At 42.6% G+C, this 72089-nt stretch overlaps 1 protein-coding gene across 1 annotated transcript; it reads left to right on the top strand.

The window, feature by feature from the left end:
- The first annotated feature begins 34157 nt into the window (after window positions 1-34157).
- On the top strand, window positions 34158-71141 carry LOC141112537 (oxidative stress-induced growth inhibitor 1-like). The gene is made up of 6 exons (XM_073605454.1): window positions 34158-34306; window positions 48630-48725; window positions 56484-56620; window positions 61277-61468; window positions 63436-63527; window positions 69119-71141. The coding sequence occupies exons 2-6, from the start codon at window positions 48662-48664 to the stop codon at window positions 70104-70106; spliced, it is 1473 nt and encodes a 490-aa protein (XP_073461555.1). The 5' UTR covers window positions 34158-34306; window positions 48630-48661; the 3' UTR covers window positions 70107-71141.
- The last annotated feature ends 948 nt before the right edge of the window (window positions 71142-72089 follow it).

Genomic DNA, 72089 nt, shown 5'->3' with positions numbered 1-72089 from the left:
ACTTATGTAGGAGGATTTGTTTAATCTCTGAGGCCAGTCACTTCACTGGGTATATGTAAGGGTTTACAACCTATTTTAGGGAAAAATAGGCTGTTTGGACTAATCTAGCAGCACAGAGGGGTCTGTGGGTGAGGGGGATCAGGTAAAACTGCTTGGCAATAACCGAGCATCTAACTTTAGCAGTGCGGGCACAGGACTTTATCATTTCCATTCAGATTTGAGATGAAAAAAAAAACAGGCATGCAAAAAGATTGTTATTTCGATGAAAAAAAAATACAAAACCTACTTCCAGCTCTACAGATTAATTTTTCTCCCAGTGTTGATGAAAGAATTGTATTTTTTCAGAAATCAATTATGCTGAATAATCATCATGATCATTAAATATGTTTTATTAAAATGGGAATGATTGGTCCTGATGGAAAATTCAATGAAATTAGACCAAATCAATTTTTGTCTGCGAGTTGTCTAATTCTTTGAGTTGCTGTGGGTTTTGTTTTTTGAATTAGTAAACAACGACAACAGTCGATTGTAGCTTGCCCTAACGAATGCTTAATGTTATATCAACCAATCAGATTCCGGATGAGTTTTCTAGCGCATGTAACGATATGAAAGCTAACACATGATTGGTTGGGCAACCATACTATTTCCCAAATTTTTAATAAGTAAGCCCCCCACACACCTTGGAGAGTGTTGATAGTTAAAGTAGAACTATGGGCAAAACTTTTTTTTCATTTTGGATATAGTAAGGGAGGGTCATAATCCCTGTCCCATAGCCAAAACAGGAAGCGAGAAGGAAATCCTTACAAATTAAGGTAATCCCTTGGGGACCCCAGGTCACCAGAAATAATGTCCCCATTGGAAGATTTCCTCTCTATTACTTTTCTAAGGACAATCCAAAATTTTAGATTTTCTTTTACTTTCAATGATGATGGTAAACAGGACAAATAGATAGGGTACAAACAGCAATAAATACATACAGGTGTTGTAATCCATCTCTATTCTATCCAACACTAAAAAAAAGTTATGCCTTTAGTTGTACATTCAGATCAGTAGTACAAAAATAAAAGCCTATGGGAGGCAATTCTGAACCTAGAATTGAGATCCTATAAAGTTGAGATGTTGATTTACTAAAACTGGTGCACACAGAATCTGGTGCAGCTTGCATAGTAACCAATCAGTTTCCAGGTTTCATGGTCAAATTGTAATTAACTACTTAAGGACTGGAAGGATTTGCCCCCTTAATGACCAGGCCATTTTTTGCGATACAGCACTGCGTCGCTTTAACTGACAATTGCGCGGTCATGCGACATTGCACCCAAACAAAATTGATGTCCTTTTTTTCCCCACAAATAGAGCTTTCTTTTGGTGGTATTTGATCACCTCTGTGTTTTTTATTTTTTGCGCTATAAACAAAAAAAGAGCGACAATTTTGAAAAAAAAAGCAATATTTTTTTACTTTTTGCTATAATAAATATCCTCAAAAAATATAGAAAAACAAATTTCTTCCTCAGTTTAGGCCGATATATATTCTTCTACATATTTTTGGTAAAAAAAAATCACAATAAGCGTATATTGATTGGTTTGCGCAAAAGTTATAGCGTCTACAAAATAGGGAATAGATTTATGGCATTTTTATTTATTTTTTATTTTTTACTAGTAATGGCGGCGATCAGCGATTTTTATCGGGACTGTGACATTGCGGCGGACAGATTGGACCCTTTTGACACAGTTTTGGGACCATTGACATTTATACAGCTATCAGTGCTATAAAAATGCATTGATTACTGTGTAAATGTCACTGGTAGGGAAGAGGTTAATACTAGGCGGTGATCAAGGGGTTAAATGTGTTCCCTGCTAGCTGATTCAAACTGTGTGGGGATGTGATTTACTAGAGGAGGAGCAAAATCGCTGCTCCTACTTAGTAGGAGCAGACGATCTGTCTCTCCTCTCCTGACAGTATGGGGATGTGTGTGTTTACACACACACATCCCTGTTCTCACTCTTGTGCCCGCGATCACGCATGGTCAATGGACATCGCGGCTGCAGGCCGCGCCCGCTATGGCTCTTAAAGAGGCCAAGTGACCATGACAGCCATTCGCAGGAACGTGCCAACCTGCCACAGTATGATGACGTCGGCTGGTCGGCAAGTGGTTAAACAAGCTGTATTTGGAAGCCGATTGGTTAACATGTACAGCTGCATATTGACCGTTGGACAGCTAGACATTGGTCGGGATCTGGAGAGCCTGTAAGTGATCTTCTACGGTATCGGGGACTCCGAACCCTCACCTCCTAACAGTTCTGCAACAAAATTTTAAAAAGACAAAAGTGACTGGTGCCCAATATCTTTTCTTAGTACCCCCATTTTAGCCATGAACTTAGCCCTGGGGTGAAATGCTAGCCTGCCCCTGCCTCTGGAGGTGCTAACCTGCCTTTCAAGTGTCAGAGGGGTGCTGCACCACTTTAAATCAACATCACCAAAATTAATTCAAAAATATGTCCAAAAATTCAAAAACATACAGAGCTAAGCAGCGATCTCACTTTTCATACACTACTCTGGATCACAGATGGATAATGTATGCAGAATAGAGAGAATGCAGTATGATTAATGGAGTCAGGGGTGTGTGAGACTTAATACTGCCTTGGTTCATTTAATCCATTTAAAATGGCCATGTAGTATTGCGGTATAATCTGAGTTTACAATCAAGCAGTGATGAGGAGATATATCTGGTCGTGTCACAGATCACTACATACTATAATTATCATTTTAAAAAATATTGTAAATAATATTGCGCCAACTAAATAATTATCATTTTGCTGTGTCACGATGATGCAGTAAACTGTCAGTAAACTGTTTTTGTCTATGGTGGATTATGGTAGCTGCAATCAGGCTGGGTTTAGTTATGGCTTTCACAAGAATAAATGTTTGCTGAGAGGGTAGTGTACTGGATTCTAGTTTCATACAGTTGTTGTTCCTACAATGTCAAGGCTATGTTTTGTATATTAATAGGTAGTAATACAAGTCATTGTTGGCCCATGGCCTGACTACTGACCGAAGTTTATAAAAACTTTATTCCAGCACTAGGGGTTACAATACTAATACAAAACTTGAGCCAAGACTCCTCAACGTTTTCATAAAGCTTCTTTAACATAGGTGGCAGGCTCTGAAAAGTGCTTCATGGTAGAACCAGTTTACAGATGGACAGAAAGTGATACTACCACCTCCTGAACATCTGTTTTTCAATCCCAGTGAGGAATTTACAATGAAATACTGCGCCAGAACTGTCAAAGCTATGTTTGGCACACAGTTGCATCATGGTCCCATTGATTTTAATAAGAGCGTTTGACAGCCAAGGTTGACATGTTGAGTTAAAATTAACACACTACACCACAAAGTGATGCAAACGCACTAGTCTGAACTGCCTCATTTGGCTACCAACATTACCGTTGAACAGAAATCAATTGTTTGACTTCTGTCAAGAAGAAAGAGCCTGAAATCACACAAAAATGGGGAAATATGTCATTAGATAAATGGAGGTACGCACAATTACAGCATTTTACACAATCACTGCCACAACCGCTACGGCAAAAAGGACACATGAGGACAATAGAGAATTTTTTTTGCACTCCCCTTAGTTTAAATCAAGGTATATCCAAAATTTATAGGATACTAATTAAAGAAACAGAACCAGAATTCCCTCCATATTTGGGGAAATGGGAAGAGGAGATAGGCCCGCTCAGAGACGAGGAACATAGAAGGAAAATCCTGAGAATGGCGTGCTATTCCTCAGGAGATACAAAGACAGTTGAAATGTGTTATAAACTCCTGGCAAGATGGTATGTGACCCTCCAGAGGGCACACAGGATCGGGGCAGAGGGACCCCCAACTTGTTGGAGGGGATGCGATGCCCCGGGTACCTTTGCGCACCTTTGGTTGGAATGCACAAAGATCCAACCCTATTGGGAGGGAATCTTGGCAGCAACCTACCAAATCACAGGAGAACAGATTCAGAAGAACCATTGGAATTGTCTATTTCATGATACAAGGAAAACGGCCCCTCAATATAAGAATACCTTAGTTTCATTTCTTTTAAATGCGGCCAAAAGCATAATCCCGGGTCTCTGGAGGTCCCAGGAAGTTCAGAGTATGAAGGACTGGGTTGCAAGCTTTGAAACGATAAGAATTATAGAAGAAACTATCCACATAGAAGAAGACTCATTGGAGAGATTCCAGACTATATGGGGGGAATGGCGGGAGTTCAGGGAGTCGGGAACCTGGAGGAATTGACAAAGGTGTAGGGAATTGAGGAGGGAAGGAGAGAGGGGGGTATGGGATGGGTTCTTTTTTTTCTCAGTGAGAGGGTTTCTGGGGGTAGGGGGAATAAGGGGTGTGGCATTTTAAAATGAATTTAGGATTAATCTTTCTTCTTTCTCTTTCTCTTCTTGTTTGGTCTTTGCTGTAGTCTAAAGAGGGTCTTCTGGTCTATTCTCTAAAAGCACTTAACAGTGATTATTCCTTTAGGGTGAAATCCAGTTTCAGGGTAACGAGGAATGGGGTATCCTCTCTATGAGGGTATGGACCCCCTTCATTACTGTATACAGTAGATCTTAAGCGCACCTGCAATCTACTAAGAGTTATAAGCTGACTTTGAATTTGTATTTGTATGAGGTAGAGACTTTATATTTAACTGTATTTTGAGATTGAGACGCCTTATGATAATGCCACATTTGGAATAATAAACGAGTACTGGAGCTATCTCATGGAGACACAGTTGATACAAACTATATCGCCAGTAGAGCTCTCTACTTGGAAGAACATACAGTATATTGTAGGTGTAATATCATGTTCGGATAGCTATCTAGTATATATTTTATACTGTATACGTTCTTTATAAACATTTTTGTAAACTCTTTTGTGAAAACTTGAATAAAAACATTGAAACAGAAAATATATTTAGGATTATACACACAAGCCAGTGTGTGGGTCATGGGGTGGGCTTATCCTGCCTCTCTTCTTGTGTACATGCTGATCAATGCCTGGGCCCAGGCTGGAAACACGGTCATGTAGACATCAACATTATGGTGGTACCCCAGCTTAGAGATGAGCCGTGTGCAGTATTATAACATACAGAGTTTCTCTGTGAGCATTGCGTCCCATGTCAGGAGGGTCACTGCTGAGCACATGCCCTCTCCATCAGCCCAGCATACCTCTGTCACTTCACTCCCAGTAAGAGAGTGGGGTCCCACTGTGCACCTAGTGTGGACCTCATGTGTGCAATTCATTAACTCCTTCAGCTCTTCCATACCATGCAGCCAGGTACATGAGGTCTCCAAAAGGGCGGGTTTAGTCCCAGATACCTTTGGGGGAACTGACCGCTAGGGAGGGAACCACATTACTGACCCCCTCGCTACCAGAGGACCACACCTCCCAACTTTTGGAGATAAGAATAAAGAACACCTATTAGCAAAAAGTATGTAGGCATAGGGCACACACCCTGTCATGCCCCCTTGAAGGAGAATTATTTAAAAAAAAAAATGATTAGTTAAACCCACAAGTGCTTTTTTATTTTAACCACTACTATTTCATTATACTGCCTTTTGAAATTTACAAATGCAGCAATTTATAAATTGGATGAAAGATAAAAAGTTCATTTCATATACAACTATATAGATCAGACCAAAATGAGAGACAAATGAGGAGGAAAGAGGGACAGAGGAACTTTGTTCCAAATCAGGGACAGTCCCTCGAAATCAGGGACAGTTGGGAGCTATGCCAGAGGGCCTGTCACCTGCATGAGGTACAATGATTTATGACCAGCTGCTGTACACTCCCACCAGTTCTTGGTTACCCTGTGGGAACTACTCTCTTCCCCTGACTCCTCTGCCGAGTTAACCCTTCGTAGTGGCTTTTTTCCTGTACCCCCATGTGTACCCCCATTCTAAAATATTTTATCTACCTTCATGCACCTCTTTAGAGTAACTTCAGACCAGGCATGAAACAGTTAACAGTTTTACTGAAGATTCAGCAACACAGTTCAATAGCACACTGTACATGAAAGAGTCCAGCCCTAACTAACTAATGCAGCAAAGTCCAGCAAAATTTCAGTAATAGTAGGTTCCTAGTCCAGGGAGAATTCCAGCAGGCTGACCCTGGAGAAAGCAACGTGCTCTAGCAGGTCTACATGCTATAGCAGTTCTCCTCTGAAATCCTATATGGAAGAGAGAGAGGTTGCCCTGAGACCTCCCCTGGTATTTATGTGGCATACAGTAAGCAAGGGGCAGGACTCAGAAAGCCCAGGAAAGATGTGAGACACAGTTAACCCCTTCCCATCCTGGGCAGCCTGAACTAACTACATAGCTGCACAGTGCAATTAATACAACAGCAGAAATAGATTAAATCCTTTTTCACATTGGAGCGACTTGTCGTGCGCTTTGACAGGTCAAATCGCATGACAGGTCGCACCCTATTTTCGGCAATGGCACTGTTCAAATCGGTGCTACGCCGACTTTCGGTGCCGCAACGATTTGAAAAAGTAGTCCCTGCACTATATTTGGAAATTTCAGGTGCAACTTGCATAGACATCTATGCATGAAGCCACACAGATATCTTCAAGGTCGCACCTGAAGTTGCACTGACATTCAATGTAAACGAGGGCTTAATGATACCCCACATACACCTACTTACAAGTGGCCTGAACAGAGATTGAGGCCTTGTGCAGCTGGGAGCCAGAGAGTGAGAGGGAGAACAGACCAGGTGCAGAGAGACTGGGGATTGAGTCACTGCAGGATATAGTCTTTTGCTGCACAGGAGCTGGAGCATTGTAGTCTGGTGAATTGAGTACTGGAGTTGCACTTGGTCAACTCAGAGGCTAACCTGCACAGCTGGACTTTCGCAGCAGTATCACTGGATTAGTGAGAGGGCCATGTGGCCATATCCTGTTTCAGAGACTAAGCTTCTAGGGATTACACACTTAACCAACAGTTTATACCACTGCATGCAGATTTCCCCTGGGACTATATTAATGTGGATTGTAGCCAAGACAGGCCCCAACATTAGCCGGCTAAAGATCTGGGGCATAGGACCATCTCTTCAAATAAGCCAGTCTACAAGGACTCCAGTCATTACCTGTAGAAGTAGGGCCACTGCAGTAGTAGGTCTGGGTTATAGTCTAGTTACCCGTAGAGTGCACTCTAGTACTGGTAGCAGGAAAATTATGCCAAGACTGATTACCATTACTGTTGTTGTGGTTAGTGCCTTTGCTTAACACTGATTTGCAGTTTACCAGATATAGAGCCATCTAACTGTTGTGATCATTACTTTAAGCTACGATAAGGTAACCTTTCTGTCTGGAGAGTTGTATTAGATGTACATTTGATCTGTGTCTATATATGCTCATATTGCCACTTCCTTCAATGCAGTACAATATAATGTGCTCCTAAGCAAACTGGTGGTTATCTTTAGATATTGAGTTATAACTGTGTGTCAAGTACATATCCTTATGCTCTCTGTGGTACAGCAGCTGCTGTCTACTTAACCTGGTGTGTCAGATTTGCTAGAGTCATTCATAGAGCTGAGGCAAAGAACAGAGGACCCAAAACTACCAAACAGCTCCTTCGGAGGTAGCATCACACACACACAAACAAGGTGAATAGTGGAATCCTCCCCATTGGGGCATTGTATGCAGGACTCCCCACTGTCAAAATACACTGATTAGCAGATGCAGCTTGCTGATCAAGAGAATCTAACAATCGACTCTTGTTGGACAGGCATGGACAGACATGGATCAAAATTTGGCTGGTCCCTGCTGAACTTGCCAAATTTTGATCCATCAATGGCCTGCTTTGGACACACATCATGGGATGAGGATGCTTCCATTGGTGCAGTGGGGCAGCAGAAGGCAACACTTCTAGAGCTGGGGTCAGAATTAGGACCACCTGGCAGCAGTCACTATCACTGCTACTACTGTTACACCTAGATGTACATATTATATTGATGCTTTATATCATGAACTGGAATGGAGAGTAGCACTGATTCCTAAGAGCATAATGGCGGACAGTCACATGGCTAGTTATGAAAGAACAGTGAAACATTCTGTATAGATCATTCTATATGGTAGCACAGTGTGAGCACCTCTGCCTGGCAGCACTAGAGTCATCAGTTTGAATCCCAATCAGGATGCTACCTATCTAGTGTTTGCATATCCTCCCTGAGCCTGCATGGGTTTCCTCCTACACTTCAAAGACATTCTAGTAGGATATTTGGCTCCTGTCCAAACTGGCCCTAGTATGTATGAATGAGGATGTGAGTTAGGGACCTTATATTGTAAGCTTCTTGAGCAGTGGTGGATGGTGGTTTTTGTCTTGGGGGGCGGCAAACAACCCCCCTCCCCCCCGAGTGGCCAGTGGCACCTCCCCCCGCTCGCTGTCTGCCGGTCGGTCTGGCACTTACCCCATCTAGGTGGCGGGCAGCGGCTCCTGTGTCCTCTCCTCCATCACAGCGGCTTCCGCTGTGCAGCTCCTCCCCTCCACTTAGGCATGTAGTTGGCGCTATATAAGTACCTCAAATAATATAGATTTGCCCTTAATAGGTATAGTGATGGTCACAAAGAAGATTTATGGGCAGTGGCAGCCCGTCCATTAGGGGCACCCGGGCGCCGCCCCCTCTCTCCAGGCTACCCTCTATATGCAATAGATAGATTCATGCACATGAATTACGGCGGCCGGGTTTTTTTTTTTTTTAAGCACCTGATTAGAGCCAAAGGCTCTAATAGGCTTCAAAATAGGGTGGGCTCGGGTTGCAGAGAATGAATATTCTCTGTTGAATCACTGATCCTCAATCCGGCCAATCAGAAGCGGGTGTGAGACCCGTTTTCTGATTGGCCGAAAGGACAGGCGATACTATTGGACGCCTAGGAGGAGGGAGGAGGATCATGCTAGGACACGCTGTGGCCACCCGTAGGACATGCTACATCTGTCCATAGGACACGCTGTCTGCCTGCCCGTCCGCTACCTAGATGGGGTGAGTGTTGAGCTTACCCCGTCCATCCGTCTGCGGGGGGAGTCATGGATGCCGCTGACCCACTGGGAGGGTGGTTGTTTGCCGCATGCCCCCCCCCCAAAAAAAAAAACACCAGCCGCCACTGTTTATGGGGCTCCTTGACTATTCAGTCAAACCTGACTGATATAAAGATGTTTGCCTTCTACTTTGAAAATCCAGGTTGTACAGTGAACATTAGAAACAAATAACCAACTCTAAGTGTATTTAAAAAAATAAATAAATTGCATTGCCCTGAGTGAATGTGTATGTACCTTGTTCTGTGCGAATGAGAAAAAAAACACATGTAGTTAGGCTACATCCTGTGCTGGTTGAATGTTTTTCTTTGATTTAAAATGGAAAAATTCTGCATTTGGCCACTAGATGGTGCTAAGTATCATTGAATGAATGAAGTTTCAATGACATTGAGACATTTCAAAAAAGGTAGAAAAAAGTAAAAAAGTCCTCTGTGCTTTAAAAGCAAAAGGCACTGACAGCCAGAATGCTGACCACAGCTGACTCTTCCTTCTTGGTAAAACATAGCGGAAGTGTGAAATAGCTCTTACAGCTTCACAGGCAGAGTTTTGTACATTTAAGGACTGGAAAGCTGTAATTTATTACATGTTTGTTTTTGGGTTTACATACACTTGTGTTACAGGTCTGTCTGCCAGTTTCTGAGAACTAGCCTACATTTAGATACGTTCAAAGCAGAGAGTACAACTAAGCGGTTATCTCAAGGAAAGATGATAAAACTGAACACAACCTCAATGTTATCAAATATTATTATAATAAACATTTACACCCCTTGTGATCAATGTTATGTTATAAAATTCTTACACATACCGAATGTTATTGATTCACTGATTGCAGCAATATAAACCAGCAATAAAAGTATGACATTATATCAATGGGGCACATTGTATCATATCTTATCATATAGTGTTCTTTTTTTAGGATTCTTTCCTTGTTTTCACCTGGTGATCTGGCCAGTAACACCCCCCCCTGTATTAGAGCGCCCCCACTCTGGACGAATGAGCAACGGAGACACCTTTGGACAGTAAGTAGCATTATTAATCCTGGGTGGAGGGGGTGTTAGATGTACTAGCAGATTTAACTGCTTGCCGACCAGCTGCCGTCATCAATGGAGACCCTAGGGGGGGGGCCAGAGGGGGCCCTGACCCCCCCAACATTATGCTGTGCATCACCATGTGCCCCCCAAAAAAAAAAAAATTTTTTTTTTTTTTTTTTTTTTACAAAAAATCAATGTCTAAGAGGGAGAGAGTCCCCAGTCAGCTCCTGCGGGTGATTCCTCCCCCCTCCCCTGCTCGCTGACACTGCATAATGCGAGCGTTCACACAACCACGGCCGCCTGATCTGCTCCTTCACCTGCATCCTCATTGGCAGGGAGAAGAGCGAGTTGCAGGAAGGACTCCACCAGGACTTTCAGTTACTGAAAAAACAGACTGATTTCTCCCATCCTTAGGACAGGAGAACCAGCCTGTAAATTCCAAGAGATGCCAGACCAGCGCTGTCAATAGCAGGGGCAGGACAGCAAGAGGAGGCTGGGAAACCCCACAGTGGCAGAACACCAGGGCCCGGTGGCAAAACAATCTTTGCAACCCTGATAGTTCTCCCACTGCTTTGGACCCTTATATTTTCTTGATATGCTGGTGACATATATCTCTTGTTTTCTGCCACCCTGGGGGACCCCAATACAGTATGAAGGGAGCTCACTGCAGAACATGTGAAAGGGCCCATTGTGGGGTCGTAGTAAAGGGCCCCAGGATATATATATATATATATATATATATATATATATATGCATTTTATAGTTGCCCCCCTACTTTTCTCCCTGTCCCCCCATGTGCCCCCCCTAAATTTGAAAGCTGGAGACGCCACTGGCCGTCATTATACTGCGGAAGGTCGGCATGATCCCGCGAGCCATCGAAGATATACATCGGCTCCTTTAAGCGTGATAGCAGGCGCTTTACTCGGGGGGTGCCGATGCTCGCGATGACCGCCGGCCACGAGCGATCGCGGGCACGAGAGCCAGAACAGGGACGTGTGTGTGTAAACACACAATTCCCTGTTCTGCTCTGTAAGGAGAGACAGCTCGTGAGTTCCTAACTAGTAACCACGATCCGTCATTTCCTCTAGGTCAGTCCCCTCCCCCTACAGTTAGAAACACACACAGAGAACACAGTTAACCCCTTGCTCGCCCCTTAGTGTTAACCCCTTCCCTGCCAGTGACATTTTTACAGTAATCAATGCGTTTTTATAGCACTGATCGCTGTATTAATGCCAATGGTCCCACAAATGTGTCAAAAGTGTCCGATGTGTCCGCTATAATGTCGCAGTTCCGATAAAAATCGCAGATCGCCGCCATTACTATTTTGTAGATGCTATAACTTTTGAGCAAACCAATCAATATGCGCTTATTGCGATTTTTTTTTACCAAAAATATGTAGACCAATACATATCGGCGTAAACTGAGAAAAAAAATGGGGATATTTATTATAGCAAAAAGTACAAAATTTTGTGTTTTTTTCTTTTTTTCTTTTTTTGTTTATAGCACAAAAAATAAAAAACACAGAGGTGATCAAATACCACCAAAAGAAAGCTCTATTTGTGGGGAAAAAAGGGATATCAATTTTGTTCACGTAAAACATCGCACAACCACGCAAATGTCAGTTAAAGCGACGCAGTGCCGAATCGCAAAAAATGGCCTGGTCATTCAGCAGCCAAATCTTCCGGGGCTGAAGTGGTTAAATACACTAACAAACTGGAGCCAAACTCCAGCAAACACTTTATAAGCAGTTACAGCAACAGTATATTTCCTTTTGATAATAAGGGTTTAACATAAATAATGTAAAACGTAAAATGTAAAATGTAATCATTATAAGTACCCTTGTCAGTGGTAAATATTTTGCTTCAACCCTCTGTTGAAAAAAGTCTGTTAAAGTGATTGTAAGGCTTAGTTTTTTATTTAAAAAAACAAAAAACAAACATATCATATACTTACCTCCACTGTGCAGTTCGTTTTGCACAGAGTGGCCCTGATCCTCCTCTTCTGGGGTCCCCCAGTGGCGCTGGTAGCTCCTCCCCTCATCGTATAACCCCCTAGGAGAAGCCGAATGTAGGACTCGACCCCGCGTCATTGGATTTGATTGACAGCAGTGGGAGCCAATGGCTGTGCTGCTATCAATCTATCCAATCAAGAGCCGAGAACCCCGGGGCAGAGGGGAAGAGCACGTCTCCGGCGTGGGAATACAGGACCAGCCGGGCCAGTCAGTGACAGAAATTTTTTCACCTTAATGCATAGGATGCATTAGGGTGAAAAAAAACCACGAGGGTTTACAACCCCTTTAAGTCTGTTGAAAAACAACTGACTTAATGTGTGGATCGCCAGATGAAAATAGAAGAAAGAAAGCCTATAAAAGAAAACGAATGCAACTACCACGTCTAAGAAATTGTTAACTGCAATATAATAAGTGTTTGCATTTGGATTTAATACCGCTTTAGGGGGGTTTACTTTCGTGTACAGGACTTCTTCACATTCAGAGCTGTGATGATTGTGACATTTTAGAACAGCACCCAGGACTGAAGTGGTTAAAGCTGCTCCCTGTGCCTTAGGAGGGATTACTGGAAGGGCTACACATGCAGAAAATTCTCTCTTCGCATCCACTTAGTGTAAGGGTTATAATTAGGATAAGTGTTAGGGTCAGTGGTGCCTGGTGCTCAATGTTTTGGGTGGGGGGGGGGCGCCAAACAAACCTGTCCCCCTCACTCGTACATAACGCCGCCAGCAACCCCCCCCCTGAAAGGCTGTCCTCGGTACTCACACTGCTCCAGCTCATCCTCCCATCTGCTGCTGCAATCTCCTCCTCTGTGGCCAATACACGCTCCTGGCCCAGGCTTCTGCTATGTGCTCTGCTAGGAGGACAGGGCGGGCTCTATGGAGCCGGGAAGGCGGCGGTCAGTGCTGAGGGGGGTCATTGCTTCTCCTCATGGTCGAACCGGAAGCAGGTTCTAAGACTCCCGACCAATTGAGTCCCAGGACCCACTTCCTGATTGGCCGGGAGGAGAAACAGGAAGACATTAGCAAATATTAATTTGTTATTGTCACACAACTGGGTGGGCTGAGGGCGCAGTGCATTGCGCCCTGCAGCCCCCCCCCCCACCCCCCCCCCCCAACCACACCACCCTTTTTTAAAGCCAATTAGAGCCTCAGACTCTAATCATGTGTTTCAAGAAAGAAAAAAATTGAAATACATGCATCCGGCGCCCGGCATTTAGATTAGGGGCCGGGCGCATGGATTAGGGGGGCGGCCCCTAATGGAGCGGCCACCACTGGTTAGGGTTACAAGGAAGGGTGATGTTGGGGGTTATAAGGAGGGTTAGTGTTACAAGGAGAGATAGTGTAGAGCTTAAAGGGTTGGTATTGGGGATACAGGGAGGATTAGTGTCAGGGTTAAAAGGAGGATTTGCATTAGGGTTACAGAAAGTGTTAAGGTTACAAGGAGGATTACAGTGACAGTTACAGTGAGCGTTGGTGCTAGGGTTACAAGAAGGATTAGTGTTATGCCGAATTTCCGACAACAAGGTCCTATCACACATTTTCCATCGGAGAATCCGACCGTGTGTACGGGGCATTAGAATAACAGGGAGGATTAGTGTTAGAATAACAGGGAGGATTAGTGTTAGAATAACAGGGAGGATTAGTGTTAGGGTTACAGGGGGATTAGTGTTAGGGTTACAGAAAGGATTAGTGTTAGAATAACAGGGAGGACTAGTGTTAGGGTTACAGGGAGGATTAGTGTTAGGTTTACAGGGAGGATTAGTGTTAGAATAACAGGGAGGATTAGTGTTAGAATAACAGGGTGAATTAGTATTAGGGTTACAGGGAGGATTAGTGTTAGAATAACAGGGAGGATTAGTATTAGGGTTACAGGGAGGATTAGTGTTAGGGTTACAGGGGGGTTGGTGTTAGGGTTACAGGAAGGATTAGTTTTAGAATAACAGGGAGGATTAGTGTTAGAATAACAGGGAGGATTAGTATTAGGGTTACAGGGGGGATTGGTGTTAGGGGTGTTAGGGTTACAGAAAGGATTAGTGTTATGCCCCGTACACACGGTCGGACTTTGTTCAGACATTCCGACAACAAAATCCTAGGATTTTTTCCGACGGATGTTGGCTCAAACTTGTCTTGCATACACACGGTCACACAAAGTTGTCGGAAAATCCGATCGTTCTAAACGCGGTGACGTAAAACACGTACGCCGGGACTATAAACGGGGCAGTGGCCAATAGCTTTCATCTCTTTATTTATTCTGAGCATGCGTGGCACTTTGTCCGTCGGATTTGTGTACACACGATCGGAATTTCCGACAACAGATTTTGTTGTCGGAAAATTTTTTCTCCTGCTCTCCAACTTTGTGTGTCGGAAAATCTGATGGAAAATGTCCGATGGAGCCCACACACGTTTGGAATTTCCGACAACACGCTCCGATCGGACATTTTCCATCGGAGAATCCAACCGTGTGTATGGGGCATTAGAATAGCAGAGAGGATTAGTATTAGGGTTGCAGGGAGGATTCGTGTTAGAATAACAGGGAGGATGTGTTAGGGGTACAGGGGAGATTAGTGTTAAAATAACAGGGGGATTAGTATTAGGGTTACAGGGAGGATTACTGTTAGGGTTACAGGGAGGATTGGTGTTAGGGTTACAGGGGGATTGGTGTTAGGGTTACAGGGGGATTGGTGTTAGGGTTACAGGAAGGATTAGTGTTATGCCCTGTACACACGGTCGGATTTTCCAACGGAAAATGTGCGATCGGAGCTTGTTGTCGTAAATTACGACCATGTGTGGGCTCCATCGGACTTTTTCCATCGGAATTTCCAACACACAAAGTTTGAGAGCAGGCTGTAAAATTTTCCAGCAACAAAATCCATTTGCGTAAATTTCCGACTGTGTGTGGACAATTCCGACGCACAAAGTGCCACGCATGCTCAGAATAAATTCCGAGACGGAACAGCTCGGTCTGGTAAAATTAGCGTTCATAATGGATATAGCACTTTCGTCACGCTGCAATGTTTTAAATTGTTTAATGCAGCGCACTCTCTTCTTCTTTATAATGCTAGAAGAATGAAGTTGTTTTGCTGCTCATATTCACACAGACTTCTCACAAACTTCTTTCTTCATTATTTATCGTGATTTCATGAATATAATATTTTGATTAGTCACATCTCCCGAAAAGAATTACATTTTTTGATGTTTTTAGATTTTTTTTTTTTTTTTTGAAATCCTGATCTCCTGTTATTTTTTGTATTTTTTTTTTTTTTTTAACTCCAGAATAGTTTTGAATGTGTTTTGTGTGTCAAGTTACCACAACATCATTATTATCTTGTATTATTTAATCTCAAGGAGATTGTTTGGTGTTGGTGTCTCTTGTTAATTTCACATTGTAGTTTTGAAATGTACCTGCCTCCTCACAAACAAACTGTCCTTTTTGAAGGAAAACACATAGGCGAGTATAAAAAAAATATATATATATATATATTAAGGGGTCCTAACCAAAGAAAGAGGGAGGCAATGCTGGAGAAACAGCAGAAATTGGCGAAGCCTTTGGCCCCCAGGGCACACATCAACTATTTTACTGCAAAATTGGTGGCCTGAGGAGTCCATATATAAGGGAGTACAATCTGGTCCAGAAATCCAAGAGATCATGAACAGCAGCAGATGACATGTATTGTCCCCAGGCTGTGGTCATACAAGAGCCTGCATCTTTTGTTGGACCAGACTGAACCCAGGCCATCACTTTCTTGTCTTCCTTACACTCTTCCTTCCAGGCTGTGTCTGTTGTGGTGGAGTTGTGGCAGAAGGAGGAGGAGGATGATGCAACTCAAACAGGTAGGTATTGGGTGTGATTTTGCCCCTCATCCCCTTAATTAAAGTTTTATAAAGGATGTCCTCACACATGAGGCGTTGGCCCTCCTGCATGTCCTGCAGTTTTCTGGCAGCCATGCAGGCAAAGGCCTCTTCACGAGTGGGGGTGGTTCTGAGGGACGCAGAAGCCTCCTGAATCAGCCTGAGTGCTGAATCCTCCAAGTTACTCCCCTTCCTGGGTCTTTTGTTTGGAAGGTGGAGGAGAGGGGCTGGGATTCTGTGAGGCTCCTACTGGGTACGGCCACCTCCTGGCTGACACTTAGCCCCGCCTCCTCCTGTCTGCCACTTACCCCCGCCTCCTCCTGGCTGCCACATTCCACAGCCTCCTCCTGGCTGAGGTCTTCCTGTGTATGAAAAAGGGACATAGTTTTAGTTTTTTCTTCATCAATCACACACAATTTTCATCTCATGACTGTTGCAAATTGAATGTTAATAAATAGAAAAGACTATCATTCTGAGCCCAGCATTTTCATTGTTGTCCCAATTATTTTTGCCCACTACTATCTATTGATATGTAAAACACTTTATTAAATCAGCAGTTAGTGATCAATAATGACATCTAGGAAACATAATTTATTTATTGACCAGAAATCTGTAGAACAATGTTATACCTGGCTCAAGCTGGGCTCCTCCACTGCTTCCTGGCTGGAAGTCCCAGGTTGGACATCGGAAGCCTCAGCCCGGGGTGGAAGATAGGGTGGAAGAAAGAGTGGAAGGAAGAGTGGAAGGAAGGGTTGAGAGGGATTCCCCGACTTCAGTCTGGTCTGACAGAAATCGCAGTCTCTCATAGTACCACAGCCTGGGGACAAAAATGTCATCTGCTGCAGCTCCTGATCTCTGGGAATCCTGGACCTTCTTGCGCTCCCTAAGATAAGTGCTCCTCAGGCCACCAATTTTGGCTTTTAAATTGGGGATGGTTGCCGTGGGGACCACCGGCTTCACCAACTCCAGCAGTTTCTCCAGCGCTGCCTGCCTCTTTTGTTTATGATTATATTGCGGGTGTTTCACCTGCCACAGACAGGGCAGCTCCCTGTATTTGTCTATGAACAGGAGGAGGAAGTTGTGGTTATTGAGGCCATCCATTTTATCTGCAATACACAAGACAAACCCTAATGTCAGACTAAAGTCTCCTAATCTTGTCCCAATATAGGCATCAATCTCTAAGCAGTATAGGCCCAAGTTTAAATATTACCTTCATTATCACGATCAGCGCTTCCGATACTCCTTCCTCTGCTCACAGATCGTATGCACGAAGCACGCGTGTTACGCTTTATATACACTGCGCATGCGTGAAACTCCGCCCGCCCCTGAGGTTCTTTCTAGTCCATTCCCCGCCCCTTCTCTTTTGGCGCAGTGGGGAAGAGCACATGGCGGAGACACAACAGGTGCGTGCTAATAGCAGCAACGAGGAGGAGGAGGAAAGCCTGGAGCCAGAAACGTCACGATCCTGGAGGAGATTTAAGGCATCAAATATGTCCTTTGTTGAGATGGTGGAGATGGTGGACATCTTGAAGAGGGCCAACTATGACGGGAAGTATGGACCTTACCCCAACCCAAATGTCAGACAGGCCAAGATCATGGTAAAAGTTGTGAAGAGTCTGCACCATAATTTGGGGGTACGGCGATCCAAGGATTAACTGAGGAAGCGGTGGTCGGACCTCAAAATCAGGGAGCACGATCAGTATAGAAGGATCAGGAGAGTGCTGCAAAAAAGTAGTTGTCCTGTGTTCCTATTCTTTATTTTTCTAACATCTGTGCTGCTCCATGTGCTTTTCTTTACTGTTGTACATTTTAAAATGGCAACTTTCATGTTCATGGACACATTATTCGTTCGTAGGAAACATTGTTCGTTCGGCCACTAAAACACCATGTTTTGTCCAGATGCAGTTCAATACATTTTTTCTGGCCTACTTCTCTTAAAATAAGTTTGATGTCTAGATGGGTTTGTAACTAGAATGAAATGCAAACTAGATTCTGTGTAAGGAGATGACACTCAGCAGCTGTTTACACATCTGGACACAGGAGCACTAGTGTGGGACGCAAGAACACCCTTTTTATTAGGGGGCCCAAACAGGTGCTCCAGTGTATACTATAGGGGTGTCTCCATCTGTGAAGCTTGTACAAAATAGTTAAGTATTCAAGCTTGACAAAGGACAAAAATATTTCTTCATCTTGGAACTCTGCCAAAACAAACAATTGTACCCCACTTCCAAGCAATGTTTCATATTCCTATTTCTGCCATCAAATATTTGTGTGCTAAGTATACCTATTTTTTTTTCACATAGGGGAGAAAAGACTCGGAGGACACCACTCATCAGAGGAGACCATGGACCCCCCACCTCAGGAGGAAGGCGAAATCCCCCAAACCCAACCAGAGGAGGAGGAGGGAGACATTGTGGAAATTGTCACCACAACAGGTGAGTGTCTGCAAACACAGCTTCAGGTAAGAGATGGATGCCTGCATATTTATAATACATGGTATGTTTTTTTTGCTATCTTTTAGGTGATCGTGATGTTGTGGAAGAGGAATGTCATTTCACCAGTGAAAGTGCCCAGATACTCATCGGGGAGATAATGGGGTGTAATAGGGATTTAGAAAACATCAAGCAAAACATCAATGATGTTCAAAACAAAATAAAGTACATCATTGATGTTTTAGGGAGAATTTAAAACACCCAGAAATCCCTAACTTATTGCAGCTTTATTTATTGTTATTTTTATGACAAATTTTTGACATATTATAGAAAAGCCAAATTTTTAAGATGCACACAGTGTGTCAACATGTGCTATCTGCCATCTCGGGAGATCAATGTACGCGTTTTGTGGGTGCAACCCCTTCCTCAATAATAAAGTAGCCGAGAGGAAGAGGTTGCACCCACAAAACACATCCCTTGATCCCTCATGATGGCAGCTAGCACATGTTGACATTAGGCAATAGGCATGTGCAATTCGTTTCGTTCCAAATTCGTTTTTCAACGAATTTCGACAAATTCGTTAATTCGGGAATATCCGAATTAACGAAAACCCGTTTAACGAATTTTTTCAGAATATTCGTAAATTCGATAAAATTGGACATTCGTAAATTCGTACATTCGTACATTCGCAATTTACGAATGTACATTCGTACATTCGTAAATTAGTGAATTCGTAAATTTGTAAATTCGAAAATTCGGAAATCTGAAATAATAGTTAACTAATAATAATTTAACTATTACTAGTAACTTTTAAATTATAGGTATTGTAATTTCCTTTCAAATTTGGCTGTTAGTGAACGTAACACATACAAAGTTTATCCGAAGTTATGAATGATCCGAAAAAACAAATGCCGTATCCAAACGAATGGAATGTAATGAATTAATAATAATAAATAACAATAATAATAATAACAACGTTTTATTATTATTATTTATTATTAATTTGTTCCGTTCCATCTGTTTAGATGCAGCATTCCTTTTGGATAATTCGTAACTTCGGATAAATTCGTATTTGTTACGTTCACTGACAGTCAAATTTGAAAGGAAATTACAATACCTATAATTTAATAGTTAGTTACTATTTTTGATTTTTGAATTTTCTAGTTTTTGGATTTTCAAACTTCGAATTTACAAATTTCCAAATTTTCTAATTTACAAATGTACGATTTTAAGAATGTACGAATTTACGAAAGTACAAATGAAAAAATGTACGAATGTACGAATGAACGAATGTACGAATGAACGAATGTACGAATGAACGCATTTACGAATTTACGAATGAACAAATTTACGAATCGCGATCATAACGAATGACCCAAAAAAACTAAAAAAATAATAAACTAATGAAACAAAAACGAAAATGAACAAATTTTTTGGCTGTGCACATGTCTATTAGGAAATTTGTGTGCATCTTCAAAATTTGGCTTTTCCAGGGGTGACTTCACCCCATCTGCTGAACGCAATATCAAACACAGTTTATAAATACTCATGTCTGATATTGCCTTCACTTTCTTGAAAAGTTGAACTTTGTAAGTTCCAGAGTTGTGTATTTTTTTAATGTTTTTTTAACATGCCTGTTTTACATTAAAAGGCAATTTCGACTTATTTTAATGTGACCCAAAAAATTGTTATACAACAAACATGTTGGTTTGTTCAAAAAACCTTTTAGAAATGCACATGTGATTGTTCTTTGATTAAAAAGATTGATAATCAACAATGTTCAAAAGCATTTTTTGGAGTAAACATGGTGTTTTCAGTGACAATGTGGGTTATTTTCTAAAGGCAAATCCACTTTGCACTACAAGTGCAGTTACAGTGCAGTCTCAAGTGCACTTGTAGTGCAAAGTGTATTTTCCTTCAGTAAATAACACCCAACAGTGCTTTCTAATTTTACACAATCACGCCATTTTCAGGACTCCACAAATTTAGGGCATGGTGTTGAAAATTATTATTATTTTTGTCAGTAATGCATTACATACATTCACAAAGAAAAAACAAGGTGTGTGTGTAGCAGACCCACAACATAATAATTAATAGTTAGCCGAAGAAGAGATTGTCACCTCATGTGTCAACGAAATTTTGTTTGCACTGTTGAAGAAAAAGCCCAAAAAATTAGACCATTGATAAAAGATAACCGAGGAGACAGCTAGAAGAAAGCCAAGCAGGAAATCAAAGCAAATTTTTGTTAAGTTTAAAATAAATTTTTAATTAAAAAATGTCTCAGACATTGTCTGGCATATCGATGGCCCCCCTACCCGCAAAGTATTCCATGTATCTTATACGGACTTCGTGGGCACTCTGGGGGGGCAAGCCAGGACGGCCAGCTTCAAGCGCCGTCAGGGTTGGTTCATTAATATTAATTCCGGCCTCAGGCCCAACTGAGGCAGCATAGTTCACAGAATTTCTCCTTAAAAAGTTGTGGAGAACACAGCAACACAGGATGATGTGATTCAGTTTATATTCCGCCATGTGTATGGGTGTAAGAAATAGGCAGAACCAGCTGGCCATTATTACAAACATGTTCTCCACCACTCTTCTGGCTCTGGCCAGCCGGTAATTAAAAACCCCTTGGTGAGGGTCCTCATAGGGAATGGCCGCATAAGATGCTCCCCCAGCGCAAATGCTTCATCCGCAATGAAGACGAATGGGAGTCCTTCCGCATTATCTTCTAGAGGTGGCAAGCCCAAGCTGCCATTCTGGAGACGCCTGTAGAACTCCGTGTGGGAGATGACTCCACCATCTGACATCCGGCCATTCTTCCCCACGTCCACATACAGGAACTCGTAAGTAGCCGACACCACCGCCAACATCACAATACTATTGAACCCCTTGTAATTATAATGTGTTTCCCATCAATTGCCCCGACACAGTTAGGAAAGTCCCACCTCTGCCACCGCTGGGTAAAGTGGGAGGCCACAGTCTGCCATTCCTGTGGGTTGGAAGGAAACTGTGGAGTCAAACAAGAACCAAAAATTAATCATTTTATACACAAACATTGAAAGCAGATTAGACACAAACATTCTTAGCCAACATCAGTATAACATTTATTTTAGGGAGTATTTAAAGACAAAGGTATAAGGTCCACCCATCAGATTCCTCCCCCTTCTCATGGGAAATTTAAAAAAATTTTAGGGGGGGAGATGTTTTGGACAGGTAACCTTTTCCACTTCATTGAGAGATGAATGCCTAAATAATGTTTATTACTTTTGCCAGCCCCTCCTTACTTACACTATTGGCAGCCCACTGGACAGTTAAGAAGTGTCATAATACAAAGATATATATACACACCGTACACATTTTAGCACATTTTTACATTCTGCTATTACCTATCAAGATAATAATAGGATACAAAAACTTGAAACAGTACCATTTGAAAGTATTCAGGCAGGCCCTTGCACTACATGCTTTGGTGGATTCATACAGAAATCTGACTACAAAAGAGGTGGGTATAGTGTATATGGGTTTGGCAAAGTCAGCAGATAGAGGATTGGTATCAGCTGAGTTAGCAGTTGGGGGGAGGGTGGGTTCCAAATGTTTTTGGGACCCCAAAAAAAGCCTCTGGCACTCTGCCAGAATTTAAAGCACAAAAAATTTTTTTACATATTTTAGGGGGTGTTTAGGGTAAAGCACTACTATGGAGCTGACAAAATACTTGTTACGTGACTAGACGAGGTGGATATAGGCCCAGGAGAGCATGCTGGGGAGGTAAGTGAAGGCAAATATGTCTGAAGGACAAAAAAATGTAAAATAAAACCAGCATGCATGAGGACAAAGGGGACATTCACAGCATTTTACAATCATGGTAATTAGGAAATAAGGAAATAAATACATTACATTAGCAAACATTAAATACAATAAAATGTGTTGTTAAAGGATAAAAATCTTACCTTAATATAGTCCTTCTGCAGGACCTGGATGATGGCAGAACAGGTCTCTGGGATAATGATCCCCAGAGCCTGGGGGGAGATGCCTGTCCAGAACTTGAGGTCCTGCAGGCTTCTCCCCGTCGCCAAGTACCGCAGGGTGGCGACTAGCCTCTGCTCCGGAGTGATGGCTTGCCTCATGCAGGTATCCTGCCTGCTGATATAAGGGGTCAGCAAAGCCAACAAACGGTGAAATACGGGGTCCGTCATCCAGAGAAAGTTCCTGAAATCGTCAGGATTATTCTCACGGATCTCACGGAGCAAAGGCATATGACAGAACTGGTCACGCTGGAGCAACCAATTCTTGGTCCATGAACTCCCCCTCGCCCTGTTCATGGACTGGGCTTGTGTCAAAGTAAGAACTCCAACACCAAGCCCCCGCACAGCACGAACTCTACGAGGAGTACGCATACGCAACATGGCTAGAAAACAGTCAGCTGGTCAGAACGAAGTAACAGAACGCACTGAAGAACAGCAAGGCCTGTGAAGAGCGACCTGAAAATCAGTAACGAACGGACAAGAACACAATGACAAATCAATGTGAACTCGCTGCACGCACTGAAGAACAGATACAAACCCACAAGCACAAACTGAACACCAGAAATACGATCTGAAAACCACGAGTCTGAAAAAGTGCAAATCGTCTCTCACCAAACTGGGGAGGGGGGATAGTAGGACATCATTCTGAGCTTTGCTTGAAAAACTAATAGCATTCATCTCCCAGTGCAGTAGGAATAAATACTTGACAGTTAATTCATCATTACTCATTCCTGAGACTCAAAGATGACAGTTTGCATTCTCCTATAAGGTGTTATTTAAATATTAAACCGGTCATTGTTGGTTCAGTCCTGTATAAACGTCTATAAATCTGTGTATACAGAATCACTTCCTAAAATAACTCGTGTTTTTTCATCTGCACCATGAACTAGATAAGACTTCAGTTTTCATAAAGTCAAGGGGAACCTATTTATCTTCCACAACACAAAAACAAAACCTTGGAGATGCAGCAATTCAAACAATTAGACACAACAACGTATCATGTTATTTCTGAGTCTGATTACTGCTACAATGTAACCACAATACTTTCATCAAACATTCAATATACAGTATAGCGACCTTTGTCTGAGTCTGTAGTAGTGTTAAGGTTACACAGACCAGAACAGGCTGATCGTTAATTTAAGCTGATTTATTTGATTTATTTAAATAAAAAGAGAGTCTTACGAGCCACAATAATCCAGTGCCCCCCAAAAAATGCAGATATTAGTACCCAGCAGCAAACGCAGACCACGTTTCATAACCGTGCAAATCAATATAGAGCAAGATTGCGCTGCGCTAGAGTAAATCACACTGTCACATAAACTTCCCAACGTGACTATAAATATCAACATAATAATATCAGAAAAAAATATATAAAACTAAAAAGTCCTACAAAGTGCTTTCACAAAATCGCACAAAAGTGCGATGTGCATATGAATCTAAGTATAAATAAAAAACCTTCCAACATATAATCATGAAATCACATACAAGTGCAATGTGCAAACAAATATAAATACGTAGATGTATACATAAATTCATAAAAAACGTGTGACAAATATATCATAACCATATAAAGTGCAACATGCATATACTTTTTCAGTAATTTACAAAGTGTATGAGTAAAAATAAAAATAAAAATAAAAATTGCACAGTGAACCACATATACATTAATCTGGCATGTAAAGAGTATATGTGGAAACATCAATAGTCACAGGGACACAGGGATCACGTGTCTTCATCAGGGAGAATCCCCCTGATCCAGGTTGGAGATCGTTATCAAACTAGCTATACAGAGCTTGGGGGTGGCTCCACAGCGTGTTTTGACACAGCTAGTCACTGTGTCACACGCTCTGAGGTGAGCGCAACCACTTTGGGGGGGTCACCGAGGCACACTGGAGCATGGTTATGCAGCACTTGGATTAAGCATGCTGGATGACACTTAAATTGGACATTTTATATGCAATTTTTGGACATTGATATATGCACTTTTTTGGCGATTTTTCCACATATACTCTTTACATGCCAATTTAATGTATATGTGGTTCACTGGGCACTTTTTATTTTTATTTTTATTTTTACTCATACACTTTGTAAATTATTGAAAAAGTATATGCATGTTGCACTTTATATGGTTATGATATATTTGTCACACGTTTTTTATGAATTTATGTATACATCTACGTATTTATATTTGTTTGCACATTGCACTTGGATGCGATTTCATGATTATATGTTGGAAGGTTTTTTATTTATACTTAGATTCATATGCACATCGCACTTTTGTGCGATTTTGTGAAAGCACTTTGTAGGACTTTTTAGTTTTATATATTTTTTTCTGATATTATTATTTTGATATTTATAGTCATGTTGGGAAGTTTATGTGACAGTGTTATTTGATTTATTTGTTTATGTATTTCAAGACATCACGGTTCGATTTTTCACAGTTTGCAGCAAATTAATTGATGTATATTGATATTCATTATTTATTAATTTATTTGCACAATATCACACATACACTCCCTGACAAAAGTCTTGTCACTTCTCTATTTTGTAGAAACTCCTGCTATTAACCTGACTTTTAATTAATCAATTGGTGTTAGAAATAGTATGAAAAGCTAAAGCCCTCCCAAATGATGTTTAATACACTGAAATAAATTAGTTTCACTGAAAAAAGATTTATCATTTAATCAAGACAGACAGGTCAAATTTTGGCAAGACAAAAGTTTTGTCGCCTATACAGAAATTGAACAACTTTACTGAAAATCCAAAAATATGTCAGCAAATTAAGTAGTGGTGCTGTGAGATCCAAATTTAATATCTTGTATGACTTCCATGAGCTTGAAGGACAGCATCCATGCGGTTTGGCAAGGATTCATACAATTTATTGATGAAGTCATCAGGAATAGCAAAGAAAACAGTCTTGCATGCCTCCCAGAGTTCATCAATATTCTTTGGTTTCGTCTTACATGCTTCATCTTTCATCCTACACCACATATGCTCAATGATGTTCATGTCTGGTAACTGGGCTGGCCAATCCTGGAGCATCTTGATCTTCTTTGCCTTAAGGAACTTTGATGTGGAGACGGAAGTATGCGATGGAGCACCATCCTGCTGCAAAATTTGGCCTTTTTTATGGTTGGGAATATAAGAGGTAGCTAAGATTTCTTGGTATTTTAGACTATTGATGTTGCCTTTAACCCTGCAGATCCCTCGCACACCCCCATACTGGATGTAACCCCAGACCATGATTTTGCCTCCACCAAACTTCACTGTTTTCTGGGTAAATCTCGGCTCCATGCGGGTTCCAGTAGGTCTCCTGCAATATTTTCGGCGAGTGGTGTAATTCAACAGAAGATTCATCTGAAAAATCCACCTTCTGCCACTTTTCCAGAGTCCATCCTTTTAGCAGGCTGTGGCCCTTGGCAAATGCCACACGGTTTTTCAATTGTCTTTTGTTTAGTGCTGGCTTATGGGCACTGATTCGACCATGGAGGCCATTTCGAGACAGAATCCGACAAACTGTTCTGGTTGGCACAGGGACTTCAGGTGACCAGGTCTCGTGGAACTCTGCTGCAGTGGAAAATGGGCTGGCCTTGGATTTTCGAGCCAACGAACGGTCCTCTCGAGCAGTTGTCTTGCGGGGTCGGCCTGACCTGGCCTTGTCCAAAACGTCTCCAGTCTCTTCAAATCTTTTTTTTAGTCTCTGAACTTGACGCTGAGACACATTGAAGGTGTCTGCCACATCAGCAGTGGATCTGGTCTTCAGCCTCTTGATAATCAACACTTTAGTCTCCGGGTGAATCTAATGCCGCGTACACACGAGCGGACTTTATGGCAGACTTTGCTCGGCGGACTTTTCGCCGTACTTTGTCCGCCAGGTGCGCCGGACTTTAAAACGGACGGACTTGCCCACACACGACCGGACTTTCCGGCGGGCTAAGTCCGCCCGTCTTTCCGACGGACTTTCGCCGGAGTTGCGGTGGACTTTCAGAATGAACGGACTTGCCCACACATGGACAAGTCCGTTCATTTTGAACGTGACTCAGGTGCGACGGGACTAGAAAAGGAAGTCGATCTTGCCGCTTTTATCGGCGAGATTGACACCTTGCGAGCCCCGTCGCGGGTCATACCAGGCCCTTAGGTCTAGTATGGATTTTAAAGGGAAGCCCCCCTACACCGAAAAAACGGCGTGGGGTCCCCCCTAAAATCCATACCAGACTTCGATCCGAGCATGCAGCCCGGCCGGTCAGAAAAGGGGGTGGGGACGAGCGAGCGCATGCCCTCAACATGGGGGGTGCCGTGGGGGAGGGGGGCCCTGCGGGGCCCCCCCACCCCAAAGCACCTTGTCCCCATGTTGATGAGGACAAGGGCCTCTTCCCGACAACCCTGGCCGTTGGTTGTCGGGGTCTGCGGGCGGGGGGCTTATCGGAATCCGGGAGCCCCCTATAATAAGAGGGCCCCCAGATCCCGGCCCCCCACCCTATGTGAATGAGTATGGGGTACATGGTACCCCTACCCATTCACCTAGGGAAAAAGTGTCAATAAAACACACCACACAGGTTTTTAAAATAATTTATTAAACAGCTCTGGGGGGGTCTTCTTCCGGCTTCGGGGGTCCCTCCGGTTCCTCTTCTCCCGGTGTTCCAGTTCTTCGGCCAGCTCCTCCGCTGTCTTCAGGCCGCTCTCTTGCCAGCGGAGATCCGGACTTCTGGGCTTCTTGGCTTCTTGGCTTCTTCCCTCTTCTCTTCTCCAGATGTTGACACAACGCTCTCTCCGGCTGGACTGCTCTCTGAGGGCTCCGTTGTGACTTATATAGGCGGAGACCCCGCCCCCTTATGATGTCACAGTCCCTGGGCATGCTGGGACTGTGACATTTTAGGGGGCGTGGTCAACATCACCCGGTGACCATGCCCCCTAAAACGTCACAGCGTTGTGTCAACATCTGGCAAGAGAGCGGCCTGAAGACAGCGGTGGAGCCGGCCGAAGAACTGGAACACCGGGAGAATAGGAACCGGAGGGACCCCCGAAGCCGGAAGAAGACCCCCCCGGAGCTGTTTAATAAATTATTTTAAAAACCTGTGTAGTGTGTTTTATTGACACTTTTTCCCTAGGTGAATGGGTAGGGGTACCATGTACTCCATACTCATTCACATAGGGTGGGGGGCCGGGATCTGGGGGCCCTCTTATTATAGGGGGCTCCCGGATTCCGATAAGCCCACAGACCCTGACAACCAACGGCCAGGGTTGTTGGGAAGAGGCCCTTGTCCTCATCAGGGCCCCCCCTCCCCCAAGGCACCCCCCATGTTGAGGGCATGCGGCCTGGTACGGTTCAGGAGGGTCTGGTATGGATTTTAGGGGGGCCCCCACGCCGTTTTTTCGGCGTAGGGGCTTCCCTTTATAATCCATACCAGACCTAAGGGCCTGGTATGCCCCGCGCTTGCCGCAATAGGAAAATTTGTTTTTCCTATTGCAGCGAGCGCGAATTGCAATACCCTGCCCTCGCGTCGTATCTGGTCCATTGGACCAGCATACACACGAGCGGGCTTTCCCGTCGGACCAGCACACAGACGAGCGGACTTTCTGCCAGAAACTGAGTCCGACGGAAAGATTTAAAACTTGTTTCAAATCTAGGTCCGGTGGGCTTTTGGGAAAAAGTCCGCCGGAAAAGTCCGCCAAAGCCTACACACGGTCGGATTGTTCGGCGGACTCTGGTCCGCTGGGCAAAGTCTGCCGTAAAGTCGTGTGTACGCGGCATTAGGCATGTTTGCAGAGGTCTAGTTGCAGTTGAGAAGGTCTAGTGTACTGGTGTTCTTTTTATACACACCTGAGACCTAATTGATCCATTATTAGCCACAGGTGAAGCTCATATAATAAGGCGACAACACTAAGGCTCGGTTCACACTGGGGCGACTTGTCAGGCGACCTAGTCGCCTGACAAGTCGCCTCCCGTTCTGTGCTATGGAACCGTTCTAATTGGAGCGACGCAAGTCGCTCCGACTTAGAAAAAGGTTCCTGTATTACTTTGGGGGCGACTTGGGGCGACTTGCATAGACTTCTATGCAGAAGTCGTCTCGCAAGTCGCCCCGGCAGTCGTTTGCAGGTCGCCTCGCTGAGGCGACCTGCAAGTCGTGCCGCCCATGTGTGAACCGAGCCTTATGTCTTGGCAAAAATTCACTCAATGGGCTTTACCAAGTTGTGAATATTAGAATACTTTTTGTCAATTTCGTTTTGCACTGAAACATTATTACAAAAGCTGTTGGGATTAAAATGACCCATTTCTTGTAACAAAATCTTGATTAGAAATATATTTTAGCGGCACTTCAGGTCAATTTGTACACAAGCGACAAGACTTTTGTCAGGTACTGTATAATATACTGTGTGTGTGTATATATATATATATATATATATATATATATATATATAGATATAGATATAGATATATCTATATATATATATATATATACAGACTTACTGGCTGGATCACTAGATGAAAATATAGGAACGAAAGCAAACATTTATTATATCACAGTTTAACAATTCTTAGATGTGGCAGCTGCATTAGTTTTCTTTTTTGGGCTTTCTTTCTCTTATTTTTATGTGGCGATCCAGACAGTAAATGTGTTGTTTTTCAACAGAACAAGCTATCCTATAAAATGTATCAGAGTGTTGAGTCAAACTATTTACCTCTGAAAGGGGTGCTTATAACGATCAGCTTTTATTTATGTAAAACCTTTTTAGCTCTAACATTATAAAGTGTGAGCTGGGATTTGGCTTGAATTTGTTAGTGTAGTTAAATCTGCTGGGGACACTGGTGAGGCCGCATTGCTGGAGACACTGGTGAGGCCGCATTGCTGGGGACACTGGTGAGGCCGCATTGCTGGGGACACTGGTAAGGCCACATTGCTGGGCACTGATCAAGCTGCATTTCTGGGGACACTTGTGAGGCCGCATTGCTGGGGACACTGGTGAGGCCGCATTGCTAGGGACACTGGTAAGGCCACATTGCTGGGCACTGATCAGGCTGCATTGCTGGGGACACTGGTGAGGTTTCATTGCTGGGGACACTGGTAAGGCTGCATTGCTGGGGACACTGGTAAGGCTGCATTGCTGGGGACACTGGTAAGGCTGCATTGCTGGGGACACTGGTGAGGCCGCATTTCTGGGGACACTGGTGAGGCCGCATGGCTGGGGATACTGGTGAGGCCGCTTTGCTGGGGACACTGGTGAGGCTGAATTGCTGGGGACACTGGTGAAGCTGCATTACTGGGGACACTGGCAAGGCTGCATTGCTGGGGACACTGGTAAGGCCCCATTGCTGGGCACTGATCAGGCTGCATTGCTGGGGACACTGGTGAAGCTGCATGATACTGGTGAGGTTGCATTGCTGGAGACACTGGTAAGGCTGCATTGCTGGGCACTGATCAAGCTGCATTGCTGGGAACACTGGTGAGGCTGCATTGCTGGGGACACTGGTAAGGCTGCATTGCTGGGGACACTGGTGAGGCCGCATTGCTGGGGACACTGGTAATGCTGCATTGCTGGGGACACTGGTAAGGCTGCATTGCTGGGGACACTGGTGAGGCCGCATTGCTGGGGACACTGGTGAGGCCGCTTTGCTGGGGACACTGATAAGGCTGCATTGCTGGGCACTGATCAGGCTGCATTGCTGGGTACACTGGTGAGGTTGCATTGCTGCGGTAACTGGTGAGGCCACATTGCTGGGAACACTGGTGAGGCCACATTGCTGGGCACTGATCAGGCTGCATTGCTGGGAACACTGGTAAGGCTGCATTGTTGGGGACACCGGTGAGGCTGCATTGCTGGAGACACTAGTGAGACCACATTGCTGGGGACACTGGTAATGCCGCATTGCTGGGCACTGATCAAGCTGTATTGCTGGGGACACTGGTGAGGCTGCATTGCTGGGGACACTGGTGAGGCCTTATTGCTGGCGACACTGGTGAGGCTGCATTGCTGGGCACTGATCAAGCTGCATTGCTGGGGACACTGGTGAGGCTGCATTGCTGGGGACACTGGTGAGGTCGCATTGCTGGGGACACTGGTGGGGCTGCATTGCTGGGCAATGATCAAGCTGCATTGCTGGGGACACTGGTAAGGCTGCATTGCTGGGAACACTGGTAAGGCTGCATTGCTGGGAACACTATTGAGGCCGCATTGCTGGGGACACTGGTAAGGCTGCAATGCTGGGGACACTGGTGAGGCCGCATTGCTGGGGACACTGGTAAGGCTGCATTACTTGGGACACTGGTGAGGCTGCTTTGCTGGGGACACTGGTAAGGCTGCATTGCTGGGCACTGATCAAGCTGCATTGTTGGGGACACTGGTGAGGCTGCATTGCTAGGGACACTGATCAAGCTGCATTGCTAGGGACACTGATCAAGCTGCATTGCTGGGGACACTGGCAAGGCTGCATTGCTGGGGACACTGGTGAGGCCGCATTGCTGGGGACACTGGTGAGGCTGCATTGCTGGGGACACTGGTGAGGCCGCTTTACTGGGGACACTGGTAAGTCTGCATTGCCTGGGCACTGATCAGGCTTCATTGCTGGGGACACTGGTAAGGCTGCACTGCTGGGGAAACTGATAAGGCTGCATTGCTGGGCACTGATCAGGCTGCATTGCTGGGTACACTGGTGAGGTTGCATTGCTGGGGTAACTGGTGAGGCCACATTGCTGGGAACACTGGTGAGGCCACATTGCTGGGCACTGATCAGGCTGCATTGCTGGGAACACTGGTAAGACTGCATTGTTGGGGACACCGGTGAGGCTGCATTGCTGGAGACACTAGTGAGACTACATTGCTGGGGACACTGGTAAGGCCGCATTCGCATTGCTGGGCACTGATCAAGCTGCATTGCTGGGGACACTAGTGAGGGTGCATTGCTGGGGACACTGGTGAGGCCGCATTGCTGGCGACACTGGTGAGGCTGCATTGCTGGACACTGGTGAGGTCGCATTGCTGGGGACACTGGTGGGGCTGCATTGCTGGGCAATGATCAAGTTGCATTGCTGGGGACATTGGTAAGGCTGCATTGCTGGGGACACTGGTAAGGCTGCATTGCTGGGGACACTCTTGAGGCCACATTGCTGGGGACACTGGTAAGGCTGCAATGCTGGGGACACTGGTGAGGCCGCTTTGCTGGGGACACTGGTAAGGCTGCATTGCTGGGGACACTGGTGAGGCTGCTTTGCTGGGGACATTGGTAAGGCTGCATTGCTGGGCACTGATCAGGCTGCATTGCTGGGGACACTGGTGAGGTTGCATTACTGGGGGAACTGGTGAGGCCGCAATGCTGGGAACACTGGTAAGGCTGCATTGTTGGGGACACCGGTGAGGCTGCATTGCTGGGAACACTGGTGAGGCTGCATTGTTGGGGACACCGGTGAGGCTGCATTTCTGGAGACACTGTTGAGACCACATTGCTGGGGACACTGGTAAGGCCGCATTGCTGGGCACTGATCAAGCTGCATTGCTGGGGACACTGGTGAGGCTGCATTGCTGGGGACACTGATCAAGCTGCATTGCTGGGGACTCTGGCAAGGCTGCATTGCTGGGGACACTGGTGAGGCCGCATTACTGGGGACACTGGTGAGGCCGCATTGCTGGGGACACTGGTGAGGCCGCCTTGCTGGGGACACTGGTAAGTCTGCATTGCCTGGGCACTGATCAGGCTTCATTGCTGGGGACACTGGTAAGGCTGCACTGCTGGGGAAACTGATAAGGCTGCATTGCTGGGCACTGATCAGGCTGCATTGCTGGGTACACTAGTGAGGTTGCGTTGCTGGGGTAACTGGTGAGGTCACATTGCTGGGAACACTAGTGAGGCCACATTGCTGGGCACTGATCAGGCTGCATTGCTGGGAACACTGGTAAGGCTGCATTGTTGGGGACACCGGTGAGGCTGAATTGCTGGAGACACTAGTGAGACCACATTGCTGGGGACACTGGTAAGGCCGCATTGCTGGGCACTGATCAAGCTGCATTGCTGGGGACACTGGTGAGGCTGCATTGCTGGGGACACTGGTGAGGCTGCATTGCTGGACACTGGTGAGGCCACATTGCTGGGGACACTGGTGGGGCGGCATTGCTGGGCAATGATCAAGCTGCATTGCTGGGGACACTGGTAAGGCTGCATTGCTGGGGACACTGGTAAGGCTGTATTGCTGGGGACACTGGTAAGGCTGCATTGCTGGGGACACTCTTGAGGCCACATTGCTGGGGACACTGGTAAGGCTGCATTGCTGGGGTGAGGCCGCATTCCTGGGGACACTGGTAAGGCTGCATTGCTGGGGACACTGGTGAGGCTGCTTTGCTGGGGACACTGGTAAGGCTGCATTGCTGGGCACTGATCAGGCTGCATTGCTGGGGACACTGGTAAGGCTGCATTGCTGGGGACACTGGTGAGGCCGCATTGCTGGGCACTGATCAGGCTGCATTGCTGGGGACACTGGTGAGGTTGCATTACTGGGGGCACTGGTGAGGCCGCAATGCTGGGAACACTGGTAAGGCTGCATTGCTGGGGACACCGGTAAAGGCTGCATTGCTGGGAATACTGGTAAGGCTGCATTGTTGGGGACACCGGTGAGGCTGCATTGCTGGAGACACTGGTGAGACCACATTGCTGGGGACACTGGTAAGGCCGCATTGCTGGGCACTGATCAAGCTGCATTGCTGAGGACACTGGTGAGGCTGCATTGCTGGGGACACTGATCAAGCTGCATTGCTGGGGACACTGGCAAGGCTGCATTGCTGGGGACACTGGTGAGGTTGCATTGCTGGGGACAATGATCAAGCTGCATTGCTGGGGACACTGGTAAGGCTGCATTGCTGGAAACACTGGTAAGGCTGCATTGCTAGGAACACTGGTAAGGCTGCATTGCTGGGGACACTGGTGAGGCTGCATTGCTGGAGACACTGGTGAGGCCGCATTGCTGGGGACACTGGTGAGGCTGCATTGCTGGAGACACTGGTAAGGCTGCATTGCTGGGGACACTGGTGAGGCTGCATTGCTGGGGACACTGGTAAGGCTGCATTGCTGGGGACTCTGGTGAGGCTGCATTTGATGGGCACTGAGGAGTGAGCAGCCCTGGGCCCCACTTTTCACAATCATTACAGGCAGCTTGAGGATATATTGGGTTTATTTACTAAAGGCAAATCCACTATGCACTACAAGTGCACTTGGAAGTGCAGTCGCTGTAGATCTGAGGGGGACATGCAAGGAAAATAAAAAAAACAGCATTTTTGCTTGTACATGATTGGATGATAGAAATCAGCAGAGCTTCCCCTCAGATCTACAGTGACTGCACTTCCAGTAGTGCAAAGTCGATTTGCCTTTAGTAAATCAACCTCTGTGTCTGTGTATATATATAAATATATATACACTTTTTATTTTTGAAATGGGGGATCTTGGGTTCCCAGGATTTGACCCCTGGAAATCTGTAATGGAATATATTTTAGGTTTAGCCCTCCTTGTCTGCAGATGTCTTCTGTCTCTCACTGATCTCCTGCACACAGCTCAGCATCAGACATGGAGAAGAGATCAGTATAGATCTCCTGTGTGTGTTCCCTCTTCTCCTAAAAACTTCCCTCTCTTCTCTTCTCCTCCATCCTCTGCCAGGCTGCCCGTGACGTCACTGGATCCCATTCATAATCTGCGGAGCCTGCTGACTCATGCTTATCGGATAAAAAGAGAGTCTCCGCCCCCTCATCCCTCGCCCCGCCCCCTCACCCCTCGTCCCGCCCCTTCTACAAGATACCTGCCGCTCTATATAACCCGGAGAGGAGCTGTGCACACATGGACAGAGGAGAGCCGAGCTGTCATCATCTCCGATCATTCCCGATCATCTCCGATCATTCCCGATCATTCCATAGACTGGTAAGAATATAGATTAGTATCCCTGTCCTCCATGTGCTCCTCTGTCTATCCGAGCTGTCATCTCATCCTGTGTGATGTAACCAGCAACTGCAGCCTGCTAACTCCCCCCTTATCTAACACTCTGCACTCATCATGTTATACAATAGTAATACACTACCCATAGTATATTATATTAGTACAGGAGCATAGTATATAATAGTACAGAATCATAGTATCTCATAATACAAGATCATAGTATATCACAGTAGTACAGGATGATAGTATATTAGTATATAACACTGCACTCATCATATGAAATAACACTGCACTCTTCATAGTATATAATACTGCACTCATAGGAGATAATAATGCACTCATCATAGGAGATAACACATCATAGGAGATAACACATCATAGGAGATAACACATCATAGGAGATAACACTGCACTCATAGATAACACTGCACTCATCATAGTATATAACACTGCACTCATCATAGGGGATAACACTGCACTCATCATAGTATATAACACTGCACTCATCATAGTATATAACACTGCACTCATCATAGTATATAACACTGCACTCATCATAGTATATAACACTGCACTCATAGATAATACTGCACTCATCATAGTATATAACACTGCACTCATCATAGGGGATAACACTGCACTCATCATAGTATATAACACTGCACTCATCATAGTATATAACACTGCACTCATCATAGGAGATAACACTGCACTCATCATAGGAGATAACACTGCACTCATCATAGTATATAACACTGCACTCATCATAGTATATAACACTGCACTCATCATAGTATATAACACTGCACTCATCATAGTATATAACACTGCACTCATCATAGTATATAACACTGCACTCATCATAGTATATAACACTGCACTCATCATAGGAGATAACACTGCACTCATCATAGTATATAACACTGCACTCATCATAGGAGATAACACTGCACTCATCATAGTATATAACACTGCACTCATAGATAATACTGCACTCATCATAGTATATAACACTGCACTCATCATAGGAGATAATACTGCACTCATCATAGTATATAACACTGCACTCATCATAGTATATAACACTGCACTCATCATAGTATATAACACTGCACTCATCATAGGAGATAACACTGCACTCATCATAGGAGATAACACTGCACTCATCATAGGAGATAATTCTGCACTCATCATGTTATATAATAGTAGTACAGCACTGATAGTATATAATATATAAATGTAGACCTCCCATAGACCTTAAATCACCCTGATCTGGGGAAAAATGAAGTTACTCTAATATCTTCCTAGGACTGTGTCTAATGATAACTAATCTATCTTCACTGGAAATGTGCTGTATGTATGATCATTCAATGTACTTAAAGCAGAATTAAAGCATCCAAAGGTGGCGATAGATGGATCGAAAACTGGTCGGTTCATCAGGGACTAGATGAATTTCGATCCATCTATGGTCTTTCCCGCTGCAGAGAAGTTAATAATGACCGGCTTCTCTCAAACAGGAATATTGGAAAATTTTCATTCGATCAGCACTTGCAGCCAATGGGTTGCAGCACTGATCAGTGTATTCTGACAGCGGGGGGAGTCCCACTGTCAGAATACAATAGCACAAAGGGTAAGATTCCTCCATCCTCATCAAATATCTTTTTAATCTGCTGTCTGATTAGGTAAAAAAAAACACACACACACAATCCATGTATGGCCAGCCTAAAATAGAAGATGTGTTACTGGCTGGAAAGAAAAAAGTCTAAAAACAGAAAACTAATGCAGCCACCACATTAAGGAATTGGTAAGTTACAATATATTTCTCTCTGAGTCTGATGATATTTACCAGATTCAACCTATAAATATAATATATACAGTATATCTCTTCTAATAGTATACAGGCAGTCCCCGAGTTACGAACGGGTTAGGGACTGAAGGTTTGTTCTGATGTCGAAAATGTTCGTAAGTCGGGAGCGCATGCGCAGAACGGCAGAGACGCCATTTTCCGATGTTCTGTCAAGTAGCCGCGCATGCGCAGACGGCGTTTTCCGATGAGAACAGTAGCCATGCATGCGCAGAACTGCAGCCGCCTCCCGGTCATAAGTAGGAGTCGTTCGCAAGTCAGATGTTCGTAACTTGGGGACTGCCTGTATACAGTATATCTCTTCTAATAGTATATACAGTATATCTCCTCTAATAGTATATACAGTATATCTCTTCTAATAGTATATACAGTATATCTCCTCTAATAGTATATACAGTATATCGCCTCTAATAGTTTATACAGTATATCGCCTCTAATAGTATATACAGTATATCGCCTCTAATAGTATATACAGTATATCGCCTCTAATAGTATATACAGTATATCTATCCTCTAATAGTATATACAGTATATCACCTCTAATAGTATATACAGTATATCACCTCTAATAGTATATACAGTATATCTCTGCTCTAATAGTATATACAGTATATCTCTTCTAATAGTATATACAGTATATCTCCTCTAATAGTATATACAGTATATCTCCTCTAATAGTATATACAGTATATCTCTCCTCTAATAGTATATACAGTATATCTCTTCTAATAGTATATACAGTATATCTCTTCTAATAGGATACACAGTATATCTCTCCTCTAATAGTATATACAGTATATCTCTTCTAATAGTATATACAGTATATCTCTCTAATAGTATATACAGTATATCTCTCCTCTAATAGTATATACAGTATATCTCTTCTAATAGTATATACAGTATATCTCTTCTAATAGTATATACAGTATATCTCTCTAATAGTATATACAGTATATCTCTCCTCTAATAGTATATACAGTATATCTCTTCTAATAGTATATACAGTATATCTCTCTAATAGTATATACAGTATATCTCTCCTCTAATAGTATATACAGTATATCTCTCCTCTAATAGTATATACAGTATATCTCTCCTTTAATAGTATATACAGTATATCTCTTCTGTCTGTTATTCTCAGAGTGGATTAGAGATTTTGCTCCCTAACCATATAGTTATTTATATTTACCACTGCATAGATATATTTAAGAATAAATTGCCTTATATTTTAAACTTTACATATTAACTAAATTATACACCACACTTTTTTAAGGTTATTATCCGATTAATCGAAACAATAATCGATTCTGAAAATAATCGTTAGTTGCAGCCTTAGTTATTAGTAACTTGGGCTTTGGGACTTCAACTTCTCCTGGATGCTATGATGTTCCTTTATGAGTCTGTGAGAAGCTTCTGGAATGCATTGCACTGCTGTCCCTAATTTGGATAACACATGGGATCCCCAAGCGACAGAAGTAAAGTCAGTGAAATTACAAAAAAGTCAGAAAGTTCCAGTTTTATTGGGGTGCTGTCTATATACTGTATGTGAGAGGATGGTAGGGGACCACAGACACAAGAGCGATGATGTCTGAACTTTATTAGACTGTACATATGGCTGGAGAAAGCTGCCTTCTGATTGGCTCTGAACATCATTGCTATAAACGATATTAATAATATTGCTGAATCCTTCTGCCTGGTAATGGTATAGCTTGTCAGTGTTGTAATGTTCAGAGAACCATGTACAGTACATAATTACTGTGACCTTTTACACAGTGCATGTAAAGATGCTGACTCCAAAGGAGGAAGTGGAGTATACATTACAAAATAGCTGGGAATTTCCCACGGCTTCTAAAAGAAAAGAAAAAAAAAGGAAAACTTTTTGGCATTAGTTGGGCTCCATTGATTTTGGTGCATACTATACACAATATATTACCAAAAGCATTGTGACGCCTGCCTTTACACGCACATGAACTTTAGTTTAATGGCATCCCAGTCTCAGTCCATAGAATTCAATATTAAGTTGGCCCACCCTTTGCAGCTATAACAGCTTTAACCTTTCTGGGAAGGTTGTCCACAAGGTTTAGGAGTGTGTCTATGGAAATGTTTGACCATTCTTCCAGAAAGCACATTTGTGAAGTCAGGCAATGATGTGGATGAGAAGGCCTGGTCTGGCCTTGCCTGATCAGTGTAATATTATATTATATAGTTATTACTCAGTACTGATTGCAGCATGATAATCCAGCAATACAGTTCTATAATGACATGCTATCTTTGAAGCACATTACATCATATCTTATCAGTGGCAGGTACATATGTATGGCATTTGCTCTCTTGTTTTTTTCAGTTTTGTTGCTTAAGGTGGGTCCAGTACAAGTACTTTACTGTACAGGACTTGGATTTGCATTCAGAGGTGTGGTGCAGGAGGCTGCGGAGGCAGCTGCACGTACGCTGTATTTACAAACTCTCTGGAACACGTGCGGGTCATGTGATTGGGTGTGACGGCACATCTTTGTGTGCAGCCTAATGATTAACAGAAGGAGGTTGATTTGCAGAGGTTGATTAATATATCTAAAAAATAACTGTGTGATAGACCACTAGTTGCTGCTTTTATTAGACTTTATACAAGTAGTAAAAAAAAAAACTGTAAAAAGGTAAATGTTACGATCTGTGAGCAGTATTGATAAGGAATAGAAAAGTTCTGTATGCATTGGGGCCGATTTACAAATGTACAACCCTGATCATAGCTGTCTGTGTCCAGGCCGCTCATCCATCCCTAACCACAGGTAACCGCGGGGTGTGCGGATACAAACCAACAGCGACGACTCCTCTTAGGCTTTCATTTCTTCTGAGCTGTGCGCATACACCGCTGATCCCAGCTGCAAGAATTTTACTTATAGACCTGCTGTATGCAGTAAACTGGATGATCCCTGAACCCGCAGTGGTAAACATGAACTGCAGATAGGGTTGCCACTAAGGATGAGCTCAGGCGTGTTCACAACTCCACATGCCCGCGCCCGCCAGGAAGCTGACACTCCGCAGCGCCAATCGCGGGCAGTGAGACATTTCCCAATCTGTGCAGCTGCGGATCGGAAAATGTTTCACTGCCTGTGATTAGCACTGCGGAGCGTCAGCTTCCTGGCGGGCGCGGGCACGTGGAGTTGCGGACACACCTGAGCTCATCCTTAGTTGCCACCTCATCCCTTTAAACACATATGAATTACACAGGTTCTGAGGCTAATTTAATGCAGATAAGGCACCAAGTGAGTTCAATTACCACCTTAATCAGCCACAGAACCTGTGTAATTAATATGTGTTTTGGTTTAAAGGGATGAGGTGGCAACCCTAACTGCAGGCGAGTGTTTAAGGACAGTGGGTGCAGAAAGGCATTTTATTACCCTACTGTTTAAATACATTAAAATAAAAACCGCCTAGCATTTAGTATCACTTTAAGAACTGTCCTTAGAAGGACTGCAGATAAAACAGTAAGGCCTTATTTTCGGCGTGTGGCAGCCGTTGCCACCTTTCTGAAAAACAATCTGTGGTGAATCGTTTTTCAGAGGTGATTTGACATGTCACCTCCTCACTGCCTGATTTGATCCTGTAAATGCCAACCCACCACGCCACAATTGTGTGCAGTCCCCCACACTTGCATGATGCTTAATTTTTTCCACAGCTTCATAACACAGCATAAGCACAGCCCTGGGTGGCTGCATGGCCTTATTTGGCTGGCAGTTAGGGGCTGCGGCATATCAGAATTGCGTGCATTGCACACGGTTGCGGTGCATAGACTTGCCTGTGTCGCATCTGTAGGCGGTAATGTCCACCAGATGGCGCTGATACTTTGATTCCGGCAGTTCAGCCTCCAGTCAGAAGGGATCTTCTTGGACTACAGTGATACCACTCTATGGGCCATCTATGTGCTTTTCCATGTTCAGCCTCCCCATATATACAGTTGTGCTCATAAGTTTACATACCCTAGCAGAATTTATGATTTCTTGGCCATTTTTCAGAGAATATGAATGATAACACAAAAAACTTTTCTTTCACTCATGGTTAGTGTTTGGCTGAAGCAATTTAATATCAGTCAACTGATTACTCTTTTTAAATCATAATGACAACAGAAGCTACCCAAATGACTCTGATCAAAAGTTTACATACCCTGGTGATTTTGGCTTGATAACACACACACACAAGTTGACACAAGGGGGTTTGAATGGATATTAAAGGTAACCATCCTCACCGGTGATCTGTTTGCTTGTAATTAGTGTGTGTGTATAAAAGGTCAATGCGTTTCTGGACTCCTGACAGACCCTTGCATCTTTCATCCAGTGCTGCACTGACGTTTCTGGATTCTGAGTCATGGGGAAAGCAAAAGAATTGTCAAAGGATCTGTGGGAAAAGGTAGTTAAACTTATAAAACAGGAAAGGGATATAAAAAGATATCCAAGGAATTGAGAATGCCAATCAGCAGTGTTCAAACTCTAATCAAGAAGTGGAAAATGAGGGGTTCTGTTGAAACCAAACCACAGTCAGGTAGACCAACTAAAATTTCAGCCACAACTGCCAGGAAGATAGTTTGGGATGCAAAGAAAAACCCACAAATAACTGCAGGTGAAATACAGGACTCTGTAAAAACATGTGGTGTGGCTGTTTCAAGATGCACAATAAGGAGGCACTTGAAGAAAAATGGGCTGCATGCTCGAGTCGCCAGAAGAAAGCCATTACTATGCAAATGCCACAAAGTATCCCGCTTACAATACGCCAAACAGCACAGAGACAAGCCTCAAACCTTCTGGCACAAAGTCGTTTGGAGTGATGAGACTAAAATCAAGCTTTTTGGCCACAACCATAAACACTACATTTGGAGAGGAGTCAACAAGGCCTATGATGAAAGGTACATCATTCCTACTGTGAAACACGGAGGTGGATCGCTGATGTTTTGGGGATGTGTGAGCTACAAAGGCACAGGAAATTTGGTCAAAATTGATGGCAAGATGAATGCAGTATGTTATCAAAAAATACCGGAGGAACAGCCAGAAAGCTGAGCATGGGACGTAATCAGACATTCCAACATGACAATGATCCAAAACACAAGGCCAAGTCAACCTGTCATTGGCTACAGCAGAATAAAGTGAAGGTTCTGGAGTGGCCATCTCAGTCTCCTGACTTAAATATCATTGAACCACTCTGGGGAGATCTCAGACATGCAGTTCATGCAAGACAGCCCAAGAATTTACAGGAACTGGAGGCTTTTTTGCTAAGAGGAATGGGCAGCTTTATCATCTGAAAACATATATAGAGTCTCATCCACAAATACCACACAAGACTTCAAGCTGTGATTGATGTTAAAGGGGGCAATACACGGTATTAAGAACTGGAGTATGTAAACTTTTGATCAGGGTCATTTGGGTAGTTTCTGTTGTCATTATGATTTAAAAACAGTAAACACAGTTGACTGATAATAAATGGCTCCAGCCAAACACTAACCATGAGTGAAAGAAAAGTTTTTGTGTCATTATTCATATTCTCTGAAAAATGGAGAAATCATAAATTCTGCCAGGGTATGTAAAGTTATGAGCACAACTGTACATATGGGACAGCATCTCAAAAGGACATGTCTATGTATTCTTTTTTTATCATATGTTTTAAATGTGATCTAAATATATGTTGATATTTTATTATAATGTGAGACCATTTTCTTTCCTATTGGGATTATAGTGGCAACCTTTAGTCAGTCTTCTATTTTTTTCCTCCTTTTTTTTGTCCACCAAATGTAACATGCTGTTTCATTTTTGTTGTGATTGCAAAGCACAGCATGCGTGCAGCCCTGAGAGGCTGCCTTTCCTGGTTTGGCTGACAGTTGGGGTTGGGGGGGGGGGCACAGCTCTACTGCCTGGTTTTACCGCCCCCCCTAGCCGCAAATGTGCACAAACCCCAACATACACATCTCGGTTGACCCTTATGAAGAAGTATAATGTACAAAATGTATCAACTCACAGTAACCAATCGCATTTCATCCAGAACAGGCAAAGGTGTTTTCTAAAGGCAAATAGTCTATTCACTTTGTAAGGATTTCCCCTTAAATCATGTAAATGTGGGAAAAATTCACGTTGCAAAGAAAACCCCCTCCTGTGCAAAGAAAAAAAAAATCAGTATCTTAAATTGGGTGATGGAAGTCAGCAGAGCTTCACATCCTTTACTAAGCTAAGGCAAATTCCCTTGCAAAGTGAACAGCCTTTAGTAAATCAGGCCCATAAAGTCTGTGTTGGCGCATTAGAAGAGCAGTAACAGCAGCAACCAATCTCCAGAACATCAAGTGGAATTATATGAATAAATAATGGAGCTCTGTGTCACTTTAAAAGCCGCCCATCCAGCCGCTGGGTATGCTTGTAAAGCTAATGTGAGCTCTTCTGTAACTTTTATGGGGTAGAAAAAGAAGTGTCAGTAAGTTAGACTGTATATGGCCACATTTATTAATGCCGTATGTATTCTAGATCAGAGAGACCTTCGGAAAAGGGTCATTGTATTGCAGCAATATTTATATTCCTCCGCACTTTCATTAATATGAAACAAAATGTAGTCTAGAATATTCTGCGCAGATAAAGGAGCATCGGGGCTTTGTAATAGATTACAGGAGACGAGATAAAAGTCGGGAATATTCCAGAGCGATAACGTGACTGTCTTCATTATGGAATGTATGTGGTAATGACCAGCAGACACAGTTGGGTAATGGGACATATACAGCCAAAGTTCATTGTTCAGTGTGCCGTCACTATCTTTAGGTACAGTATTAGAACTGGAGGTTTTCTTTGTCAAACATTAATTTTCCACTTTTATAATGACTGATAATTCAAGCTTTGTGACATGTAATGTATTTTATCTTTACAGCACATTGACTTGATCTTATCACAAATACTATATCGGGCAGATTGACTACCATGTTTACATGGAACTGAAATGTTGATTGGAAATAAGGATTTAAACACAAAGTATTTTCAAGCACCTGTCATGGCCACTGTCTCATTTTTTTACACAACTTTTACTATTCAATCAACACTTGGTGTCCCCCTGAGCTATATATCAGTTTAAGATGAGCTTGCCAGTCATTTCAATCACTTAGGCGTCTATTTATAAATCATTCGTTAAATGAATGCCACAAGCATTCGTCCAGGCTGCTCAAACTTTCCCTATGTTTTCTCTACTATGATGCCTGGGATCTTCAGCTCCATCTAGTGTCCAAAATGAAGTGTATTCTTCTAAAATAGAAGTATATTTTGTGATTGAGGTATTTCAGAAAATATACTGCGTTTTGGCCACTAGATGGAGCTGGCAGTTAGAAAAAGTCAAATTATTAGAGAAAATACAGGGAAAATGTGTGCAGCCTCATCCAACAAATGCTTTATAAATAGACCCCTTAGCCCTCAGACTAGAAATCTCAAGACGCTATTATATTTGTTAGCCAAAAAAGTCCTAACAGTGTGCCTCTCTGAAAGCTCTGTAAACAGCCTTTTTTCTCCAAAGCAGTTAACATTAGCCTGGTAAACACATGCAAAAGAATGAGCTTGAGCTTCATCTACAGTCTAGAAATAGTAAATATCAATTATTCTACAGTTATTTCAAACATATAGTTCTCACTTAGCGTAGACACCTCAAGATTCTATTGTATTGTTTAGTCCAAAAAATACTCCCATCAATGCTAATCCCTAATTACTTTGTAAACAGGCTTTTGCAACAATGCAGTTAATGTTAGCCTGGTAAACACATGAAAATGAGCCTAGAGCTCCATCTACTGGCTGGAAATAGTAAATACTAATTATTCATATGCAATATTTCATAGAGCCCTGACTACTTTTTTTTTTTTCCTCCTTTTTTAGTGCAGGTTAGAAACTTACTGATTGCCTGCTGCAATCTATATGTTAATTTTCTCTTTTTTTCCGTGCTTATTATACAAATTCTCAGCACTGATTACATATCGGGTTTCTTTCCTCTGTTGCTTACAGTATATGTGTCTCATCACAAATGATCTCGTCTCCTCTGGAAATAGATGGTGCCTGCTGATGTGGTAACAACATTATAATCTACCTTACCTGAGGGACTTGGCATGTGCGGCGGCGGAGAATCAAAGCCTTGTTATGATCTCTCTAGTGGGTCCAGGAAGTCATTTTAGGTTGATGAAAATTCACCTTACAGGCATTGGTGGAGGGGGCGGAGTCACAATCAAGGGGACCGGAGTATAGTGGCACTATAAAATAAGTGTCTATACAGTTTAAAATCCAGTAATACGCGGTCTCACCCCGCTCTGCACATGCTCAGTTGCTCTCCATTTTTAGGCACTGACGAGTTTGTAGAGGCCGATCTGCTGACAGCCTTAGCGAGGAAATAAACCCTTCTATCCTTTACAGCCAAGGAAGCTGCTTCTGTTTGATCATCAACTGCCATGGTGCCGCATATGTGATCAGTTATGACACCAGCCATTTGATGGTTTGACGATTTGGTTGAGGAAACAAGCAAATGTGACAGTTAGCGATCCCGGCATTCCAGGAATGTAACTCTATTTGAAACTGTTAAATTGACAGCTTTAATTCCACATTATGATTTACTGCTGTTCAGGGGCTCCGGGCGTCAGCAAAATGGCAGCCTCCAGCAAGAAGAAACAGGAGCAATGCTGGAGGCAATTTACAGCAGACACTAATTTTGGTAGCATAATTATTAATGTGGAATGTATGTTCCTTGCTAAAGATATTATTTTTTATCAAGTTATGGGTAAAGTTCCACTTTAACTGCTTGCCGACCAGCCGCTGTCATTTTACTGCGGCAGGTCGGCACGATCCCGCGAGCCATCGTAGCTATACGTCGGGTCGTGGGATCAGGATAACAGGCGCGCGCACACGCGCCTGCTGCACTCCGGGGTGCCAATGCTCTTGGCCTACGGTCGCAATGACCGACGATCGCGGGCACGAGAGGCAGAACACGGAACTGTGTGTGTAAACACACAAATCCCTGTTCTGCTCTGTGTGGAGTGACAGATTGTGTGTTCCTAATAGCTAGGAACCACAATCCATCATTTCCTCTAGTCAGTCCCCTCCCCCTACAGTTAGAAACACACACAGGGAACACAGTTAACCTCTTGATCGCCCCCTAGTGTTAACCCCTTCTCTGCCAATGACATTTTTACAGTAATCAGTGCATTATTATAGCACTGATCGCTGTATAAATGCCAATAGTCCCAAAAATGTGTCAAAAGTGTCCAATGTGTCCGCCATAATATCGCAGTCCTGATAAAAATCGCAGATCGCCAGCATTACTAATAAAAAAAAAAAAAATAATAATAAAAATGCCATAAATCTATCCCCTATTTTATAGACGCTATAACTTTTGCGCAAACCAAACAATATACACTTATTATGATTTTTTTTACCAAAAATATGTAGAAGAATACATATCGGCCTAAACTGAGGGGGAAAAACAATTATATATTTTTGGGGGATATTTATTATAGCAAAAAGTAAAAAATATTGCGTTTTTTGTTTTTTTTCAAAATTGTTGCTCTTTTTTTGTTTATAGCACAAAAAATAAAAAACGCTCTATTTGTGGGGAAAAAAAGGACGTCAGTTTTGTTTGGGTGCAACGTTGCACGGCCGCACAATTGAACAGCGATGTGAAGTCAAGATATAACTATAGAAGCTGCCTTTTCTGACTTGTTTTTGAAAGTACAACCTTCTTTTTTTTTTTTTTTTTTTTTGCTTCACTATTTAGCAAGTTACAGACCCAGAAACATATGTACTATACATATCAAGTGTGCTGACACTTCACTGGTTGCATGCTTGTTCCGGGTTGTACTGAGAATATAATGATGATGGCCCTGGAACATGCACATTCAGAAGTAAGTCAGCAGCTGTCATATTTCTGTTCTGAAATCTATTCAGTGTCTGTCAGCCTTTCATAGTTTACTACATGGAGGAAAAATGTGACTTGCTGCTAAGGGCAACATGCAGATGAATGGAGCAGGGATGCGTCATTGGTTGCTAGGATGCTATTGGTTGCACAGCTGACAGCGTCTTAACAACCAAAGATGTTGTGTGGCCCGGGGGCTGAACATGTCACTCATGAGGGACACTCTTTATGAATTGCAGTGAATGTTGTTAGCAAAACGGTTACATTTTTCTATTTTGAACATTCCTTTAAGGAGTAAAACAAGAAAGGAGGAGGCCAGCTCCAAGCTATCTTCTCGGGTGTGAATATACAACAATCAGTCTCCAGCCTGCTTGCGAGCTGCCTGAAAAATGAGATTTGACCACAGTCCCAGTGAGTGATCCCTGGGGGAGGGTAGGCAGAGACAATGCTTCACCCTGCATCTGAAAGACTGCTATGTTTGCCAAAGATGATCATCTCAACCCTAAGCATAGGTGCTGGTCTGGAGGTGGTTTGTAATGGTAAAACTTACAGTCTCATTTACTTGTCTGGTAGATATTTATTTAGACCAAAGGTGCCACCCCTTACCCGCTCCACAGGCACCTTCTAGTTCCTCCAGGACGGTGGTACACGTCAGTAACTAAGGCAGCCCCCCATCTACACACTCAATGTGGATGAGATTCTCCCCACTGAGCTATTGTATTCTGACAGTGGGGAGACTTTCCTGCCATCAGAATACACTGATCAGAGCTGTGGGTTGTAGCTGGCAGCGCTGATCGAATAGGGGAAATCTGACAAGCTAATTGTACAGAAGTCAATCGATAGAACAACTTTTGTGCAACCAGCCTGCCCATACATGGATCGAGAGTCCCTGCTGAACCGGATGAAGTTAAAAGCTGGATAAATTCATATTACTCTTCCTATTCCTTCCAGACTGATAAGCACCTGAATTTGCAGTAAGCTGGCTATAGATTACTCGATTTTTCAATCCACGTATGGCCAGTTTAGGAGAGCAGGAGGTGATCGGGGGAACATGCATTCCCCAATCTCCTCTGTCACTAATACACTTGGAAGGAATGCGTATTACATTACTTCCAGGTTCACAGCTGTCATTAGTCAGCTACTGTAGCTGAGGATCCAGCTTATCAAGCACAATCTGTGCTTCATTAGTTGCAGCGAAGAGCAGGGGAGACATTGGGGGTCTATTAGACATGTAATCTGCCAAATGCTATCACATAGGGGGCTTGTTAGCAAGAGTTTAGTTGTTAGTAAGTCTAGAGGTTGAGAAATAAGGTGTAATACCTTTTTCCTCGCTCTGGTAGGATTCTTCCATCTTTGGGACCCATAACCTGAAGCCTCTTCACTAAGATGCTCCAGGTAGTGGTCACACTCTGATGTCATCAAATACAATGTAGGACTTTTAGCCCTGCATTGTAGATGAGGATGGTGGGGGACCGCCCGAAGTGCTGGAGAGAAAAGAGCGCCAAAGCGAGAAGTAATGGAAGTATTGCGCCTTATTTTTCTACCCCTGGATTAAACAATTGTTTAATTCTTGAATCCACACTGAAAGGGTGTTTTGTTCAGCCTTAATGTTCACTTCTGAATAAAGTGTGACTGTAAAGTGCTGGAGCAAGGTGAATGTTACAGGCTCATCCCCAATGGATTTCCCCCTCTATTTGTACCGATGACTATTGAGGAAAATATAACATTTTAAAGTTGTCTATAGAACAGGATGGAAGAGAAAATCATCCAATGGGGACACCTGTTCTGGAACATTTGTCTAAAAGGGGAATTCCCTTTTCTTTGGGAGATTTTACCCAACTTCCTGTTGTGTCTATGGGACAAGAAGTGAAGGGAAACTTCCACAATGGTACACAGATTGCAGAAAAAAAAATATCCTGGAAGAGGTTTTAATCTTTTCCTTTTCTATAAAATAAAAACTATATGGCTATGTATACACTTTAAAGTGGTAGTAAACTTTGTAAAGAAAAAAAAAATGTCACCCTGCAAGGCATCCCACTTACCTTAAAACGAAGCCCTCCACCACTGACAGGGCTTCCATCTTCACCCGGTCTTCAGGTTTGCGGACTCCAGCCATCTGACTGGCCGAGCTATGATGTCACTCCTGCACATGGGAGCCACTGTTTACGGCACAGACCTCTGAAGGAACGGCATGCCATTCCTTCAAAGCCCATATGCCAGTGACATCACCGGCTGCTATTCTGTGCGATATCTCTTAAACGGTGCATGTTTAGGATATATTCATTTTATTTTTATTATTGTAAGCTTACCTGTAGGTAAACATGGTAGACAGGACTTTACTACCACTGCTGGGGAGTACTTTATGGTAGGGCATAGTGGGGAACTTTGGGGTACCTTGGACAGCACTGATATTTTCACTTCTGTTCAGCACCAAAATGAACACCACCAGAACTTCAGTACCAGAATATATAATAGTTATAACTGATCATTCCTTAAGAGGACAGCATGTACCAGATATAGATCATTAAAATGCCTATTTTCTAATTACAGGTTCTCTGATTTGCTTCATTCAAGAGACCAAAATGTCTATGGAATTAGCAGATTATCAGACAAGTGAATGGTCACCCCTTCCCGTGGTTATTATCGGTAAGTGTTTGCCTGTTGGATTTGCATACTGCTTAGTCATGGCGTTGCTAATAATTCTTATAAAACTGAAACGAGAAGTTTCTCTGCTGATTTCCGTTTAGAACTCTTCCACTTTAGCAATAATCACTCTAATGCCCTGTACACAAGACAGAAAATGTGTGATAGGACCTTGTTGTCGGAAATTCTGACCATGTGTGGGCTTCATCACACATTTTCCATAGGAATTTCCGACACACAAAGTTTGAGAGCTTGCTATAAAATTTTCCGACAACAAAATCCGTTGTCGGAAATTCCGATCGTGTGTACACAAATCCGGGGCATAAAGCCTCGTACACACAGTCGGATTTTCCAATGGGAATTGTGTGATGACCGGCTGTTGTCGGATTTTCCACGGACAAATGTCTGTTGGACAAGCCAGAAGCGGTCGGTCTTGTAAACTAGCGTTCGTAATGGAGAATTAACATTCGTGACGTGCCAAATTCTGAAATCTCGAAATGCAGCGCACAATTCTCTTCTTCTTTAATGGGATAATAATGAAGCTGCTTTGGTGGTGATACTGATGGAGTTATTGCAAATGAATTTTCAAAGGCTTTTTTTTTCTAGTGATATCAAGAATAATATTATTATGCTTGTTGTTTTTTTTTTTTGTGCAAGTTACCACAACACCATTATCCCATGGTTTTTAAGATCAAAGATACAGCTATGTTGGTGTCCCTTGTTAATTTTACATTGTATTTTTTAAAATGTAACTGCCTACTCCCAAACTGTCATTTGAAGTAAAACACATAGCCAAGTATTATTCTACACAATTTTTTTATTGTGCATTAAAAAAAGAAAACAGATAAAATTAGACATGCTATCTGCCAATATAACTTAACCAAAAAGTGCATTCTATGCATCCAAAAATATAGAAAATATAACAAATCAAATCATTATTCAACCATAAAATAAAAGCCTCATGCATGTGTCCTGCTTCTTAATATACGGGGTCAACAATCCCAGGAGTTGGTGAAAGCAGGGGTCTGTCATCCGGAGATAATTCAGAAAATCATCCGATTATTCTCCTGGAGCTCCCGCAGCAAAGGCATATAACATAATTGGTCACGATTATTAAAGCAACCAATTTTTGGTCCAAGAAATCCTCCTCCTCCTGTTCCTGGACTGGACTTGGGTCAAAGCAATAAATCCAAGGACAATAATAAATAACACGTTATCTCCTCCGATTCCGCAACATGGCAGGTTGGCAAACGGCCGCTCAGAAACGAACCGAAAAGCACTAAATGAAAAGTGCTAAATGAAAAGCACGAAATGAAAATCAACACTTACCAAACTTCTACTAACATGAAGCTAGCAGAAGGAGCCCAAAGGATGGTGCTAAAGAGCTGAAAAAACACATAGTACATGACTTGGTTCATGTTTGTTGGCTGACAATTGTGTGCTGTTTGTATGCAATACAAGTTTGGGGCCAACGCCCTTTGTCTGCAGAAAATCTGATCGTGTGTTCGTACACACGATCAGATTTTCCGCTTAGGTCTGAAGAGAGCTATGTGAGTAGGAGCGCTTCCACATCCGTCCTTCAAGAAGAGTTGCGCTTGCTCAGTTCTTATTTGTTTTTACAATATTTATGCCATATTTTTTTAACCATGTTAATTTTAAAGTGGAACTAAACCCATTGATTTTTTTTCAGTTTTTTTTAAGGGGCGCTGTAATTGATAACTGTCACAGTTCCTTGTACTTTCAACTTAACTATCAAGCCATCAAATTGATGGTGTCATAGCTGATTACATGTACAGCACCATGGCAACTGCAGATCAAATGGAGGCTAAGAGGGCAGCTTCTTTGACTGTAAGGGCCCTTTCACACTGGGGCGGGGGCAGCGTCAGTGGTAAAGCGCCGATATTGTAAGCGGCGCTTTACCGTCGGTATTCGGCCACTAGCGGGGCGGTTTTACCCCCCGCTAGCGGCCGAGAAAGAGTTAAAAACCACTGCAAAGTGCCTCTGCAGAGGCGCTTTGCCGGCGGTATAGCCGCGCCGTCCCATTGATTTCAATGGGCAGGAGCGGTGAAGGAGCGGTATGCACTCCGCTCCTTCACCGCTCCGAATTTGCTGCTAGCAGGACTTTTTTTACCGTCCTGCTAGTGCACCGCTCCAGTGTGAAAGTCCTCGGAGCTTTCACACTGGAGACAAAGCAGCGGCTCTTTCGGGACGGTTTGCAGGCGCTATTATTAGCGCAATAGCGCCTGCAAACCACCCCAGTGTGAAAGGGCCCTAAAGGATAGGATGTTATAGTTCCTTGTTAAAGTGAAGTTCCACCCCCCCCAAAAAAAAAAAATAGTAATGTTCTTAAAAAAAATAAAAAAAAAACATTTGGATAAATTTTTTTTTTTTTACTCACCTCTAAATGCCTGTTGCTAGGGGGTCCCTCAAAGTCTGTCTCCCTCGGTGCCTGGGCTCCTGACGTCACCTCCTTCAGCGCAGGAAAGGAGATCGCCTCTCCACCCTCCCTCTTGTCAATCATCTGGGACACGTGACCGGTCCCAGATGATTGCGGGGCCAGTGATGGCGCGTGGCTCGCGCATGCGCAGTGGGTGCCCGGCTGTGGAGCCACAGCCAGGCGCCCACAGTTGAAATTTCGGCGCCGACGAGCGGAGGGGGGGACGATTGGGGCTTCGATCCCCCGCATCACTGGACCCTGGGACAGGTAAGTGTTTCCGATTAAAAGTCAGGAGCTGCAGTATTTGTAGCTGCTGACTTCTATTTTTTTTTTTTTTTAAATGGGAACCCCGCTTTAAGTGTGACAGCCTGTCTTGAAGACATGTTAAATTAACAGTCTAAAGAGCACAGACCCCAGTAAACCACTTCAACTACCTTTTAAGGAAGTGAAACCTATACAAGATGCATTCTTTTTTTTTTTTTAATCAAATTGTTTTTTTTTTATTTTTCCATATACAAACAAAATGAAATACACTCAAAACATAAGCATCACATATCTCCGCCCAATAACAACACATACAAAAAAAGAGGTGAAGAAAAAAAGAAAAGGAACTTTCCATATCTGCGCTCACCACACTATATTTCAATCGTTATTCAGAACCCTCCATCACATTATTACACCTAAATGGTACTTATATTCATATGCCCTTTTTCCCCTCCAAAAATCTAACTCATTGTCAACTTTCCTCAGTATCGTTAATATACTTAACTGACTGTTCAGACAAGTTGGAGACTAACCACCAGTCCCCGATTTTCACACATTTTTTAGGACTTCTCCTATGTTTATATGTTCGTTCCTCTTGTCTTAGATTAGGATTAATTGCTTTAATCCATTGATCTATTGTTGGTGGATAGATTGATATCCATTCTTGTAATATAAGTTTACATGCCATACACATAGTTCTCAGCCACATCACAAGATGCATTCTGATTGGTTGCTCTGGATAGTTCACTTTCCATATGATTATTATTGAATAAGCCCATTGATGCAGACCAGTGGTAACTAAATAATGTCTTACAACCAACTGCAACTATGCATCCTTGATTACAGAATTCTGATTGGCTGGCATTTGCCCATATCCCCAATGCTACACAGTCAGCAAAAAAATAACCTGGCAGGGTAGGCTCTTCCCTACTGTATCCAAAACTAAAAAAAATGTTTGGCTATGTATACTGTACAACTCAAGTTGTCTGGCAAGTGGCCATAGTATGCTGCTAATCAGAGGCCAGAGCCAATAGGCTTGGTATGGCAATATTAGTTCTTTTGTTTGGCAATAAAGAATTTCTTCTAATCTAGAAGCATAAAAGGCCCTATTTGTATTCCTCATACCTGTTACATTTACATTACCATGTTAGCAATCTGGCAAGTAGAAAATTGTCTTCCACAGGCCAAAACTATCTACCTAGTTGTAACAGTGTAATTATATATTATTTAGAGTGAGAACAAAGCGGAGACACAAGATATAACAAGAAACCATTTAGTCAGACATGCTTTGCATGAGATTTTCATATGCATTTAAAGTTCAGTGATATGTCCTGAATTTAACCTTGATCTATGTTGTCAGAGACCTACATTGTGTGCTAATTAGCATTGTCTTTAGTTTACAGGCACACAAGGGCCAGCTGTAACTTGTATTACATCATATAAGTACACCATGCCCATACCCACTGATGTCCCTGCCAGCCAACGCTGGAAGTGGCTCAGCAGGTTCTCTGTAGGGGAGCAATACATCATTGTTCCAAATGTAATCATATCTCAATGACCATCACAAAGGGCACAGATATGTATTATGTTCTTACATATTCACTCAGAGCAGGGAAAACATGTATTGAATGGGAAATACAATAATGTACCAACATAAATAAATGGAATACTTTGCCCTAAAGCTGAACACCAGGCAAACAGCTTAATCCACTGTTAAATACAAATATGTAAACTGCCTTGCCTGCCTAAAGATTAGTAATTCAGTTCAGCCAGTCTAGGTCCTGATGGGCTTTGGGCATTTGCAGCATGTTTCGGGTGCATTCAGCTTCCATCTGAGATCATTCAGAATTCATTGTCAGGTGCATTTGATCTGCAGTTGACCTCCTTCTGATCTGCTTTTGCGCCTGTCTAAACTGCATTAATGTGCTTCAATTTGCTTTTGCATTCCCATTGACTTGTATTGGGTGAGAAGTTGCCCATCCTTGCAGGCTCTTAAAGGATAAGTCCACCCTAACCCTAAAATCCCTACATCTACAGACTTCCATGATCTAACACTAACCTATAAAGCCCTGTAAAAAAGAAATCAGTATACATACCTTTTTTGAAGCCAATCCGATCCGGTCCTACACTGAGCTTTCAGCTGCAGCTTCGCTGTGGAGGCGGGTGCAGAGGAGGCACCAGACAATGGAAGCCCCATAGTAACTCTATGGGTCACTTTCCATTCATTTCACAGCCATTGTCGGCTGTGTCCTCTGCAGAGCTTCCACCGCTGGAGACCGAACCGGAGCGGCTTAAAAAAAGGTATGTATAGAGATTTCTTCTTTACAAGGCTAGATAGGTTAGTCTTAGAATGTGGATGTTTGCAGATGTAGGGATTTTAGTGTTAGGATGGACTTTTACTTTAATATAGTTACTCAATATTCCTGGATCACTAACCTTAAGTTATCCCTCTGCTCGCTGTGCTCTCCTCTTATCAACAAGCACCCAGTGTTACAATACAGTAAAGCAGCCCATATATATAATGACTCTTCCTTATCCACACACCCGAGGTGGATGGGGGAATCCCCCTACTGAGCCTTTGTATTCTGATATTCAGAATACACTGATCAGCACTGTTGGCTATAGCCTGTGGCCCTGATTGTGCGGGGAAAATCCAACAGGCTGGTTGCACAAAAGTCCCTGGTTAACCGACTGAATCTCGATCCATGTATCCAGCTTAAAGCTATAAAGATTAATACTGCTCTTCATCCTTCTTCCAATCTGATACTGCAAATTCAGGTACTTAAAGCTGGTCATAGATTACTGTTTTTTTTTTTTTTTTTCGATCAGCCAGCGGGATGAAAAAATATAAAATAAACATATGGATTCCTCCATCCACACATGCGAGGTATCCTTCCCACCCGAACATTGTATTCTGACAGTGGGCTGCAGCCATATGATCAAGAAAAAGTTTCCAATTTTCCAGCCTATTAATAAAAGTCATTCTAATGATCGTCTGTCCTACAGGCATGGACACACATGGATCTAAATTTGTCTGGTCCCTGCTAAACCGGTCAAATTTTGATCCATCTATGTCCAGTTTTAGACTATCTGGATTAAATGATGGTCGCCTCTGCTGGGATTTCAGGATTAAGCTGTGTGTTCATGTGAATGGATGGATTCATCCATGCCTTGATTCTAGTAGTCAGGCTTTTTTAGGACTATTTATCTGTTAATACCAACAATGTGGATTCCACTGTATAACTTTTCTGATGTACTGTATATGCTAGCATAAATGTCTGTATCCTATAATTGTGTAATGGGAAATATACCAGGTTGTAAAGGCAGAAGTTTTTTTTTTTATATATTATTGCATCCTATGCATTAAAATAAAAATCCTTCTGTGTGCAGCAGAACCCCTAGTACTTACCTGAGCTCCCTCTAATCCAGCCATGTTGCACGAGAGACTCGGCTGTCTGGGGCTTTCCCTCCTGATTGGCTGAGATAGCAGTGAAGCAGCCTCCTGCTGCTGTCAATAAAATTCAGTGAGCCAATGAAGAGAGAGAGGGGGTGGGGCTGGGCCATGGCTCTGTCTCTGAATGGATACACAGATGCAAACAAAGCCTGGGGGATGCCCAGGAAAAAATTCCAAGCCTACTTACCACTAGCTCGCAGACAATGAAATTGACCTGTCTAACAGTATGCATTAAAAACAGGGGTTTAGTCCAAACGCATTTGCAAACGCATGCGTAAGCCACAGAGCCTCATCACGGCACCCTGACATCTGTGGTCCTAACACTAAAATATGAGTGTCCCCACAGTGGAGGCACATGCATTCCGATGGATAAATGCAGGCAGGTGGACTGAAGTGCAGCCCACCCCTTCTTAATGGTACAGGAGCACACTGTACATGGATACACAGAGCTGCGGTTCGGCTTGGGTGCCCTCATAGCAAGCTGCTTGCTGTGGGGGAACTCAACAGGAGGGAAGGGCCAGGAACACCGAAGAGGGACCTGAGAAGAGAAGAATCAGGGCTGCTCTGTGCAAAACCAACTCTACAGAGCAGGTAAGTATAACATGTTTGTTATTTTGAAACAAAAAAACAAGACTTTAGTTTCACTTTAATATTCTCTCTACTGAAATTACAAAACAGGTGACTTTTGGATCAATACGTCCACCCTTGACAATAAACTCATTCTCACGGAACGTCCCACACTCCGCTTGAGTGCTTCCGTCAGTATACCACTTCCTCCCAGTCTGGATATAGATATCAGATATTCCAACCGCTCACAAAGCACAAAACAAGGCGAGACTTGCTTAGTTGCTAACATGGACTGTTTTATTATCACACGGACACAACAGATAAAATAACTCAGAGACTCCCCCCCCCACACTTGGAAAAGAGGGCGAGTTAAACTGTTCAAAGACAATGGACACACAGGTCAGGTGTGTTCACATTTCTCCTCAGTAAACAGTCTTATCAGCAGGAGGGCTGCTGGAGGAATCCCCCCTCCCTTCATAGAGATACACTTCCCAAATGATCACAGCAAAGAGTCCACAACAGAATGAGACAATATACAATATATACATATATACAAGATTGAGTCTGATTAGTACAGATCAGACTGGATTTCTCATTCACCTCGCAAAGAGTATTGTTCCCTTGAAAATCCAGGGCCCATAATCAAAAGGCAAGAGGCCTGCATTCAGTCCTCTCCAAAAGCCTCTGTCTCAGCTAGGTCTGTCACACTCATGCTTCAGAGCTGCTATCCCAAGACATAAAAGACGTAATAGATGGCATATCCTTCTCCCTTGCATAAATATATATTACCTCTATTATAATACATATAGCTTTGATCTGCCTGCTGTTCTCCCTGTGGGAGCTGTGCATTTTTAGTTCTCATGTTGCATTGTCTTACTTTCATCATTGGGTCCAGGCAACTGGAGAAAATGAAAATTAATGGCCAAAAAAATTCTGCTCATACGTAGAAAGCGTATTTACAAATGGGCGATTTTTCATGTGTTGCTTTTCAGAACATATAAATATATCTATTTAATGATTAATGTTTGCTTGCTTTTAGGTAATGGTCCATCAGGGATTTGTCTGTCCTACTTATTGTCTGGATATACTCCATATGTGAAAGAAGGAGCTGTACATCCCAATCCATTGTTACAAAGGAAACTAGAAGAATTCCCTGGTGTTCCTATCACAGAACAGGTTTGTGTACTTTTATATATGAAATTATGCAGTCACAGGATCATTGCTATATCTGCAACATACAGTATATGTTATAATGTTACAGTGGTTAGAATTGGCTATCATGTTGACTTTGAAGTTTAGTCCATTGACACCGAAGCAATACATGAAAATAGCTAAAACTCCAGCAAATTGATCTCAGAAAAGACGAAGGGAACATCTGTGACAAGCAAATTGCTTTCATGGCAATCTAATATTTGAGCTATGCTGGCAATTATTTAGTCCCTGCTAAACCGGTCAAATTTTGATCCATCTATGTCCAGTTTTAGACTATCTGGATTAAATGATGGTCGCCTCTGCTGGGATTTCAGGATTAAGCTGTGTGTTCTTGTGAATGGATGGATTCATCCATGCCTTGATTCTAGTAGTCAGGCTTTTTTAGGCCTATTTATCTGTTAATACCAACAATGTGGATTCCACTGTATAACTTTTCTGATGTACTGTATATGCTAGCATAAATGTCTGTATCCTATAATTGTGTAATGGGAAATATACCAGGTTGTAAAGGCAGAAGTTTTTTTTATATTAATGCATCCTATGCATTAAAATAAAAATCCTTCTGTGTGCAGCAGAACCCCTAGTACTTACCTGAGCTCCCTCTAATCTAGCTATGTTGCACGAGAGACTCGGCTGTCTGGGGCTTTCCCTCCTGATTGGCTGAGACAGCAGTTAAGCAGCCTCCCGCTGCTGTCAATAAAATTCAGTGAGCCAATGAAGAGAGAGAGGGGGTGGGGCTGGGCTACGGCTCTGTGTCTGAATGGATACACAGATGCAAACAAAGCCTGGGAGATGCCCAGGAAAAAATTCCAAGCCTACTTACCACCAGCTTGCAGACAACCAAACTGACCTGTCTAACAGTATGCGTTAAAAACAGGGGTTTAGTCCAAACGCATTTGAAAACGCATGCGTAAGCCACAGAGCCTCGTCACGGCACCCTGATATCTGTGGTCCTAACACTAAAATATGAGTGTCCCCACAGTGGAGGCACATGCATTCCACAGGCAGGCAGCCCACCCCTTCAATCACAGAACAGGTTTGTGTACTTTTATATATGAAATTATGCAGTCACATGATCATTGCTATATCTGCAACATACAGTATATGTTATAATGTTACAGTGGTTAGAATTGGCTATCATGTTGACTTTGAAGTTTAGTCCATTGACACAGAAGCAAAACATGAAAATGGCTAAAACTCCAGCAAATTGATCTCAGAGAAGACGAAGGGAACATCTGTGAAGAAACAACAAAGCGCTAAACAATGTCATGAATGACGATAGATTGGTAGGTATGTGGTGAAGGGAATCACCTATGTAAAAAACTATTCATAAATAGGTAGTCCTGGTATGGATATTATAACTAAAAGATAACAGTGGTTAGTCCTTATGTAGACATATTGTAGACAGGTAATTCCAGTGTCCCAAAAATGCAGATAAGCTCACTACCACCGAGAGAAGGAAAGGCTTACCAGATGAGATGGACCCGACAGGGCATACGCCAAATTGGGTCAGATAAGGCTTGGGTGGTAGGTGGCTGTAGGTGCCTGTGATCTCACGGATTGCTGGATTCCTCCAAGTGGCATTCGGGTCCTGGGAGGTGTAAGGAGTCCCAAGGGTGTAGATGATCCCGTGGATCCTAGGAGGGATAGGGTATTCCGTGGATGGATCCCTCAAGACAGCATTCCATGGATTAGGTGATGATGTTATAATGGAAAAAAAGGAAGGAAGGGCCACATAGTGTAAATCCGAATACGAGAATTTTATTTAAAAGTAAAAGGATATACACTCACGTATAAATCCAAAGTAAAAACAGCGCTGTAACAAAGTGGCGACAGTGGGGTCCTACCCGACGCGTTTCGTCCTAAAAGACGTCATCTGGGGGACGTCTTTAGGACGTCTTTTAGGACGAAACACGTCGGGTAGGACCCCACTGTCGCCACTTTGTTACAGCGCTGTTTTTACTTTGGATTTATACGTGAGTGTATATCCTTTTACTTTTAAATAAAATTCTCGTATTCGGATTTACACTATGTGGCCCTTCCTTCCTTTTTTTCCATTATAACATCATCACCTAATCCATGGAATGCTGTCTTGAGGGATCCATCCACGGAATACCCCATCCCTCCTAGGATCCACGGGATCATCTACACCCTTGGGACTCCTTACACGTCCCAGGACCCGAATGCCACTTGGAGGAATCCAGCAATCCGTGAGATCACAGGCACCTACAGCCACCTACCACCCAAGCCTTATCTGACCCAATTTGGCGTATGCCCTGTCGGGTCCATCTCATCTGGTAAGCCTTTCCTTCTCTCGGTGGTAGTGAGCTTATCTGCATTTTTGGGACACTGGAATTACCTGTCTACAATATGTCTACATAAGGACTAACCACTGTTATCTTTTAGTTATAATATCCATACCAGGACTACCTATTTATGAATAGTTTTTTACATAGGTGATTCCCTTCACCATATACCTACCAATCTATCGTCATTCATGACATTGTTTAGCGCTACACTTTTTTGTTGTTTCTTCCCATATATACTTTGTTGGTTGTGTTAGCTGCTTTTTGTTTCTTTTGTGAGCAGCGCAGAATTATTTTGCACATATTGAAGGGAACATCTGTGACAAGCAAATTGCTTTCATGGCAATCTAATATTTGAGCTATGCTGGCAATTATTTAAGTCCCATTCTTTTGTCAAAGTAAGGGAAAGGGGGGCACAAGAGCACCGGATATGAAAAATCATGTTTTTCAAGTAACACTCCAATACATGATGGGGGCTTTTGACAACCAGCTAGCTGATGACACCAGAGGTGATCGGCCCTGTGGAAGGTTCACTATGACCTGAAGCCGTGTGAAATGCGACACGTTTGATATGCTTTACTGTGAATAATCAGTCTGGAAAAGTCCCCCATGGCTCTTGGTAACATTAGAACACATTTATGGATTAGAAAACCCAAATTTTTCTAACAAATACAGTTAACCGTAGAGAGGTGCCTACAGGTGTCTTTTTCAGCCAGTAGATTATCACCGTGAGGCCATACAAGCAGTTGCCTTAGGGAGCTACAGCTATCAAATACTATTTTTTATAATTATTAGCTGACATGTACAACCATTTTAGGTCAGTGTGTTGGTATGTGGGCAATCAAAATAAAATACTTGTCTTTAAAAATGTGTAATGGAAGCAAGCTGTCTAATAGAGGCTACTGAGTTATATATACAGTATATCTGTAAAAGAATACTTTAAATGGAATGTTTAAACTCCATGCCCTTTACATAACAACTAGTGTTCGCTGCAGATCTTTTATTTATTTATTTTTTGCGGAGGGGGGGAGGTCATAGAATACCTTACATATTTCATGCCAATAGCTTTCTGTAACAGTGTAAATATATCTTATGTGTAGACTTCTTGTGATGAGCGATGAAGCTTCTTCACCACAATAATCACATATTGTCATGATCTACACAAAGCTTTAAAGCAGAACTAAACCAAAGCAGCGACATTCAGGCTCGGTTCACACTACAGCGACTTGGGATCCGACTTGTCAGACCTCAAGTCGCTGGACATAAGAAATTCCATTATAGTTAATGAGAGCCGTCTTAATGTACCCTACTGAAGTCGCTCCAACTTCAGAAAAGGATCCTGTACTACTTCAAGGCGACTTGTACCCATAGATTTCAATGGAAGTCGCCTCCAAGTCAGATCCTCATCTATAGTGAAGCGACTTTACAGGAAAAAGAAAAGAATTTGCCCAGGAAGAGAACAGGAACAACAATTATGTCACAAGAGCTGATTAGCTCTGATTGGCCACAGGCAAAGTCGGAGGCGACTTGAAGTTGCGTTGTAAGTCACGCTGAAGTCGCCTCCAAATCGCCTTGCAAAGTCGTGCTGTAAGTCAGGTTGCCCCTGTGCGAACCGGCACTCAAGTTATGTCAAGTTGCTTTGGCTTCCAACTGAATTGTCAAGCCATCAAATGGCTGGTGTCATAACTGATCAAAGGTGCAGCACCATGGCAACTGCAGATCAAACCGAGATTAAGATGGCAACTTTCCTTTTCAGAGGGTTTAGATCCGCTTTAAGGGTTTCTATAACTCCTTCCAGAGCACAGGGCATAACAAACTAGTGATGTTTAAATCCTTGTTTAACAAGGTCCATTTATAAATACCCTGGTATTCCGGGGCTTGGCATTGATTTCTAGAGCTGGTGATGGACTTTTAGATAAAAACGATCCAGTTGACTCTAGAGCTGTTCAATCATTTTTATGGGGCTCTGAAGGTGTGATGGCACTCGCGGTGGTTTCTGGGCTCTCTCATTCCTTCAGGAAAGCCTGGACCACATTAAAGTGCTGTAGCATTGACAGGAGAAGGGGATCAAGAAGCATTCACTCCTTGACCCCCCTGTGACTAATGAACCCGAAATTTTGGGATTGAAGTAATTTTTTAAAAAAATGCAGATTTTAAAGTGTGTGAAAATTTTAAAAAATTGCCCTGGTAGACAAGCAGTTATTAATGACCACTTTAAGGGGTATCTAGCTTTATTTCATACCTGGACCTCTGTTGATTATCAATATATCTTAATTAACAAATTAAAAGTTTTCAATTTTTTTTGTTTTTCCAGGATCTGGGGTATTTGTCTGAGGGCTTGGAAGGACGCTCCAACAGCCCAGCTGCTTTGTTGTTTGACACTCTGCTTAGACCTGACACTGATTTTCTCGGGGACGTGGAATCTGTACTGGGCTGGACTCTAGAACCAGAGAGAGCCATTCCTCACTTGGTGCTGGGGAGAGGACCACCAGGGGGGGCTTGGAATGTGAGTGGTTCACATGTAATTTATCATTGGATCCCATTAGAGACAGCTGCATAACACATAAGGAGAAACCAAGTGCTATAGCTGCTATTTGTGAAATAGGTTCAAAGTATTCATTTATGCACGTGACTGCTGTGTACATTTAAAGCAGACTAAAGCTGGCCATACACTGCTTCGAATTGGGCTGGTTCAGCAGGGATTGTCCGAATTTCGATCAGTGTGTGGTAGTCCCTGCTAGATAAAAGTTGATTGTTTTATCAACTTCCGTCAAAGGGACATGTTTGACATTTTTTGTTGATCAGCAGCTGCAGCTGAGATGCTTCCCTTTTTGGGGCAAAGTTATCACTGCTGAGATTGTGGATTGTGTATGTAAAATCTAATAATGATAATACAGAATAGCAAATAGGCACATTTAAATTACTTTCATGTAAACTTTACAATAATAACTCAGATTGTACACTCATTAAGGGCTCATTCACACTATATGCATTGAAAAAATTGTGCACACTAAATTAAATCATATAAAAAATTGATAACACACGAGTAATCTCAATCTAGTAACAGATCTATTGGTGAAAGTTCAAAGGGGTGAAGAATAACATAAATTTCCGTGCCCAAATATGAATTCAACTTGTGTTGTGAAGGTGGATATGGTTATCAAAATAACGGGTGAATCACTGCAGTGCTCCTCCACCATATACTCAAAATGGCTGCTTACCAGAGAGAGTGGACTCTAAATGAGAAGAGTCACAAAAGCAGTATAACAAGATAACTTGGATATCCTGCAGGGTGAGAATCCTTGGTTCCTGGCTAACCTTTGGATGTTGACGTCATGGGGGGCACCGGGGCGTCAACTTTGACGAAACGTGTAGGGAGGAGTCCATGCTCGTGACGTCACCATGCCCCCTGACCCCACAAGGCTGTTGGATTGATTCCCGGGATTGACTTTTACTGCATATATGCCTGTTTCAACTATTTTAACGTGGGTACTGTAGTTGGTGTTTTTTTTTATCAACAATAACTTGTTATATACAGTTTCACACTATGGGAATGTTTCTATTTTTTACCCATTTTATGCTGGATTCATTGTCCACCATTCCACATGAGAGGGTTTTTCCATCCAAAGGGAAGCCAGGAACCAAGGTACCCTCACCCTGCAGGAAATCTTGTTATACTGCACTTGTGACTTATAATTTAAAGTCCACCCTCTCTGGTAAGCAGCCAATTAGAGTACATGGTGGAGGAGCACTGCAGTGATTCACCTGTTAATTTCATAACCATATCCACGGTCGCAACACAAGTTGGATTCATATTTGGGCACCGAAATGTATGTTATTCTTCACCCCTTTTAACTTTCACCAGTGGATCTGTTACTGAAATGAAATAACTCGTGTGTTTTCAGTTTTTTTATATGATTTAATTTGGTGGATACAATTTTTTCACTGTTCTTCCTTGATAGCATGGCAAACTTCTCGATATATTTCTGATATATGCAATCATACCCGATTGTTTTGTGCCAGCAGCTCTTTTTAAGTCTACCAGCGAGATAACATTTGGAACACTACACTATATGCAGTGACCTGTGTTTTCCTGCACAAAAACAATGCAGGTCACCACCAGAGCACATAGAATTGTTTTTCTGTGTACCCTGTTCACACCACACTGCGATGGTGCTGCACAGAAAAAATGCAGACTTGCTGCATGTTTCTACAGTGCAATTCATTACACTACAACTCAGCTGCAGTGTCGTTTTTTGTTGCTTCAATAAGGTAAAAAAAAAATGTAAATGGTGTGATGCACTGAAGCAGAAAATGACAACGTCCCTAACTGCTTGCGCACAACAAACACCAGCCAGCCCGCAAAAACGCCATGGGCTGGTGTGAGCAAAGCCTAAAAACAAACTCTATTTTCTAGGAAAATATTTTTCTGTGCTATGTAAGTTATGTGACCACAAGTATTTTCTATTTTAGGCCATTGAGGGATCCATGATTACTCTTAGCCGTGGGGACTGGATGGGCCTGCCTGATTTATCATTTAAAGACTGGATGAGGATGAAAAGGAGGTAAGAAACCAAACTCACAATCAAGCTTTAGAGTATGGTGATTGTTATGGATGGAATGTATATTTTTTGGTGGTTTTAGATAACTGTGTAAGCAGAAGAGCTTGGTATAAATCCAGTTACTATATGATGCACAAGCAATTACCGTATATAACTTCCCTCTTCCCTTTCCTCCCCTGATTAAGCCAAATTCTCCATCATTTGTATCACACGCTCCCCCTCCTAGACACTGCAGCTCACAGTGGGAGAGTTTCAGCAGCAGATGCAGTGCTGCCAATCCAGAAAGCAGTGGGCAGGACTAGGCATGGCCAGCTGCTGATTGACAAGCTATAGGCCTGTGGATCCCCAGAGGCAATGCTAATAGCCATGCCCACTGCAACATCCTCTCATCTAACTGTAGTACAAGCAGGAACAGTATACAAAAGGGTGACAACTCTGCTCTGAATTCAAGAAAAGCGCATGAGTGTTGTCACCCTGTTACAGGAAGCATGTAGAGGACTTCACTGACAGGCTGAACAAGTATTTGTAAGGCTTTGCAGGGGGACTAATGGGCTGCACCCCATATGTTTTTCAGTATGAGGCAGGATAATTGCACTGAACCACTGGGTGCTTCCTGCTACAGCCAATCTACAAATTAATATTATTACAGATATTTATATAGTGCTGACAATTCATGCAGCCCTTTAGAATGTAAGGTCCCTATGTCACATGCATATAACATACTAGAGCCAATATAGACAGGAGCCAATTACCCAATCAGCATGCCTTTGGAATGTAGTAGAAGGAAGTAATAGGAGGAAAACCGTGCAAGCACAGGGAGAACATGCAAATTCCATGCAGGCAGTGACTAGGTTGGAATTCGAACCGATGACCCCAGTGCTGCAAAACTATATAACAGAAATATTAATGACCATACTTCAAAGTCTGTGAAAGTCATATAGAAAGTGCTATTAAGGTAATTATTTTTATAATCAATGAAATATGCACCCACTGGAAATATATTAATCACTTCCGGACCGCCGCACTCCAATATACGTCCTAACTTTGAAGAGGAATATCTTTGTTATGGCAGCAGCTAGCTGCCATAAGCCCGGTATCCTCTTCTTCGGCCGGCGGTCAGATTCGGCGTGAGATCACTTTTATCGGCAGCGGGAAAGGCCCCCCCCCCCTGCTGGGTATGGAGACAAGTGAGGGGAAGATGGCCCCCACCCGTCTCTATACCATTACAGGGTGGAAGCGACGTCAAAATATCACTTCCGCCCTTAGCTCTTAAAGGGCCATTTTTATTTATTTATTTTTTTTAATGACAAAATGTTTTTTTTTTTTTTTTTTTATTACTGCATTTTAGTGTAAATATGAGATCTGAGGTGTTTTTGGCCGCAGATCTCATATTTAAGGTGTCCTGTCATGCTTTTTTTCTATTACAAGGGATGTTTACATTCCTTGTAATAGGAATAGAAGTGACACAATTTGTTTTTTAGAACAGTGTAAAAATAAAAGGTAAAATAAATAAGAAAAAAAACTTTTTTTAAAAGCGCCCTGTCCCGCCGAGCTCGCGGGTAGAAGCGAATGCATACGTGAGCAGCGCCCGCATATGAAAATGGTGTTTAAACCCACACATGTGAGGTATCGCCGCGATTGGTAGAGCGAGAACAATACTTCTAGCCCTAGACCTCCTCTGTAACTCAAAACATGCAACCTGTAGAATTTTTTAAACATCGCCTATGGAGATTTTTAAGGGTAAAAGTTTGTCGCCATTCCACGAGCGGGCGCAATTTTGAAGTGTGACATGTTGGGTATCAATTTACTCGGCGTAACATTATCTTTCACAATATAAAAAAAATGGGCTAACTTTACTGTTGTCTTATTTTTGAATTCAAAAAAGTGTATTTTTTCCAAAAAAAGTGCACTTGTAAGACAGCTGCGCAAATACGGTGTGACAGAAAGTATTGCAACGGCTGCCATTTTATTCTCTAGGATGTTAGAAATAAAATGTATAATGTTTGGGGGTTCTAAGTAATTTTCTAGCAAAGAAACCTGTTTTTAACTTGTAAACAACAAATCTCAAAAAGAGGCTCGGTCCTTAAGTGATTAAACTTTTCCTTCACCACAACAATCTTCAGAATGAAATGGTCTCTGATTTTCAAATGATAGTTCTAGTGTGGCAGGCAAAACAGTACATCCAAAGCCGCAGACCTCAGCAGGTAATTATAAAGAGGAATTTCCTACTTTCTAATGCTTTCTGTGTATGCGCAGGGGTTCACTGACATTTTGTGCATTCGCAGACACACCACGGGGAGATTTACTAAAACTGGGCAACACAGAATCTAGTGCAGCTGTACATAGTAACCAATCAGCTCCTGGGTTTTATTGTCAATGCTTAATTGAAGAAGCTGAAGTTAGAAGCTGATCGGTTACTATGTACAGCTGCACCAGATTCTGTGTGCACCAGTTTTAGTAAATCTCCCCCATGGGTGTCTACCAGTTCCTATAGATTCCACAACGTGTCTGTGCATGCACAAGATCACACTATTTACATCATTGTTGCCTAGGCAGGGATTCAGGAAGCAAGGACTGTAAAGATGTTTAAAAGTATTTAATGTGTAAAAAAATATTTTTTTCCTATAGTAAGAGGGAGGGCCAGGGGTCAGAAGAGAGGAAGTCAGATTCCTGGGTAAAGGTCAGCTTTTATTATCCTTTCCTTACCCAAAACTAGATGAAATTTCCTTTAAACAGACTTCTGTACATCTGTAGGGACAACCAACCCAAGCATCCCCTTATTGGGTAGATTTTTCCTGGGTCCTGTTCATTTGATGTAAAGCATATAGAGTATTTCTGTCTACCATCTCATGTACTGTATCTCCGTACTAGGAATTCTTGAACACTTGGAGAAAGGATGGGCTCGGGGTTATGTGATAAGAACATTTGCAGAAATTTACAATACAAGAAAACAATCTAAAGCAGATAACTAATGCTAATAACGCGCCGTCTACAGAATGGCTAATCTCTATTTATCTCAGTTATTCATACTGCACATAGCTTGCATTCTGAACATAGATAATATTATAGTCACACACAGCTACCAAGGGCGTCCTGGAAATAGTTATCTTATCAGATGTTAAAGTGTAACTCCGGTCAAACGCTAACTAAGCTTAAATCTACTCCAACCCCCATTCTAAGCCCTATGCTAACTACCCTGTAAAGGAAAGATGTGTATACTTACCTAATCTAAGGGCACTGTGGTCTGGTCACATGATCTCCCCACCGGTTGGCTTCAGGGAAGAGGAGAGAACAGCGACATCGGTTGCAGAGTCTGGGCAGTGATGTCATCCATAGACTTACTATGGTGCATCCGTTGTCCGCAATCTCTCATCTACACTGAAGCCGCGCTGGGAGCCCATCACATGACTGGACTGGATCTCCCATAGATTAGGTAAGTATACACATCTTTCCTTTACAGGGTAGTTAAAATAGGGCTTAGAATGAGGGTGGGAGTAAATTTAAGCTTAGTCATGTTTTTAACTTGATTTTTACTTTAACCACTTGCCGACCAGCCACGGTACATATACTGTGGCAGGTCGGCTCTATTGCACGAAACTATGTACCTGTATGTAATTTCATGCAATAGACAACGGGGGCGCGCAGGGGGCCAGAGGGGAAGCCAATCAGCGGGTCCGACAGACACAATGTCCGCCGGGACCTGCCAATAGTTCCCCAGAGAGGCAGAATGGCAGTCTGCCTATGTAAACAAGGCAGATTGCTATTCTGACAGGGGTGAACATGGAGATCTTGTGTTCCTACTAAGCAGGAACACGGATCTCTGTGTTCACCTAGTCAGTCCATCCCCCATACAGTTAGTAAACACTGCCTAGGGAAACTGTTAACCCTTTGATCGCCCCTGGTGTTAATCCCTTCCCTGCCAGTATCATTAGTACAGTAACAGTGCATATTTTTAGCACTGATCACTGTAATGTCACTGGTTCCCAAAAACGTGTCAAACGTGGCAGTTAGGTGTCTGATTTTTTCCTCCACAATGTCACAGTCGCACTAAAAATTGCTGATCGCCGCCATTACTAGTAAAAAAATAAATAAATAAAAATATTCCATAGTTTATAGACGCGAGTAAGCAAAATCAATATACACTTATTGGGGTTTTTTTTTACCAAAAATATGTAGAATCCATATTCCCCTAAATTGATAAAGAAATTAGATTTTTTTTTTTATTGGATATGTTTTATAGCAGAAAGTAAAAAATATATATATATTTTTTTTTTTTCAAAATTGTCAGTCTTTTTTTGTTTCTAGCAGAAAAAATAAAAACCAAAAAGGTGATCAAATACCACCAAAAGAAAGCTTTATTTATGGGAAAAAAAGGCATCAGTTTTATTTGGGTACAGCGTCGCACGTTCGCGCAATTGTCTGTTAAAGTAACGCAGTGCCGTATGGCAAAAAATGGCCTGGTCATTTAGGGGGTAAAACCTAATGGGGCTGAAGTGGTTAAGGGCCTTTCTACTGTCAAAAGTTTTTTTTTTTTAGCTAAATGAAGTAAACATTACCCATTAAATGATCTGATAAAATTTTTACATCAGCACTAGCAGTTTACAACTTCCAATGCTGCTGGATACTGTTCTCTCAGTGCTGTTTCCCTACACTTTCCATTTCCAGGAGGAGTTTACAGTGGACAGTGCAGTCTTAAGGCAGTCTGTTAAAGAGGAGCTACAGGTTCTCCCCCAAAAAATTAAAAGTCAGCAGCTACAAATACTGTAGCTGCTGAATTTAAATATAAGGGCACTTACCTGTCCAAAGATCCAAGGATTACCTCACCCAAACCGATTGTTCAATCGTATTCAGGTGCAGGCCCCAGCATCTCTAGTAAGGGAAACAGGAAATGAAGCCTTGCAACTTCACAGCCTATTTCCTACTGTGATCTGTCCCAGAAGACTGCGGGGGAAGGAGGGAGTTGAACTTCTAGCTCAGTTTGCCAGTTGAAAATCAGGTACCCACTCCCCTCCAAAAAGTGCCTAATGTGCTAGTGGAGGGGGGGAGGGTGCAAACAAGGGGACCTTCCCCTTGTAGGGGGAGGAGTAGGGGAGTGCTTTGCCATCTTATGCTATGAGGCTGTGTGTTTCTGTAGATGCACACAATGAGAATTTTTTTCAACTGAGTGTTTAATATCACTTTAAATTTAAGTGTTTCTGCACTTTGTCCATACTGCTGAATAGGTTCACTTTAAAGAAGGGACCAAAAGGAGAGAGTTTTACCATTCCTGCACATTTCAAGGGTATTTTGTACGAAAATACCAAAGTTCAGCTCTAAAGCTGACCTGAAAATGTCATTAGTGCCCTCATTTTGCTGAAATGAAAAATTTAAAAACTCGACCTACGCATACTTGACTATTGTTTAGCATAGGAACGGTGTCTCTGTTTGCACTTTCACAGCTTTATTGTGGTTACATGTGAAAGACGTGGAAGTTAAGAGAGCAGTCAGTTGGACTCTGGAGGAACCCACTCACTAATATCCAAAAATATTAATTTTCAAAATGTGTAAAAACATAGCATTTAGCAAACTAACCACCTACTTGTTTTATTTTTTAGGAATCTCAGAAATGATAGGTCCACTGCAGGTGACATCTTGAATTATTACCAATACTATGTAAGGAACAAAAGACTTCAGGACAACTTTGTCTCAGGAGCTGTTGTCACCTCAATTGTAAAACTGAACAGAAGTGAGGAAAATGTACCTGAGAAGGACGACCTATGGGAAAAACCCAAGCTTAACACAGATAGACCAGAGGACAAGAGCATTTTCCAAGTGAGCGGCTTCATCGAAAACAATGCAGGAATCAAGCAGAATTTCTGTGTCTATGCAAAGAATGTGGTTTTGGCCACAGGGACATATGATAGCCCTTTGAGACTGGGTATCCAAGGAGAAGATCTTCCATTTGTGTACCACCAGATCTCTGCTCTTGAAGAGGCTGTGAAGACAAACAAAGTCCATCAAGACTCAGACCCAGTACTGATCATAGGTGCAGGTTTGACAGCTGCAGATGCCATTCTGTTAGCACATCACTACAACATCCCCGTAATTCATGCCTTTAGAAGACGGGTTAATGACCCAGCACTCATTTTCAACCAATTACCACAGGTCATGTACCCAGAGTACCACAAGGTGTACCAAATGATGAAAGAACAATCCGACTTGAAAGGTGGACCCTATGAAGGTTACATGAGCCTTCCTGAGCACCATGCAGTTCACTTTAGTGACAACAAAAAATGTATTTTCAGGGATAAATATGGACAGTGCAAGGCATTTAATGTCTCCATGATCCTAATTCTTATTGGTTCCAACCCTAACTTGTCTTTCCTTCCAAAAAATGGCATGCATCTGACTCTGGACACAGAGAAGCCAGTCAGCTCCAAAAGGAACCCTCTGGAGATTGATCCATTCACCTATGAGTGCTTACAGGAGAAAGGCTTGTATGCAGTTGGACCCCTGACTGGTGACTATTTTGTACGCTTTGTTCAAGGCGGAGCTTTAGCTGTTGCCAGCTCAGTACAGAAATCTCAGAAGAAACCTCCTTAATATTATAAAATGTTATTCTGTAATAAGCTATATCACATCTCAGTCATACCTCTCGCTAAGAAGACATTTTAGTGTGTGGTATAACACACAACCAGAATGTCTTGGCCAGCACAACAGCCAGCCAAATGCAGATCATTCCATTTTAGAAGATACTTACGGTGCTGTTGTTTTCTCACTTGGATTCAGTAATGCAATATAATGCACATTTCATACATATAAAGACCTATAAGCAATTATTTTTATATAAATTTTGCAGTTTGAAAAAAAACTGATAGTATAGCTTTATTTTAGTTACATGGAATATTTTCATACTGGTGAAACTGTTAAAGATTTTATGGAAAAATCTGTATTTTATTGTATGTATTAATACTGAATTTCAGTATATTATTGATATTATTTTTACACAGAAGTGTGTGATTAGAGTGACACTTGTTTTAAAATACTAATGAAAATTGTATGGTTTCCAGTCTGAAATAATTTACCTTATGTTGTTTAAAATATATGATTAGTTAAACCTAACACTGGGCCCATACATTATTGGTGACATCTAATTTGTTCAATTTTCTATGTATGTATGCAGAGGGGAGGGAAGGCTAAATGATAATCTTTGCCTTTTTATCTAGCATAGGTGAGGTTAGCTATTCTAGCAATTCTGAATGTTACATTTTACTATAAAACTACTTAAATCCTAAGCGTATCTTTCTGCACCTGATATATGCAATCTTTGAAACTAAGTGCTTTTTGCACATGGAGAACTTCATGATTCCAGATGATGTGTTTAAGAAATTGATAGCAACAAACTCAAATATCACCACTTGTTAACTTGCACTGGTAATGTGCTGAACTTAACTCACATTGTATGGCCAATTCTGTTTAAATGTGTTTTTAATCTGTTATATTAACATGTAAAGCACACCTACGTAATATTGGCATATTCCTTTTTAATTTTATATTTTTGTATTTAAGATGGTTATTGTACTTATTTTTTGTACTTAAATATATATTTAAAATAAATTTGTTCATGTTGACTGAAAAGGGTTGACTTCTCAATTGTAACAAAGCCAGGTCCATACAGACATGGGTTGACAAGTTTGATGTGGAGGAACTTTTGGATGAATTGGAATGTCGATAGCGAATGTGATCTTGTCCAACATCAGAACAATATCTCACAAATGCTCTTTTGTCTTAATGGGCACAAATTCCCACAGACATGCTCCAAACCCTTGTAGAAAGCCTTCTCATAAGAGTAAAGGTTGCTATAGCCACAAAGTTGGGGCCACCTTCATCTTAATACTGATTGTTTTGGAATGGGTTCAACAAGCTCATATAGGTGTCAACCAACTTTTACATACATAGTTACAGAGTTAGTCTGGTTGAAAATAGACACAAGTCCATCCAGTTCAACCAATAAAAAAAAAATATATACAATCCCATATACACAATTCTATACCAACAGTGGTTCCAGAGGAAGTAAAAAAAAAAAAAACTTTAGCAAAGCATGCCCCAATTTGCTCCAGTAGGGGAAAAAATCCTTCCTAATTTCCCGATAGACAATCAGGTATTCCCTAGATCAACTTTACCTATAAATGCTAGTACCCAGTTATAGAAAGAATCCAGGCCTTTTTTAAAGCAATCCACTAAGCTGGCCAGAACCAGCTCTTGAGGGAGTCTATTCCACATTTTCACAGCTCTTACTGTGAAGAAACCTTTCTGTATTTGGAGATGAAATCTCTTTTCCTACCGATGTAAAGGGTGCCCCCTTGTCCTCTGTGACCTTAAAGTGAATAACTCAACACCAAGTTCACTATATGGACCACTTATGTATTTATACATGTTGATCATATCCCCCCTTAATCTCCTCTTCTCAAGAAAGAATACATTCAGTTCCTCTAATCTTTCCTCATAGCTGAGCTCCTCCATGCCTCTTATTAGTTTGTTTGCGCTTCTCTGCACTTTCTCCAGTTCCCTAATATTCTTTTTGTG

The sequence above is a fragment of the Aquarana catesbeiana genome, linkage group LG11 (assembly GCF_042186555.1).
Source record: "Aquarana catesbeiana isolate 2022-GZ linkage group LG11, ASM4218655v1, whole genome shotgun sequence".
Lineage (NCBI taxonomy): Eukaryota > Metazoa > Chordata > Amphibia > Anura > Ranidae > Aquarana > Aquarana catesbeiana.
The sequence above is the reverse complement of the archived record's forward strand: the minus strand, read 5'-3'. Positions and strand labels throughout refer to the sequence as shown.

Coding starts and splice junctions, on each gene's coding strand:
- LOC141112537 (XM_073605454.1), top strand. CDS start 48,662: ATGTCTATGGAATTAGCAGATTATCAGACAAGTGAATGGTCACCCCTT. Junction 48,726..56,483: donor CCTTCCCGTGGTTATTATCG/GTAAGTGTTTGC, acceptor GCTTGCTTTTAG/GTAATGGTCCATCAGGGATT. Junction 61,469..63,435: donor CACCAGGGGGGGCTTGGAAT/GTGAGTGGTTCA, acceptor TTTCTATTTTAG/GCCATTGAGGGATCCATGAT.